The sequence below is a fragment of the Gorilla gorilla genome, chromosome 17 (genome assembly GCF_029281585.2).
Source record: "Gorilla gorilla gorilla isolate KB3781 chromosome 17, NHGRI_mGorGor1-v2.1_pri, whole genome shotgun sequence".
NCBI classification, from domain to species: domain Eukaryota; kingdom Metazoa; phylum Chordata; class Mammalia; order Primates; family Hominidae; genus Gorilla; species Gorilla gorilla.
Window position 1 is genome coordinate 105,116,257 of NC_073241.2, and position 72,089 is coordinate 105,188,345.

The following is a 72,089-nucleotide window of genomic DNA, read 5'->3' on the forward strand; positions in this document are numbered from 1 at the left end:
ATGTATGGGTTTTTGTGTGAACATAAGTTTTTATTTTTCTGTAAGAAATGCAGCAAAGTGCAATTTCTGAGTTGTGTGTTAATGTCCTGTTTTATGAGAAACTGCTGAACTATTTTTTACAGTGACTGTATCACTTTACATACCCACCCGCTATGCCGTTTTTCTGCATCCTTGCCAACATTTGTTAATGTCACTGTTATTTTATCCATTTTGATAGGTGTGCAGTGATATCCACTGTAATTTTAATTTGCATTTCTATAATGGCTAATGATAAACGTCTTTTTATGTGCTTATTTGCCATCTGTGTACCCTCTTCAATAAATGTCTCTTCACATGTTTTGCCCATTTTCTGACTAGATTATTTGTGGGGTTTTTGGACTGTTGAGTTTTGAGACTTCTTTATAGATTCTACATACAGATCCTTTGAGGGATATATTGTTTTCTACCAATCTGTAGTTTGTAGTTTCATTCTCTTAAAGACTTCTATTTGATTTGGAAGAAGGAGGATCCTCTCTGAGTGGCCTTCTATTGCTAAGCTGAGGTTGGGAAATACTGGGCTTGGGTCGCTTCTTCTGTTGGATGGGAAGGTTCTAAGACGCCCTGATCCTACATTGCTCCTCCAGTCCCTGCGTCCCTAACCAAACCGCCTGTTGCATTTCACCTTTAAGTGTTCTCCTTTGGTTGTCTCTTGCATTGTTTCCAGAGTATATATGATTTTTAGCTCAGACATATAGAAAGGGACAAGTCTATGCCATTTTTTTCTGGAGCAAAGTAGATAATTCACATTTAACATGATTGATGAGAGTAAAAGCTAACACCCTCTTGCCAGTTGCTTTCTAATTGTTTGATCATTCTTTGTTTCCTTATTTTTAATTTGTGTTCATTCTTTGGGTTAAACAGTTTTTAGGATTTTTTTCTATCTTCTATCTTGACTTATTTTCATTTAGGAGATATACCTAATGTAAATGACGAGTTAATGGGTGCAGCACACCAACATGGCACATGTATACATATGTAACAAACCTGCACGTTGTGCACATGTACCCTAGAACTTAAAGTATAATTTTTAAAAAGTAGGCAATAATTAATTAGAGTCCACTTTCAAGTAATATTAAACCACTTTCCAACTTTACAGCAGTATATTTCCCGTGCTTTCCCACCATATTTGTGCTGTTACTGTCACATTTTACCCTTACGTTAGCTGTAAACATACTGTATTACAGGTGGAGTATTCTTACTTTGAAACACATGTGGCCATAATAATTTTGGATTTGGGATTTTTTCAAATTTTGGAATATTTTCATTATGTTTACCAGGTTAGCATCCCTCATCTGAATATCTGAAATCGAAAATACTCCAATGAGCACTTTATTTGAGAGTCATGTTGGTACTCAAAAAGCTTCACATTTTGGAGCATTTGGCTTTTAAGTTTTCTAATTAGGGATGCTCAACCTGTACTATGATTTTTGCTTTACATAGGAATCATCTTGTATAGTAATTAATGATAAGTAAAAAGAAATTTGTGTGCACCCTTTTTTTACTCCATTCCCAGTACTGTTCTTTTTTTTTTTTTTTTTTGCCCTAATTTTTAGTCTGAAATCATAGTTCCTCGACTTTAAAAACTTTCTTTGATGTCTTTTGTTGAGATTGTCTGCTAGCAGTGAATTTCTTGAATTTTACTTTTTTGGGAGAATTATTTATTTTTGAAAGATAATTTCACTGGAAATAGGATTTTTATTTTATTTTTATTTTGTCTCCTTTCTGCACTCTAAAAGTGTCCACTCATTGTCTTCTATCTAGCACAGTTCCTGATGAGGAGTGAGCTGGTTTTAGCTTTGCTTCTCAGTGTGTGATGTTTCCTTATACTCTGGTTGCTTTCAAGATTTCCTTGTTTGATTTTACTTTAAACAATTTGAGTATAATATACTTAGATAATATTCGTCTGTGTGTATGTGCGTGTGCATGCCAGGGGACATATGTGTTTCGTTTTGTTTTGCTGTGACCTCTTGGGGGAATTTATTCTGCTCGGTGTTATCTAAACTTCTGGATCTATGGTTCAGTGTCTGTGTTAATTCTAGAAAATTCTTGGCCATTTTTTCTTCAAATATTTATCTTACCCTGTTCTCTCTCTTTTTCTTCTGGGATGCCAATTACCAATATTTCAGATTATTTGCTGTTGTCCCCTGGATATTTTGTATTGACCTAACTTAAAATTCACTGAATTTTACCTTGGCAGTGTCGATTTATTTATTTCTGTTCTTATCTTTATTTCCCTACGAAAGGATTAATTTGCTCTTTTTTGACTTTTTTAATGTGGAAACTTAGATAATTGACTTGAGATGTTACTTCTTTTAAAATGTAAGCACTGAATACCACAGATTTTCCTCAGAGCACCATTCTCACTGCATCCACATATTTGGAACACTGACTTTTATTCAATTTATTTAAAGTATTTGATAGTTTACTTTATGGTTTCTTCTTTGGACCATAATGTATCCTGACATGTATTATTTAATTTGCAAACACTTAGGGATTTTTTCACATATCTTTTTGTTATTGATTTCTGGTTCAACTCAATTGTGATCAGAAAATATGCTTTGCATAATTTCAATCATACAAAACTTACTTAGTCTCGTTTTTATTTCCAATATTAGTCATTTGTAATTGTGGAGAATTCAATCTTGCCTATAGTTCCCAGTGTTCTTGAAAAAGTGCTAGCCCCCTGACACTCTTTACATCTCACGAAAACCTAATCTGAAGTCATTTTCTAGTTAATTGCTCTGATTCAAAAAGGTAATCAGACTTCTCTAGTGTCTTCAAGTGGCCAACACTGCCTGAAGGTCACCAGAGATAAATAAAGTGTAGGACACTGGAGACATCTCTGGATCATACAACCCGAGACACACATGTCTGCTGCTTCGTGGGGAGATTTTTTTTTTTACACACCGAAGCACAGCAGTGAACAGGAGACCTCTCAGAAAGGATGGGCCAGTTACTTCCTTTCCTCTCACAAGCAGAAATACTCCTGTATTCTTGTTCTTCACTGTACTAGGTTACTAGGGCTATCGTAACCAATTACCACAAAGTTGGTGGCTGAAAATAGCAGAAGTCTATTCTCTCATCGTTCTGCAGAGAAGAGGTCTGAAATCAAGGTGTTGGCAGGGTTGTGGTCCATTCGCATTGTGGCTTCTGTATTGCTGGAAATCCCTGGTTACAGGCACATCAATCCTGTCTCTGCCTTCGTTACTCCTGTCTCTGCCTCTGTCACTCTGTCTCTGCCTCTATCACTCCCATCTCTGCCTCCGTCACTCCCATCTCTGCCTCTGTCACTCTGTCTCTGCCTCCATCATTACGTGGCACTCCCCTTTCTCCCTCTGCTTGTGCGTCTTCACCTCTACTTATAAGTGCACCACTCATACAGGATTAAAGCCCATCCTAATAACCTCATCTCAACTTGCTTATTTCTGCAAGGTCAAATTTCCAAATAAGGTCTCATTATCAGGTATGAGACACTAGGACTTTGACATATCTTTTGGGATACAAAATTTTATCCATAAGAGAGATGTCCCATAATATTTAAATTTAACCTGTCCAAATTAAAATTCTGATCTTCCCAACTGGAAATATCCTCTGGTGATATTCTTCTCATCTGATGTCAAAGTTGCCCATCACAAGTCTTGGAGTCGGCCAGGTGTGGTGGCTCATGCCTGTAATCCCAGTACTTTGGGAAACTGAGGTGGGTGGATCACTTGAGGTCACGAGTTTGAGATCAGCCTGGCCAACATGGTGAAACCCCATCTCTACCAAAAACACAAAAACTAGCCAGGTCTGGTGGCATGTGCCTGTAATCCCAGCTACTTGGGAGACTGAAGCAGGAGGATCCCTTGAACCCAGGAGGCAGAGGTTGCGCCACTGCACCACAGCCTGGGCAACAGAGTAAAAATTCATCTAAAAAAAATAAAACAAACAAACCACCACCACAACAAAACAAAACAAAACAAAACAAACAACAAAAAAAAACTTGGAGTCCTTTGTCATTTCTGACAATTTTTCTTACATCTAATCTCTAAAGAAATCTTGCTTTTATGTACATATATATAAGCACTTATTCACCTCTTATCACCACTTCCATTGTTCCTCCCTTGGTTTCAAGCATCATAATTGTTTTCTAATATTCCATTGTGCCCCTCTACTATAACTTATAGAACTAGTATTCTAATGGATAATTTTACTCCCACTTTTTTGCTATTAAAAACAGCACTGCAATCACCATTCCTATGTAAACATGTTTCTAGACTTAAGCAATTATTGCTTCCAAGTAAAGTCCTAGAAGTTGCAGAATCAAAGGTAAGCACATTTTACATTTTGTTACATCTCACTCTATTGCCTTTTGAAAGGTGGTATAAACTGGTCCCCTTTAAATAATCAGTAGCTAACAGCAAAGATAAACTTTTCTGCTTTCTGATATGAATCTTGACTTTTGAGAAAAATTAAGCCATTTTCTTCTTAGATTTACTTACTAATATTTTTTGTGTGCCCACAAGGCACTGTTTAGACACAAGTACTTCTCTCATGGAGCTAAAATTTCAGTTGAGAAGACAGACAGACAGACAGACTACAAATTATGACCATAGTAAACAAATAGGCTTATATAGTGTATTAATTAGAAGGTGACGTTCACGTGGAAATGAGCAGCAGGTCAGGGAGCCAGAAGTGTAGTGAGGCACGAGTTTCCCTTCTGGATGAGAAGATAAAGGACTCGCTGCGAAGTTGATGACAGAGCAGAGGCTGGAGGAGGAGGGCTTGACTCTGCAGCCCTCTGTGAAGGGGGCATTCCAGGTGGAGCAAACACCAGGGCAAGCCTCAAGGAAGAAGCATCCTTGGTGTCACATGATCCTTAGGGTGTCGCCTTCCCAGCCGGAAGTGCCTGTGGCTAGTGGTGCCTTTGTGCAAGTTTGGCTTGGGCTGCAGAGCTCGTTCCGCCCACTCGGCCTAGCAGGCTGTGCTTGGCTCTTGCTACCAGTCTGGGTCCCATGCCTGCCAAGGGTGAGCCAGGTGTGGAGCAGCAAGGGGTGCATGAATGAGCAAGTGCAGGGTCTGGCTACTGTGCACAGCCAGGCACTCCAGCTGCTGCGGAGCAGGCAGCTCCAGGTGCCAGCACAGGTGCTGGCTCCCCGCAAGGCTGTGGCCAGACCAGGCATACTGCAAGTGGTTTCCACTCTGGGGACTGGGAAAGGAAACACAATGGAGCCTGGAAGCTTGGAGATGCCAGGAACCACAGAGCCCCAAGGAAGGTGTCACAGCCCTGGCTCAGGGAGCTCCTAGATCAGGGTTCCCTGAAGGGCCAAAACTCTTCTCTCCTTCTCTCTTCTCTCCTTCTCGTTGCCCATAACATGGTGAGTGGGGGGCATGTTTCAGCCCTGTTTGTGTAACAGCTCTTTCAGTCCCACCATTTGGTGGGTCCCAAGTTCTTGTCCCATGTCCAGGAAGAATGAGGTACACAGACAACTGAAGTGTGAGCAAGGCAAAGAGGTGCTTTATTGAGTGATAGCACAGCTCTCAGGAGACCTAAAGTGGGTAGCTCCTTTCTGCAGGCAGGTCATCCTGACAAGTGTGCAGCCCTCAGCAGAGAGGAGACCTGGAGTGGATAGCTCCTATCTGCAGGCAGGTTGACGTGTTCTCTCTGTGGGTCTGACTGAGTCAGGGGTTTTTATAGGCTTCAGAAGGGAGGGAGTGCATGCTAACTGATCAATGGGCAGCCATGGGTGAGCCCGGGAAAAGCACTGTAAGTTCTCACTCTGGGTTGCAGATTCCACCTAGAACTGACAGCCTGGCCCTCAGGCTTCAGGCCATCCTTGGCTTGAAGGTGGGCCTTCACGAGGGACCTATCCCTTGCCGCCATCTATATGTCATCCATGGCTCCCAGGTTGTTTGTGCTGAGGGGCACCTGCAGGCCCGTGCTGAGTTACCCTCAGCCACTACTTGGCCTCCCTCCTGTGCTGGTGGGCACCCAAGGTCTGGAGGGGGCCAAGGCAGCAGGGGACTGGTGTGTCAGTGCCACTGGGAAGGCAGGCATACCTGGCAGAGTGGCAACAGCACCCAGGCTCAGCCACAACTTTGCTCCAAAATCAGAGCAGGTGCCGGGAGTGGGGAGAGGCCAGGCAGAGGGAGCAGACACTTCTGAGCCTGTGAGGGGAAGGGAGCTTCCCAGGCCCACAAGAGCACAGGGATGCCTAGGTCTGCAGCTATGGCTGGGTGACTGCAGCTGCACCCAGGAGGGCAAGCAGGAGCCCCACCAACTTGGATGGGGCAGGGGCTTTCACCTGTTCCCGGCTCCCATCGACTGGTGGAGTGTGCAGCCCCAGCTGTGTCTCCCCTGCTGCAGCTGGCGTCATGGTAGCAGCCACTCCAGATGGGCCACTGCTGCCATCACTAGCATGATCAACAAAGAGCCAGGGACCGGTGAGGCTGGAGCTGAGGGGTGAGAGAGGAGCAGAAGGAAGTGAAGGAAGAAAGGTTGCTGCCTTCTGTGGTCAGTTCTTGGAGGCTTGGCAAGCGGTAAGGGAACTTGGCTTTTCCTCTTAGTGACACAGGGGCCACTGGAGGGTGAGGAGCAGAGGAGTCATAGAGGAGTCATGTGACCTGGTCCACCTTCAGAACTGTGCACGGAACAGGATGCAGGAAGCAAAGGTGGGGGCAGTTTCCAATTATATGGCCCTCGTTTCTTCCGAAGTCCTCACCAGAAGTGCTTCTAACAGCAAATTTCTACCAACTGCCTTTTCAAGGCAATCTGGACTTTTGCTTTATGCTCCTCAAAAAATTTCTTCCAACTTCTACCCATTGTCCAACTCCATGGCCATTTCAGTATTGCTATGTGTTTGTGACAGCACCACTCCACTGTCAGTACCAAAATGTGCATTTGTTAGAGCTCTACTAGAGAAATAGAACAAGTGTGTTTGTGTGTGTATGTACAGAAAAGTGCAAGCAAACCACAATCCTAAATTCCCTGTATGAGTTTTACAATTTGTTAAGTAAAATTATTTTCAAAATCATGAATTATATCTTCTACTGTTTATAAAATAATGCATTAATAGAAAGAGAGATTGCAAGAAATCGGCTTAAGCAATTTTGGGTACTGGCTCAGCACATCTGGAGACCAGCAGGCTGGAAACTCTCAAGCAGAGCTGATGCTAAGTCCACAGGCAGAATTTCTTCTTCCTTAGGGAAGCCTCAGTTTTGCCCCTAAGACCTTTCAACTGATCAGATGGGGCTCACCCAGATTATAGAAGATGATCTTCTTCACCTAAAGTCAACTGTTTGTAGATATTTTCACATCTACAAAATACCCTCCCAGCAACACCTATATTAGTGTTTAATTGAACAACATTATAGCCTGACCACGTCAACATGTAAAACTGAGTGTCATACTCAACTGTGGGTGTCCGGTCATTTGTGGAGGAAGAATTCCATGTCATATCTCTTCAGAGGTAAATGCTAGAGGCAAAAAGAGGGATGGATACACTTATTATTTACTGTGAGGCATTTAATCAGAAATCTGTCTCTGATCCAGAATTCCTCACGTGTGAATTCAGCACAAAATTAATAAAGATGAACATTAAAAACCGGTGGTCATCAAACAATGAAAAAATCAATTTTAAGGAAAATGTTTACTGGTTTAATTAAATGTTACAGTTTTTGAGAACATCTTCCAAAACATGCACCAAAAATTTATTGCTATAACTCAGCTGAAAGTCTCAACATCTGTTGAGTGTGGATAAAATGTGTCTGTACTCAGTGGACTGTTAATATAAAATTATACTGTATCCTGTTTACTATTCGGTGAGGAAAACAGTTAAAATTGACCTTAGTGTATATACGTTGGCTCCTTCCTCCATGTCTTTCCTTTTATCGACTTATTTTTGGGTTCTTTTTTATTGAGTTCATATTTTTATTAAATTCTTTAGCACATAAAGGTATTTGTTGATGTTTCTTAAAAAGGTTCTCCACCCCCCACAACTGTGTTCTTCTGGTTTTACATGATGTTTTTAAAAAATTCAACAACTAATTAATTTTTGCCATTAATATATGATTTATTGTATTTTATTTTGGTCTTGGGAATATAATGGTGCAGATGTCAGACAGAATCCTGGCACCTGTGGAACATAAGCCCTATACCTAGAGGCAGAAAAAGTCAACTCAACAATGAATCCCATGTAATAGCTTGTAAAGAAGCCTCTCTCGCCCAACCTGGAGCATCTTCCCAGCCCCGAGAAGTGAACTTCAAGCCCCTTGCCTTGGAAGATGGGCAGTTGTTACTGCCTTCTTGGTTGTGCCCACAGTTGCAGGTCCAGACTTTTCTCTTGTGGGGGTGTTCTCTTTCTCTTTTTATCCAGAGACACCTTCTCCAAACTATGATACTGTGAGAATTCTAGGGATTTTCTCTATTCATATTCTAAGCACAGCTTTTAGGATCCAGGGGTAGAACTGAAATGTTCACACTGATGGTTCAGAATGTTTAATTTCTTATCCACCACAATCCCATCTACTTGAATGGTGGTTGCTGGCACATTTTAGCTAGTTTTAGGTTGTATGTACCAATTTGCATCCTCATATTTAACTCGTACATCTGAACTTTGCTCCTTTGCCATCATTACCCTTAGATGTTGCCTAGGTAACATTCTGTGGCCAGGCCCCATTCTGTCCTCTTCACCTAAAAATCAGGTACTTAATACAGCTACCTTAATATATCCTGGAACAAAATTCTTGGTATTATTTAACAAGTGATCTTTTCTGTCTTCTTATAGGGTCCATAAGCATTCAAATAGATGATCCTATCTGTCAGCTTCACACAACCATATCTGTAGGCTCTAGATGGGTATCTGAAATCAATAGGAATGGAATCATGGTAATTAAATTATAGCACTTACATATAATTACACTTATGTAAAAAATGCCCACCCCTACTCAGAGCTACTCCTGAATATGATAGATATAAATCTTCATAAATGATCAGTTCTCCTTGGGGGTGGGGAGGGGAAAGAGCGTTAATCTTTAAAATTATGCCGGGAAAAATTAGGATACTGGAACGATTTCACTTCAGAGAAATCATTTGATTCAAACTCCAACTTTAAACAGGCACTTTTCAATAATTTTTATCTTTGAAACTTAATTTTAATGAAAAACTCTCTGTAAATCTTTACCCTGAAGGAAGCTAATCTCTGAGGGAGCATTTCTTGAGAGTGGAGTTAAGCAGGCCTTGAAGTCAGGGCTCTTTGACTCACACCTTCATGTTATCAGGAACATACGTGAGGCTTGGCATCTAGTGAGTGTTTAATCAATGAACTGATGCCTGCTTGAATAAGTTGATTGATTCATTAAGATGACATCACAAAAGAGGTCTCCTCTCCCAAGCATTCAGTAACACAACCTAACGACTACTTTGTGTTAGATAAGATTGATTTGCAGATTGAGCATGTACTACCTAAGGTCATCAGAAGAAACAGGCTTGTGAGAGTTTGCAAGAAGGCTGGCCTCAGGGTCTGCTTGGAGAGTTGGGTGACAGGGAGTCGTAGATGGCATAGCTGGACCTCAGGATAGGTGAGCTTCTCAGGACAGAGAGGAACTCAGGGCATCATGTGGTGAGAAGTAGACTGAGTATAAAATGTTCCATAACTTCACAGAGGTTTAACCTGTTTTTTGATGATTATTAAGCAGTAATGATATCAGGGGGATTCCTTGAAGAGATAGGAGGAAGTTTTCAAGGTGTAGGGGGCTTTGAGGGGGAAGGAGGATGGAACTGGATTTCCAAAGTCACGAGGTGGGAAGTGCTTATTATTTGCTCTCTCTGAAGAGGCGGGAATGAGCTTCACCATTATGTCCTTGAGCTATAAAGGAAAACCCTCCAAAAATGTGCCCTAATTTAGTGGCAATTCACTTGTCTTAGTTCATAATATATTCACTCAAGTGAGTGCAGATTGAAGCCACATTAACAGAATTATAGTGAAGACTGCAAGCACAGCCACTGTTTGTCCAGTGCACTCATGCAATGCAGCCCACGTCTGGAGGGTGCAGCCTAGCCTGGGTCCCTGTGGAAGGCGTCCTTGTCTGCATGATGAGTCACTACTTCTGCGAGGGTGAGGAGAAGGAAACCACTTCTTAGGGGACTGATGGAAGGAACCGATGGGAAAATTTGCTTAGCGCCCTCTGCTCAGTGGTGGCGCATGACACATCTTTCCAAATAGTTGGCGTCCTGTTCATAGGAAAAGTTAAGATATTTAATTTGTGTTGCTTCAAACTGATGAGCCGAGAGCAAGTTTTGGTGCGGCAGCTTTCTGCTCATTATAAGGGTGTTCTTGAGGTGAGTTAGAGCTGTCTCATGGAGAGGCTACCTTGACAGCTACAAGCTGCCTGTTACTGCAAGTGTGCAGAGGGAAGAATGGGGACTATTTCCACAGAAACTGTGGAGATCTCCGCATTGGGTGCAGCTTGGTCTAAATGAGAGTAGTATATCTCTAACTCCGACTCTCGATGATTTTGCATACTTCCTCCTTACTTTTCTCTTTCCATGCAGGTTTTTAAAAATTTAACTCATTTCCTTTTATGCTTGAGTTTACTCCTCTTGCTCTTCCTGTTCTTTGACTTGCTGCTCAAAACTAATGACCTCTTTTTCTTTTCAGTTGTTCACATGCAAACCATATTCCACTTCAATGAGCTTCAGCGAATTTGTTCAATCAAATATTGGTGCAAATATTTGATCATTGGCCATTTCCTAGGGGAAAAAAATTGCTTTGCAGGTTACAGCTTTCAGCAAGATACTGAGTGTTGTATTAGGAATGAACTATTTTGCTGAATATGGTGGATATAGAGTTTTTGGGTTTTGTGGTTCCTCTTGTAACTTCTTCAAGCTGCTCCAGTCAGTAAGGAAATAAGCACAAGCTTGACAGGGCAGCCTGGACCACACTGATGAGAAGTACTAGTATTTGTCTTCCAAGCACAATACAAACCAGTTTTGATGATCCAGGCCAATTTCTGCAGAGCACTTCCAGCTGATACTTCTCCCACTCCATTCATTTGGTTGTGCTATGACTTTGATCACTTCTCTTTGCAAATCACTACCCTCAAATTAGTAGCCATAGACATTTCATTCTGTGAAATTTTCTTCTCTTAATTCAAAATTTTTATTCAAGTATATATCCTCACCTGTTCAAGTCATTTTCATTCATTTGTTAATTCATATTATTAAAAATTTTGTTATTGAATGCAGGCTTCAGGCCAGCACATGGTGGACACCTGGCCAAAGAAGACTGGACCCTTGCATTTGCCGAGCTCCCTGGCTCATGGAAGACACAAACTAACAAAATATTTGGTCAGCAGCAAATAGACATTGGGTGTAGTGAATGAAGTGTTCACTGAATAGTATCAGCATTGATGATTTTGGTTCCATGGGGAAGGCAATTCTAATGAGCAAGCTTAATTGTCACTACACACTGTTAATTCCATGATTGAAGTAAGAATGCCATGAAGAAGGAAACCAGAAGAACGAATGCAGGTTGACTGTGGAAAAGGAGCTCTGTCTGGGACCCATGCAGCTCTGACTATGCTGCTTGGCAGGGTTTGAGCTCGGCTCACAGTCCCAAGAGATATTATCATGGAGTGGCTATTAAGTTATAGCACAGATTCTTACCATCACTTAAACAATTCTGTTACTGTAACTGACTTTATTAAACCCAGGTTAATTCAGGGGGCTGGTGGGCAGGTGTGTATTTTCCTGTTTGTATCACCTGAGCTCATTCTTCTATGCAACTTTGTTCATATGTCACAGAGGACACAGGTGCATCTATTTATTTACTTATATTTTTCTAAAACAAATTTTATCGTGTACAGTAGATGTAAGGTAATAAAACATGATGTTAGCTGGGTGCAGCAGCTCACACCTCCCATATCCCAGCAATTTGGGAGGCTGAGGTGGAGAATGGCTTGAGCCCAGGAGTCTGAATTTCAGACTAGCCTGGGAAACTTGGCAAAACCCTGTCTACCAAAATAAGAAAAAAGAAAAAAAATTAGTCGGGAGTGGTGGTGCACACCTGTAGTCTCAGCTACTTGGAAGGCTGAGGTAGGAGGATCACTTGAGTCCAGGAGGTTGAGGCTGCAGTGAGCCAAGATCCTGCCACTGCACTCCAGCCTGGGTGGCAGAGGGAGAACCTGTCTCAAAACAAATAAATAAGTAATAAATAAACAAATAAATAAAACATGACGATATGGAATACATATAAATAGTAAAAGGGTTACTGTAGCGAAACAAAGGAACATATTCATTATTTCACAACTACTCATTGTTTCAGTGTTTTTGTAGTGAGGGCAGCTACCACCTACTGATTTAGCATAAAGCCTATACACAGCACCACTGCTTTATCTGCAGTCCTCCTGCTGTACATTAGATCTCTAGACTTGCTCATCCTACACATCTGCTATTTTGCAACCTCTGACCTACATCTCCCCATTCCATCTCCCCATCCCACTGCCACGTCTGGTAACCACTCTTTTGTTCTCTGTCTCTGTATGTTTGAATGTTTTAGATTCCATATGTAAGTGGAGATCTTACAACATTTTTCTTTCTGTGTTTGACTCATTTCATTTAGCATAATGTCCTCCAGGCTTATTGTGGCAAATGGCAAGAACTCGTTCCTTTTTTAGGGCTGAATATTATTCCACTGTATCACAGTTTGTTTAACCATTCATCCATCATTGGACAGTTTGGTCATTTCTATATCTCGGCTACTGTGAATAATGCTGTCATAAATATGGGAACTATCTTTAAAATAGACATATTTAAAAGTGGTGATTTCATTTTTTGGGGGGCATATACCCAGAAGAAGGATTGCTGGGTCATATGGCAATTCTCTTTTTAATTTATTTAGGAACTTTTACACTGTTTTCGACAATGGCTGTACCAATCTACATTCCCAAGAAAAGGATACAAGAGTTTCCTTTTCTCCACACCCCTGCCAACATGTGTTATCTTTTGACTTTTTGAGAATAGCCATCCTGATGGGTATGAGGTGGTATCTCACAGTGTTTAGATTTGCATTTCCCTGATAATGAATGATGTTGAGCACCTTTTCATATACTTATTGGCCATTTTTGTATCTTCTTTGGAGACATGTCTATTCGGGTCTTTTTCATCTTTGTTTACATCATCTCACAGAAGACATACAGGCAATTTCTTCGTTAAGAAAGTAATATAGGGCACATTTTATTGTGTATCTACTTTTTCAGAAGGGATATAGACTGATAAATAAGTTGATTCTAGATTTCAATAGGTTTTTATTCTTCCTTTTCAATGTGGCATTTAAAGTTTGTATTTTCACTTATTTTCTTTTTTTTTTTTTTTTTTTTTTTTTTTTCTGAGACGGAGTCTTGCTCTGTCGCCCAGGCTGGAGTGCAGTGGTGCAATCTCGGCTCACTGCAAGCTCCGCCCCCCAGGTTCATGCCATTCTCCTGCCTCTGCCTCCCAAGTAGCTGGGACTACAGGTGCCCGCCACCACGCCCAGCTAATTTTTTGTATTTTTAGTAGAGATGGGGATTCAGTGTGTTAGCCAAGATGGTCTCGATCTCCTGACCTCTTGATCCGCCCACCTCGGCCTCCCAAAGTGCAGGGATTACAGGCATGAGCCACCACACCTGGCCTATTTTCACTCATTTTCATGAAAATTCACTCATTGGCTTAGCAAATACTTGCTTATTACATTGCAATTTATCTTTCTTGCTTCTCATACTAGTCACTAATCAAAAGTCTATTTACGTGGGCTCCAAATAATGAATGATATGCATTGCCTAAAATAAAAATGTTTCTTCCACTTTTGGCCACATAGAATATGAAATGTCTGGGAGGCAAAAGGGGGCTAGCTAGCAACCTGAAATGACAAACTGTGCCTGGTGATAGGCCACCTGCCTCTATCAACTAGACCAGTGCAAAATGGAAGATGTATATCTACTAACCCCTTTAAAATGCCATCATCCAAGTATCCTAGGTTATGATTTTCCTCCAGATATATACAGAACTATTCTCCATTTCCTTCCAGGAGTTACAAAAACATGTATTTCTCTTGAAATTGGAGAATCTGTGCTTAAATACGAGTTCTCTCAAATACTCGATTTGAGGTCTTAAGTTCACTAGCTGTAATATAGAAATAATTCTTGTCCTATCTACAGTGTGTCAATTACAAGAAAAAAATAAGTACAAAAATGCTTTAAAATTATAAACTTTTAAATTAGTAAATTAGTAAAATATATACATAAAGTGTTATACAAATACAAAGTATTATCACTGAAGTTATCATCATAATTAACAACATAATCAAAAATTTTTTTGGTCAATATTTCTTTAACATGGAAAATTCAGCTGATTATAAATTACTAATTTATATGTGACACATCCTAGAAAAGAGTGTACCTATTTAAAAATCTTAATAATAAATAATCATGAAGATACTGTGCTTAGTATAGCAATTTTCTTTTCACAGTTAGAAATGTGATCCAGATAATGTCTATGTCTATATGATGCCAGAAACTTTGCAACTTTCTGTTATTTAAATATTTGCCATTATGTAAATAAAACATAACATTTTCACTTTCCATCTATGAAGATGCATTTTACTGTACATTTTAGCTATTTAAAGAAATACAATGTATCATTCGTTGCTTTGTAATCATTCTTGATGTTTTGGCGAAAAGATGTATAAAACAACAGAATCACTACTTCGTTGGAATTTCACATTTTGAGAAGCTATTGGTGTAGTAAAAGAAAGGAAGATTATGAGTGGTGGGGCTGATAATAAATATTAAACTTTCCACATTGGCAGATCTGTATCATGTGTGTCCATCTGAAACCTCTATCTCTAGATCCAGGAAACATGTCATGATCTGGTACCACTCTTCCCAAGAACAAAGGACAAGAAATATCACGTGATTAATTGCAACATAAGCTGGTCCATCACCTTCTAATATGGGTTGAAAGACCTTGAACTAGTCCTGTGAAAAGCCGTATTCACCTACTGATTATTCCTAACTCTAAAGAGTCCTGCTATCACATGTTGATAATTTTACCATGAGGGTATCTGGAGACCAACCACAAGGCAAACAAACCCTTTGTAACTTCTTTATACTATAGAAATCCTGGCTTATTCTGTAGGTTGGGTTGTTATTAATCATACTCATTTTAAAGATAATTTAGTTTTAATACATTGTCATTGCAATTCTCTGGGGTACATAAAAAGTAATCTATCTTGCGTACATCTGCTTAGTCCCATTTCCTTAGCCTGTAGCAGCTATCTAATATTTCAGCTTTCAGCTAAGGGAAGTGACCTAAAGTAAAGATGAGTAAAGTACATCCTGATGCATGTTGTAACTTCCAAAAGTCTTTGGGGTCACTGCTTAAAAATGGTACCAGAGAGTCATGGCTGCACAGCAGAAGCATTAGAATCTTCCATTTCTGTTTTATTCAGCTCTTACCTGGCTCATGCTGCTGGAGACTTCGCTCCCTTCCTCTGGGGGAACGGGTGGGAGGATCAGTATTTCAGAGAACCAAATTGCCTCTTCCAGAGAATCATAAAGCTACAGTTGCAAAAAAGGGTCTGCTATTTAAGGTACTTAACTGGCTGCCTACCACCTTGCTATCTGCTTAGGTGTGTGGGACAAATTTTATTGCATCTAGAAAGCACCATTAATGCTCTGATATTAGACTAAGCCATATGAAGTTGCTTTGTGTATGTAAAAGTATCATCCAATATTAGCAGTTTTGTGCAGTTCAACTTAATACTTGGGAATCTTTTTATTCCTCTTCCCTAAGCAACTTTTCCATAGAAATGAAGAATAATGCTCGCTAATACAAAGGATATTAGTATTCTGATTTGCCCAGCTAGTTGTAGAATGGCACGTTGCCTTTAATAAGTCCTAGCCAGAAGGTGCCTTTTAAAAGATCTGTTCAGAATTGCTACACTAGTTCATGAATAATCTTTAGTAAAGTAATTAAAGCAACATACCTCTTTCTGCCCCTCACAGATTAGGAGCTTGGGTGAAGTGTGGTAGGTAAATTATCCAGTTTGCTCCATTTTAAGATTTGTCTGTTAAATATAAGTTTATCTGTGGGTATAAGAAAGGAATAAATGTGAAGAAGAAAGTTAAACATCAAATATATGTACTGATTGCAATAAGTATCCCCAAAACTGTATTGGGGAGGGGGTTGGGTGACAGCATTTGTATCAAGGGAGTCCCATTTAGCCTGTTTGGATTGGAAAATATTAGGGATTTGGGGACAGAATTCAAGCTAGTGTAATGAGTATATCTAGGAAGGGTTCAAATAGTATTTGGAATAAAATTTAATAGCTAAGACAGCAGCCTTCAGTGGTGTTTAGCTACTTAGGAATATTTCACACTCTTCCACCTAACAAATTTTTTTCTGGAATTGAAACACAAGCCTTGTTAACAAAAACAAGTAAAATCAAACTTTAAAAATGTTGCTATCATCCAGGCCCTAAAGGAGTAAGAGTGAAGAGATATGTGCAGAACGCACGTGTGCTTTGAGAAAAGATGCAGTAAAAAAAAACAAAAAAGAAGCACCCTGACAAGGAGGCTAATTGAGACTCATGAAGACACGTTAAACACTTCTAATATGTGCACACGGTTAGTTAAAGGCTGGAGTGAAGCTCCACTGGAAATAACTGAACGAAGCAATTGAAGTGAGGATAGATGCTGTGGGCTGGCTTCTCAATGCTCAGATACCATGAGTGGGAGAAAGTAAGGGATTACCTTTAAGTAAGTTCCAACTAGATGAAGAAGTGATTGATTTGAACATTAGACATGGTTCTAGATAACAAATATTGAACATAAAATAATTTTATTTATATTAAAATGATTCAATTAGCACTTAGAAATAAATTTTATTGGGTTCATTTAAAATCTGTCCCCAGATTAAAAAAATGTATACAATAACACATTATTGACATGAGCTACAGATATATTTCAAATTGCAATGAGCCTCCATGAAGAAGAAATTCAGGAAATTATTATCCACTATTGCCAAGTCCTCTGGCATCACAAAATACCAGGCGACTGCTATTCAGGAGTAAAGAGATGGGTCGAAGCTTATTTTCTCCAATATTTTTTGGCTCCTTTGGATACAATGACCTGAAATATGACCTGTTTGGTTATATCTATTTTCTGATCTGTATTCACCCCACACTTACTATATCTCTGGATCCAAGAAGAGTGTTCTCATGACTTAGCACCTTCTTCACAGAGACCCAGGACAAGAAGGGCCCTCCCCGCACTCGCTACGCCTTGGCCAGTTCTATCTTTTGGCCATAATGTTATCCTGGGATCCTCACAGTTCTTAAATTGACACTCTGCGCCGTAAATCTTACCATGATGTTATTTATAGGAGGATCTTTGTGAAGTTTCAAGGATGTGGATGCACAGCATTCCCATAAAATGATTATTTGGATTTATTTTGGAGAAACTATCACTCGAGTTAGCCACAATCCTTTTCTAATTTGTTAAAATATTTATTTTAAAGGCTTTCTGTGAGCAGATAGCTCTCTCCCATAGAATAGTCAGTGATGACGAGAAATATCTGCAGCTGTTCCAGGTACTGTCACTAGTGGTTGATTATGTATATCACCATAAACTGTGTTTATAAATTATGTTTATTGTGTTATAATTAGTAGCGCTAACAGTGCATAATATCAATAAGGTCATTAAATATGTAAATAATAAATAATAGCAATATTAATGCCACCAAGCAGCCATGCTTGATTGCAGCATGTACATCCATTCAGCCTGGAATCACATTTCTCATCATCAGGGAGACATGGAACAGAGCCAGTCATTGGTTTAACGAACACAAAGCCAGGTGCAGAAGTTGTACGTAGACTTACTCGATCCATGGAAAAATAAAACTTGCAGGTTGTTTTCTTAAGAAATGGAGAAATAATGCACAGTATGGCCTGTTTCACAAAGCAGTGGATTTTTGGAAATTTGAAAAGTGGATTTGCATGGAGGTAGGGAAAGACCTGTTTACCTTTTCATTTAAAATGGCGTCTGTTAAAATTTGCTGACATAGCTGCCCCTTTATATTCCCACTAAATGCCTATGGAGAAATAAATAACATTTACAGACCCTCAAAATGACCACAAGAACAAGGACTGCCAGACAATTTATAGACAGAATCTTGGGAAATTTTCTGCTGGATCCCTGCCTATGAAACTGGGTTAAAGAACACGGTGGATAGGCAGACACAGTTCACAGGAATCTCAGGTGGACTCATCAGCCGGCTGACTGGGCTAAGAGCAGGCATCCACCCTCACATGGTCAAGTGTGGGCCCCACGTCTGTATAAGGCATTCCCAGGTCTTATGATAAATTAAGAATGTATCTGCAGGAGAAGAGGAAAGGAATACCTAAAGTACAGGTATTAAAATACATTTCTATTAGGACAAAGAATTATTTAGAAAACTCTTCAGCATCTGTTCAGTTCAAAAGCGTGATGATAGATGAAATTTATACAGTGGGTGGTATATGTCAGAATTAACCCTAGCCAGAAAATTATTTGTATGAAGAATTTATTATTATTTTATTATATATTATATTGTTATATTGTATATTACTAGTAGTATGAAGAATAAATTTGTATATTATTAGTAGTATGAAGAATAAATTTGAGAATATATTCAGGAGGGGAAAACAACTGAAAAGAAAAAAGAAGAGACTGGGCGCAGTGGCTCGTGCCTGTAATCCCAGCACATTGGAAGACTGAGGCAGGTGAATCACCCGAGCTCAGGAGTTTGGGGAGACCAGACTGGGCAACACGGTGAAACCCTGTCTCTACTAAAAACCCAAAAAATTAGTTGGGTGTGGTGGCGGGCGCCTGTAATCCCAGCTACTCGGGAGGCTGAGGCAGGAGAATCACTTGAACCCCGGAGGTGGATGTTGCAGGGAGCCGAGATCATGCCACTGCAGTCCAGCCTGGGTGACACAGTAAGACTCTGTCTCGAAAATGAATAAATAAATAAGTAAATAAATAAAAGATGGAAAGTTTCAAATGCAACAGCATAGCCTAAAAAAAAATAGTTAAAAAAAAAGAAATAGAAGAGGAAGTCTGTCAGAGATACAGCTGAGAAAACATTCCTGGACTGAAGTAAGGCAGGTCCTGTAGGTCCGAGAGGCTCCACGTGTGTCCTGGTCTCGTCCAGGGACGTGGCCTCTAGTCCCTTTTGCAAGGCTCATAAGGTTCTTCTCTTAAATGTCAGCCGAGGATTAAAAGAATTTTTTTTTAAGTTCCAAATGAAAGACAAAGAGCAAAAATAAGCAAAAGATTAAAAGAATCTTGGAGGACAAATAAATTGAGATTGGATAAATTTTTTAAAAAATTACTGATATTATCAGAGAGAGAAAAGTCGCTATTCTATTCACGAAACAAGAGCAGAGTCCAAAAAACAGGACAGCGTTTTGAAGTCAGGAAAGTGCAAACTTTAAAAGACGGAAGACGCCGTTAAAACATTAGTGAGTGAACTGAAATACAACATCTATGAGATCCCCAAAGAGCAGAGCCAAAGCACACACAGATACCCCAACACGTGGAAAACGGAGAGAAGATAGGATGGTTGGAGGACAATTCCAGGAGCCCCAACATCCTCAAGAATCTTCTGCACTTTTAGAATGAGCTGCCACGGAAGTAATTGAAAGACTTGAGAGAAAATAAACCAATAAATAATTCAAGAAACACTCTCTGAATTAAAGGCCATGAGCTTCCGGAGTGAGCAGGCCCACGAAGTGGCTAGCACAATGGATAAAAATTGCCATACGGCAAGACAAGGTTATCGTAAAATTTAGAAAAGCGGGGACAAAGACAACATTTACAACTGCAAAAGGGAAAAAAGTGTGATTCATAGAGAGAGCCAAGAATGAGAAGAGCACAAGAAATTTCAATAGCAACGAGGGCTGCTAAAAATAATGGGCAAATATCTTCTAATTTTCTGGGAAAATTACTTTCAACCCTGGATTCTATACTAATTAAACTACTAAGCAAGGGAGAAATAAGAATAAAGACATTTTAAACCATACAATATCTGAAAAAGTAACACAATTGACTCAAAAAAGTTAGAATATCTCAATAAAGTAAGAACGTTAAAAATGCAAATGTTAATTTTCTACAACGTGAACTAAAAACCTAAAGTGAAATGATACTGTAAGCCAAAAGGTTTTTTTTAATCAATGAGGACGTTTAAGCCATCCATCGATAAATAACTTTATGTGTACATATTTTTATAGCTTAGATAAGTAAATAGAACAGGTACTCAATTTCTTTTGTAAATCTGGCATATAATTTATATCTAAATTCACTGAAAAATGCAAAAATTAAGGAGACATCATCTCACCTATAAATATAGACTCATAAATTCTATATTAAGCTTTTTAAAATAAAATGCAGCAATATATTTTAATATCAATCATTCTTAACCAAGTAAGGTTTATTTAAAGAATATAAGAAACTTTATCGGCCGGGCGCAGTAGCTCACGCCTGTAATCCCAGCACTTTGGGAGGCCGAGGCGGGCGGATCACGAGGTCAGGAGATGGAGACCATCCTGGCTAACACGGTGAAACCCCGACTCTACTAACTATACAAAAAATTAGCCGGGCGTGGCGGCGGGGGCCTGTAGTGCCAGCTACTCGGGAGGCTGAGGCAGGAGAATGGCGTGAACCCGGGAGGCGGAGCTTGCAGTGAGCAGAGATCGCACCACTGCACTCCAGCCTGGGAGACAGAGAGAGACTCCGTCCCCCTCAAAAAATAAATAAATAAATAAATAAATAAAATACAATAAAATAAATTAAAAAACAGAAACTTTATCAGCAATTAGGCCAATTAAAAATTCCATAGACTCATACTAATATTGTTATTAGCTCTCTTACCATATGCCAGTAACTGTGGTAGTTAGTTTGCAAATCCCTGGCACTACGTGGAAAAGTTAAAACAAAGTCTCCTCCCGTGCTGGTTGTGCAGGAAGCACACGGACATAGGAGTAACGGCAGCTGTGGTGGCCTCTGGCCCTAGACATTCAGAGATTGCATAGGATGTGAAGCCGGTTGCCCAGGGAACTAAACACCCCTCTATTTTAAGCATAGCATTTATACTTCCCCAAATCGAACATTTTAATTGGGCAAATTTTCGCCACTTTCTATAGAATACTACAATCGGGAGGAGTTTATGGCAAACATCTTTCAGGTGTCTGGGGGCCCTTGTACCCCACCTTTGTCTGTGTGCTCCGGCTTAGGCATCGGCATAAACTCGGCCTGCGTGGCTCAGAGGGCAGGTAACAAACTATGCAAGCAATCTTGCGTGCAGCAATGGCTGGAAACATTCTGTTAGTGATAGAAATGGCCTCTCAAATTAGTGAGAAGGGAAGAGTTACTCAGTACCCATCTGTGTGAGTGCATGTGCACGTGTGTACTTAGAATCATGGGCTCTGATCCATTTTATTATTTTACCCAGGGGGAAATGTGCAGATTCTTGGTTAAACTGAATTACAATTTCCTTCTTATTCTACTTTGGACATAAAGGACTGATATCCACTGAATCTGTCTACTAAGGTATGTCTGAAAGTATAAGCAGACAGGGTTCCTAACCAAAGAGGCTCCAGGAGGGTGTATGACAAGGATATTCATTGTAGCTCAGAAAAGCTACAGTCTAACTTTGGCAAAAGAAAACAGAAACAGTGATGTTTCTTGCTTCATACTACAAATCATCAGTCTCACCTGTTCTGGGGAGAAAGCAAAAATTCTCCTACGGTAGGATTGAACCTCTGTCCACTTAGGAATTATTGTAAGAATCTTCCTTAACAAGACTGCAGGTTCAACTGTAAGGGGCTAAACATGTGATGAGATATGCTAATATTGCAACTACTGAAAATTTGATTTTTTTAAAAAATATGATTTCTGTAGTGTTTATTTCCTTAATTTCCAATCATGGTAGTGTAGCTCTCTTTAGGATACATATTAACATAGGGTGGGTGGGGGGTACACATGTGAAATTTGAAAACAACTTTTCAATATGTTTGTGAATGAAACCAAACACCTCTTGTTTTTCTCATATAAAATGAAAATGGTAAAGCTGACAGAGCTACATAGACAACAGAGTCTATCTTCTGTCTTCTCAACTGGGAAGGATATTCTCGGGGAGTGTATAATTTTCATGCTTTTCAAAAAGGGGAAAGAATTTGAAAAGGTTTAATGACTCTGGTTTAATGAAATGCAAAATGCTTCTGTCTATAAGGTCATAGAAAATAAAGGCCCAGATAATATTATTCAAATATAAAGTTGTATATAAACATGAAATATAAGTTAATATATGTCTATATGCACATGCTACTAGAAAAAGACAAAAAGGGAAAATCCCAAAATAGTGAAAATATTTCTCTCATGTTAGTGGATCTAGGAGTTATTTTTAAAAAATATGTGTTTGCTTAATTTTCTAAAGTAACATTCTGTAGTTTAAATTAAAATGTTAATTTAAAAGAAAAAAATAAAATCTTAATAAGCTAATTTACTGATGAGGGCCAATCTCTATCCTCACAGGTAGGAAGAAGGGCTGAAGTCAGGCAGAGGTCTTAGCTCCAACCATCCATCCGCAACCGTGAGACTGGTGACTCCCCAGGATGGTCCCGGCTTCCTCCCGTGTCCCACATGGACCTCGTCCTCATCCATCCCATCCTGAATCTCTAACCACTCTTGGTTCACCAGAGTAGTGAACCGACATCTACTCACCCAAACCATCCACATCTTGGGTCATTTTTTAAATTAGGGTTTTTTCTTTGTATTTGTTCTCCACATGTGCTTCAAATCTATTCTACTTTCATTAAAAAGAAAAGAAAAACAGATCTATAAATATGTGGTTGCTTATAGATATATGAAGTGTGGTTTCCTTAAAGATCTATAAAAGTGTGGTTACTCAGGTATCCCTTCTCTCTCTGTCTTTTTCTTGTTATTTTATTCTCTTTCTAGGAAATTGCTGCCTCAGTGCTTCTCAAGTATTTCACAGGAGTCGGAATTGATCTATTTCCCAGTGCCAGGCCTCAGGGCCACACACAGTAGGCACTCAGCCCATGTTTCCAGATGAGGTTGTTCAGAGAAAAAGTTTATCTTTTCCTGGTAACTACAGAGTCTGGTGGACTTTCAACTCCCTATAGAACTACCTGCATTACCCCTCTACCTTTGGTCCAGGTTACATTATCGAGTGGCACCCACGTATAAAATGAAGAAATGGAAAGTTCATTTACCTAATGTATTTTTCTAGATGGGTTTGGGATGCCAAATGCCTAGACACAGCGGGGTTAACGCACGGCTTTCAGTTTTCACTTGGGGTATACATTGGAACCTAGAAGCTCGTAAAAGTGCTTCTGGGTGAACAGCTCCAAATGTCCTGGAGAACCCAGACTTTTGGGGTCAACGTGAGAAGGAGAAACACAGCTTCCTTATGTAACTGTTGACTCATAGCTTGGTGACATTTTATCATTAACTTTTTTTTTTTTTTTTTTGAGGTAGGTCTTGCTCTGTCACCCAGGATGGAGTGCAGTCAGTGTGCACGATCACCACTCACAGCAGCCTCGACCTCCTGGGGCCAAGCGATCCTCCCACCTCAGCCTCCTGAGTAGCTGGGACTACAGGCACACACCACCATGCCCGGCTAATTTTTGTATTTTTTTGTAGAGATGGGTTTTCACTATGTTGCCCAAGCTGGTTTCGAACTCCTCAGCTCCAGCAATCTGCCCACCTCAGCCTCCCAGAGTACTGGGATTGTAGGCATGAGCCACCATGCCCTGCCTGTCATTAACCATTTTTATTCCTACCTTTTCCTAACCTTTAAAGCCAGGGATATTTATAGTCAAAAGTATTTTTAAGAGGAAAAGATGTTTGAGAAGTATCCCCAGCCATTTCCTCAGATAATCTCCCTACCCCAGTGAATCACTTTTAAATCCAAAGAGAAAATAAAAAACTTAGTTGGCATCTCAGGTAACCGACTGCAAAAGTCCTGAGAAATAATCATTTAGGAAAGTAACACCCTCTACTATTAAGTGTTGCAGAGATTTGCAAAATAAAAATGAGACTCAGAAAACGAGTCAACATGTTTCCCTTGCCGGCTCCATTGCTGGATTTTTCTCATTTTCCACCCTCTTGCTTTTATTTTTTTTTATTTTTATTTTTATTTTTATTTATTTATTTATTTATTTATTTATTTATTTATTTATTTATTTTGAGGTGGAGTCTCGCTCTGTCGCCCAGGCTGGTGTGCAGTGCTGTGATCTCGGCTCACTGCAGCCTCCACCTCCTGGGTTCAAGCAATTCTTCCTGCCTCAGCCTCCCAAGTAGCCGGGACTATAGGCGCCCACCACCATACTCGGCTATTTTTTTTTTTTTTGTATTTTTAGTAGAGACCTGGCTTCACCATGTTGGCCAGGATGATCTTGATCTCCTGACCTCACGATCTGCCTACCTTGGCCTCCCAAAGTGCTGGGATTACAGGCGTGAGCCACTGCGCCCGGCCCACTCTTTTGCTTTGAAGTCTCCAAGGCTCAGTCCTCAGTCTCCTATCCAGACTCACACCTTTGGTGATCACAGTCATTTTCTGGCGTTGAACACGATCTTTTCACCTACATTTCTAAATTTATGTCTCCTGCCTGGACCTCTCTCCTGAACTTCAGACCTCCATTGAACAACTCAAATCTCCACTTGCCAGTCTAAAAGATGTCTCAAATGTGACATGTCCAAATCTCCACTGAAAACACTCAACTCCACCCCCTCTCCCTACACCCTGGGGCTGCTCTTGACTCTACTTCCCTCACACTCCACAGCCAGCACATTAGCAAAGCTCGCTCTCTGTTTAACACACGACCAGTAGCTAACAGCTTCTCACCTTCACCACGTAGCTCATCTCTCTTCCCCTTCAATCTGTTAATACTCTACACGGAAGCCAGGTCTTCTTAAAAAGCATGAGCCAAATCCATATGAAGGCCCTACAGCCCTGCACAGTCAGTCCTCATCCCTTTCCTTTCTGGCCTCTCTCCCTCTGCATTCATCTACCTCTGGCTTCCTTGCTATTTCTGGAATTTGTCTGCCAAGTTCTTCAGGGTCTTTGCATTTGATGACGTTTGCTGTGATTGGAACCCCCTTCCCCAGAAATCCGAGTGTCTGGAGTCCAGCCTCTTTCAAGTCCTGTCAGCCTGTTTATACCTATAACTTGCTCTTTCCTCCCTAGAATCATGATCCTCCCCTTAAACTGCTCTTTTCCAAAGCACAGACACACCTTGTAATACATAATATCATGTTTATTTTTACTTTATTTATTATTTAGTGTATTATTTACAGTCTCTACCACCCCACAGAATGTAAGCTTCAGGAAGAGAGCAAATTTTAGGTTTTTTTCCCCTAGTAAACCCCAAAGCACTTAGAAAAAACAGTGCCTGGGTTACAGTAGATGATTAACATCTGCTTAATGAATGGATGAATTTTCCATAGCTAAGATCTCTATTTTAAGTGACTATATTTTAATCACTTTAACTACAAAACTTCCAGAAAGGCAGGATGTTAACACTAGAAAACAACCCTCCTAGTGTGCATGAACTTGGGACTTAAATTATTTCTGGTGGGGAAATGGATGTTACAGGACCAAGATGGAAGAGTTACCCAGCAGGGCCCTCATGTGGGCTTGGCCAGCATGCTTCTGAGAGTAGCACAGCGAATACAAACATACCGTCCAATAACAGGCTCTCAAACTGCTCTGTGTTGTAGAGTGTGGCATGGTGTTGCTCTGCATTGGATCATCTGTTGTATGTTTTTAAGCTCTTGTAAAACTAGATATAGCTCCTTCCTGCTTACACCTTTCATTGTCACATGGATGTTCTGTTATTTTTGAGATCGTTATATTCAAGTTTCGTTTTTACTTGTGTGTTTGCTTCTTCAGCCTTTTAAAATGTTAGGGCAGAATGGACCAGGTGTGCTCAGCCAGGTTTAGAGGTACCCTAGCACCCTGATGGAACAGGCCAGGTATGCTCACTCAGTGTGGGGGTCATTAGACGAGTGTCCTGGGAGAATGGACCAGGTTACACAGCCAACGCCAGGTTTATTTTAGGAACATCTGATCAGATGAGGTGATGTGAATCTTAAGTTCCAATTAAACTTCCTAATTTTCAGTTATCAGTTAGGGAAAAGTTTGGTTTTCATGTATAGCCCAGACACTAGGCTTATTGCCAGGGACACAAAGAGGAATAAATTACGGAGTCTGCTTTCCAAAGTGTTGATTATCTTGTTTCCAGACCACAACATATTTGGAAAAGAAAATGCTAAGGACAGAGAGAATGTGGGCAAGTACCTTGACCTTACGAAGAAGTCATAGAGAAAATCTCTTACAAACCAAATCCAATCAATAAGAATTGTTCACTGCCTGGTGTCATTTAGTGCTGGGGCAAATAGCTACATGCGCTTCCACAGCCTCTGGGTCCTCCCTGTGTTTTGTGCACAACCATACCACTGGACGATGTTCACAACCATACCACTGGACGATGTTCTGCACTCTTTCTAAGAAGACAGGCATGCTTAGGCTATATTTTAAAAGTAATTCCACTTAAAACTATTTGTAATAGTTTATGGAAATTTCACAATGCCATTGTGTTAGAAAAGAGCACATCGAATGTTCCAACTCCTTTTTTTCTTTTCAGATGTTTAATCCTAAAGTTTCTGAATTAATGTTGTCTTGAAAATCAACCCTGAGAAGTTTCAAATTTTTCTACTTTTGTTAAAACTTTTGAGAAGGCAGTTTAAGGAGACATTATAGTTAGATCTTTTTCATTTCCCAGAAATGCATTCCTAATTCACAATCACTGACAATGTAAATTCACCAGAAAGCTAACACTTTCATGTGTTGAAAATGTGTAGTATTGTCAGCAGAACAGAGAGGTTGCCCCTCTGTATTGGACAACTTATGGCATGATCCATTCCGTATATTTTGGTTATTTGTTTCTGATACTCTACTAGACATTTTTCAATTGGAAATAAGCTGCCCATAAATAGGCATGATAGCTAGCTGTGTCCATGGGGGAAGCATGTGCTTGAAGCTTTGAGTCAGGATCTCAGCTAGCTTCCTTGGAATTGGGAACAGGCATCTCCTTCCTCCACAGGAACACAAACATTCACAGCACTGAAGTTGTTTGAACTGGTCAAGAAGGTCAAGTTGGGATAATTACAGTTATTGGAGTGATGTTCAGAGACTCACATTCCATGATGAATCCATAACAAATGCTATGTGATGGAAATATCTCACATTGTTTTTGTATCTGCCAGCTTGCAGTGTCATTCCAGATGGCAAATACAAAAATAGCATAAAAAATTTCCTCCTGAAATTCAGTCTTTGAAAGTATTCTGTTAGCCTAATAACAGATACTCCAAGATGTTCCAACATTCCCATTCTAATGGACATAACTGATGCCCCCTCCTCTCCCGGAAAAAGTCCAGATATTAAAATGTTTCATTACAGCAAATTGCTTGTTGTTATTAATGTCATTATTGGTTGCTTCCAAAAGTACTCTCTCCCACTCCTTAGGAAATACCCGGGTGCTTTATTCTTAGAATCTGCATTCATAATAGTAGGCGGATCTCTAGAACAATAGAAACAGGAAGGTCTCAGTTATTAACACAAAAGTGAACTGCTTAAATTTCATTACCTTGTTTAATGAAGTGTCGCATTTATTTACAAGATGACATGATGCACCACATTACGGTGACCATAAATCAGCTTATAAAAGTGGACAAATGGGTCAATAAAGTGATGCATGTACAGACTTAAGATGAAGATATTTGCACTCATTCTAATACTTCCCACTTTTTAAAACATGCTATTCTGAGACCAGCTGAAGAATTAAACTCGATGATTTGCTTCTTCAAATTTTTCATGCTCTTCTATCACTGTGGCCCTGAATTCTATCGTGGCCTCAATTTGCATCTTACAGTGCCTGGAAATCTCCTTCCCTTCAACCTTCTCAGCATCTGCATCTGCAAACACAGCTCCATCGTTATACATGCAAACCCACTCCCCAGGCTGCAGGCTTCCACCGAGAACGCACAAAATCACTGTGATGTCTGACAACAGGACAGAATTGCCGAGGGCACTGGCTACTCCTGTCTCAGTGTTTTTTTTCAATCTGCCTGGTGGAAAACTATGAGTAACCCCTTAGATCACAGGGTGAATGCCTACACCTACCTGGAGTGAATTCAAATCTACATTCACCACAGGTTCACAGGGGAAAAGCCCAGTGTCTGATGTGTAGAAAGAACAAACATGAAGTTACACTACAGGACTGAATCTGGGTAACCCTGCCTCTTGCAGGTGTGACAACTTACCTTCTCAGTTTCCTCCTCATCCCCCACATGTGGCCATAGCAATGGTGCAAAAGCGAGAAAGCACAGGGGGAGACATAGGCTTAGACCTGGGTCTGCACTTCTCTGCTGTGCAACGTTCACTAAGTAGGGAAGGAAGGGCTAATAATATCTGCCCAACCTAATCAGCCTGAAAGAACAAAATGTTACAATAAAGATAGCAGTCCAGAGTTGATAGTTTGGGATTCACACATTTGCAAAACAGGCCGTCTTCACTGGGGTTCATGAAAGACACTTTGCACAGAGACGATGGAAAAAAAATGTGAACATGTATTTGTTAGTTATCAAAATTTCCCAAGACCAACAACAAACAGCAAATATTTGATGCTTTCAAAGCTTATTTTCCCCTAATAGGCAAGACCTGTATTAATGGGCTACAGTGAAAATGGGTTTCAGGTTTGGGTTAGAAGACTTGGTTTTACAATCCAGCTCTATGACTTACTAGTTGAGTGGCCTGGACAAATGGCTAGTTTCCTCATCTGCAAATTGGGGATACTGACATCTGACTTTCTAGGATCTTTGGGAAGAAAAAAGGCAGGGAACTGATCCTGCCAGCCACTTAGCAAAGGGTGATTTCTCTCCTCCCTCATTCTCTGCCTCCCTTTTCCCTCTCTCCTCTCTTCTTTTTCATCTGTTTAAATCTGCACAGGCTCTCTTTTTGCCAACACATCAGTTGAACACACACACTCATCCCCTGCACCCCACCCCCCAGATTTTCATGTTTACTGTATCCTGAAAATTATTCTTTGTTAATCTTAAATGACTATATGTTAAAAGTATATTTTGAGTTTGGCTCATGACAAAAAAATATAAAAAATGACGCTTAAATTTAAGTCTCCAGGAAGATAGATCACAGAGCTCTTGATTTTAGTCACGAAACGTAAATAGAAGCATTTTATTTCCATCCTTCTGGGTTTTTTCACCAGGCAAACAGATAACCTTAACCTTAGATCCCTGGGGCCTATGGAGGGAAAAAAGGAATGGGAGAAGGAAGAAATGCAAAGTGATTTTGGCCTTTTAAATAGGACCCAAACCTACATTTTAAATAGCAGGTTGGTTATGAATTTGGTGAAATTAATCAATGTGGACTGATTTTCTTAAGGTTGAAAAATTCGAATATTGTGCATATCTTAACAAAAATACTAAGAGAAGAACGACTGTAATCTCAGACACTGGAGTCTCTAGAGCATAGAAGGCTGCAGGGAGTCAGAGCCACCAGGGCAGTGTCTCCTGGGGAGCAGCCCTGCCTGCCCACTTCAGCCACCTCCTACTTCCTGGACAGCCCTGCCTGCCCACTCCAGTCACCTCCTACTTCGGGGACAGTCCTGCCTGCCCACTCCAGCCACCTCCTACTTCGGGGACAGTCCTGCCTGCCCACTCCAGCCACCTCCTACTTCGGGGACAGTCCTGCCTGCCCACTCCAGTCGCCTCCCACCTCGGGACAGTCCTGCCTGCCCACTCCAGTCGCCTCCCACCTCGGGACAGTCCTGCCTGCCCGCTCCATCCGCTCCCACCTCGAGACAGTCCTGCCTGCCTGGTCCAGCCACCTCCCACCTCGGGGAGACAGATGTGGAAAAGGACTAAACACCCAGCCCTGTTTGCTGCTTTTGTATCCACCACCTAACTTCTTTCCCTACTGACAAGAAGGCTTTCAGGTTTTCCTTGATCTCTTTGATAACTTTGATGATATTACATGCTGAGGTCTAGGGACGTGTTCCCCAAACTTAGAAATCCACCACTCAATCCTGTGCCTGGTGGAATAGCGTTTGCTCTGGCACTCATCTCCCTTGGAAAGCCAGCACAGCAGCTCTGTCTCTCCACAGCCCACAGCTTCTGTTTGGTGCTCTGTGGGTCTGCTGGTCCTGGGTCCCAGTACTGATACCCAAGGTCTCCCATGCTGTGGCCTCCGGAGCCCTCCCTGTGCCAGGGGAGGGGCGGCCAGGACGCATCACTGGGTGTCCAGTGCCAGGTGGGGGCGGAGGCAGGAGGGACCCCCAGTCTGCCACCACATCTGCAGGTAGTGCCGCTTGAGTGACAGGTGTAGTGGATGCCACACCGGCTGCCAATATGTTATGAGACCATGGTAACAATCGCTCATCTCCAGGGAGTGCGCCGCTTCCTTCTTCACTATCAGACATGAAAGAAACAATTTCAGGTGCCAGAAAAGGATCTCTGATAAAAGAAAACATTTCAGCTTTCATGGCGCTGGAGTTTGCCCTGAAGCAGTAGCTTTGATATATATTTTTAAGTCTCTTTCTTTATGTTTACAATTAATCCATGATTATCTACAATCTTTTGACCTATTGGGTGCTAGAAGATGGGTATTGGTTTCTTTCTTTCAAAACCATCCTTGTTTTTAGAAATTTACTTGAGTATCACGTGCAGTGCCATTTGCATAGTGTTTTACCATTTCCAAAGAATTTTCCGACAGGTAACCTAATTTTGGTTCACTTAATCCTCACTGCAAACATGAATGTGTAAGAATTACAAGATGATCTCTCTTCTGTAATGAACGATATTAAGTTTTATTCAAAGGGAACACTGAACACAAAATATTCCTTGAAAACTTCTTGACATCCTTTTGGTAAAATTTTTATGCTACCCAAACCGTCAGTGGAAACTCTTGAAGAAACGGTGGGGTAGTTAGAATGACAGAGATATCTGAGGCTGTTTACTAATTTTTGTTGGAGTAATGTCCACAATAACACATAAGGAAGATGTTAGCAGAATTCAAAACAGCCCTGCCCCTTTTACCTTCTCAAATCCTTTTTGCTGTTGGAATCTGCTTTGCATAGAAGAATTCACAACAAATAGAATGCACACTTAGGAAAAGCACCAGCTTTGTTTCAATTTTCTATTTCTTGGGGGTTTGAGATGTAACGCAACACACAGGGGGGAGTTTATACGTATGCCTATGTGCGTATCCATATATTCTATATTATACCTTCATTATATCATGCCTTTGTTCTTAATTTATTAAAATCAAAAGCCTCAAACTGTAGCAGCAAGGAAAGAACCCAGGAGTACTCACTAACGAGCAGGTGGATTTGGAAGACTGTGGTGTTGATCACAGCTCACACAGGGTGCAGGATTAGACTGCAGGGAGCACCAAGCTCTCCCATTCCTGGGATGAGGGGAAGGTGGCCACACTTCCCAGGAGTGTGGCCGTAGGTAGCTCACATCCCATCAGTTTCAGGACCTAACACGCCTCAGGCACGCTGCACCCAAGGTGATCACAGGAGCTAAGGGCAGGAGCAGGTGGGACACCATCCTACTGCATACACTGTGGAAGACTGTGTAAGGGAAGGTGTCCCCTCCACACAGAGGTTGACTGACTGCAAGGCCCCCTGGAAAAGGCAACCGAAGGAAGTGAAGTGGATGCAAGTTATCTCAGGCCCCTGGGAAAAGTGCCATACTCCATTTGAGCCATGGTTAGGAGAGAAGCAAAGTGCTTATATCTAGGGGGAAAAAGTCCCCAGTTAGCTGAACACTAATCTCTTAATCTCTGAACTTCATTATTTTCAGCTCCAAAACTGGCATGTAACCAGTTTAAATGTCTGTGACTCTTTACTTTGACTATTACTGGATCAAAACTGAATTGGGAGAAAAGTTTGATAAAGATGGACACAAGCCACCTTGCTTCCCTCCCTCTCTCCCCTCCCTGCAGGTGGAGCTTTGCTCTCCCCAGGTATCAAGAGCCAGGTACACAGACACAATAAGGCCTCTGGGTGCTCCTTGCAAGGCATATAATGATTCATTTAATTAAGTGTCCCCAGAGAAAATAATTCTCCTCCTAGGCTTAGTTGGCTCCTGGGAGGATATTTTCCTCATTCTCACTCCTGGTAGAACTGGTCCAGCCCATTCACTGTTAGATTTTTAAAAACAAAAGCAGTTGAGTATAGAAAGGTGGGAGGGACGGCGCATTGGGAGGAGTGAGGACTAGGGCTCCTGCCTTTTCTTCCCCAGGACCACACCCTGCACTGGCCAGGCCTGTGTCCCTGTTCCCAAAGAAGGGCTCATAAACAATCAGGCCAGAGACACTGCTGTACCAGGGTCTGGGCTACAAGTTTACTCTGCTTATCCCAAGATCGATTCCAGCTAAACCTGGCTCTCTAGCTCTTCCCACACCCACAGGTTTCTCTTTCTCTCTCTCTCTCTCTCTCTCTGTTTCTTTCTCTCTCTTCTTTTTAGAAAAGCTCTCACTCCATCCCCCAGTCTCTGGAGTGCAGTGGCATGATCATGGCTCACTGCAGCCTTGAACCCCTGGGCTCAAGTAATCCTCCTGCCTCAACCTCTCAAGTAGCTGGAACTACAGGAAAGTGCCACCATCCCGGCTAGTTTTTAAATTTTTTTTGTAGAGGCGGGGCCTCGCTATGTTGCCCAGACTGGTCTCAAACTCCTGGGCTCAAGGGATCCTCCTGCCTCAGCTTCCCAATGTGCCGGGATTACAGGCGTGAGCCGCTACGCCCAGCCCCAGTGAGCAGGTAGAGCCCAGGACATTGGGCTCCCTAGAAGACGAAACGGGGGCATTGTGGGATAAGGTTGGGCTTCCCTCAGATGCCCCGTCATCTCCCACAGAAACGGCCTTGATTCGTGCTCCAGCTGGAGTCCAGTGAGGGGGCTCATGTTTTCTGTTCCAGCTTCATCCTGCCCCTTTGCTTCTTGGCCCTTTCTCCAGTTGGGGGCGAGAATACGTGGATTCCGTGTGTTGGCCTCTGTCCCCTCTGCCTGCCTGGCAGCCCCAGCTCCTGCTCCTTCACTCTTGCCTCCTTGTCTTTTTGTGAGGCTCTCACTGGGATCTAGCCCTTCGGCAGACTTTCATTTAGCCTTACGCTTATTGGAGTTAGAAAGGACTTAGAAAATTAGGAATAAAACTAACGTGTTTACAAATCGGTTTTGTGACAAGGTGCGATGGCCGATGCCTGTAATCCCAGTGCTTTGGGAGGCCGAGGCAGGAGAATTGCTTGAGGCCAGGAATTGGAGATCATCCTGGGCAATATGGTGAGACTCCATCTCTACAAAAAAAAATACAAAAACTAGCCAGGTGTGGTGGCTCATGCCTGTAGTTCCAGCCACTAGGGAGGCTGAGGTAGGAGGATCATTCGAGCCCAGGAGTTTAAGACTGCAGTGAGCTGTGATCAAACCACTGCACTCCAGCCTGGGCAACAGAGTGAGACCCTGTCTCTTAAAAAATAAAATTAAGTAAAAATTTAAAAAATAAATAAATAACAATAAAAATCAATTTTGCTTCAAGAACATTGCCTAATGGCAGCAGTCCGGGATAGTGAGGAAGAGCAGGCTGTTTAGGAACACATTTGACTCCAAAAGCTCCTGTGTACCCCTGGGCAAGCGACTTCTCTGTGCCTCAGCTTCCCCATGTGCAAACTGGGGCTGGCAGTAGCGACCACCTCAGAGGGCTGACGGCAGCTCAAATCCCGGAGCAGCCCCGGGCCCTGACGAAGGGAGGCTCTGCAGGCACTGAGTCTCTTCTTTTGGATGTTGGCTCTTCTGCTGGCATTGTGCTTAGAAAAGCACGGACAAGCACTGACACTGGCTGGGCAGACGGTGCTGGCAGAGTGCACCCGGCTCAGGCACGCTCAGATGGGGCTCACCCCATCATCCAGGCAAGCCTCCACATCCTACATGTTGAGTAGGTTCCATGTATTGATTCAAAAAGTTATTACATACAGGAAATATATATAGGGGAAACTGTCCTAATTTCTAAATGATACACCCTTCATATTTTTAGATTTTTGTGACTTTACATCATTCTCTCCTCAGCTTGATTAATATGGCAAAAATCTAGTTTTGCACACCCTGTTGCTTTTATTTAATTAAAAGGGGGAGAAATCATAAAGTGCGAGTGATCTTTCATTTTTTTTCTTTTTCTTTCTTTTTTTTTTTCTTTTTCTTTTTCTTTTACTTGCTTACTCCTGCTGGAAACTTCCTCTTGCCAAGATCCACTTGGGAAATTTCCATTCCAGGAATTTTTTATGAAGTTGCAAGAGACAAATTAGGTGATTTGAATAAGTTAACGTCATATTTGCTGCTTTGTAGATCACAATACAGAGCATAAGTAATAAATGCTATTCGACTTGTGGTTGATGCAATACTTCATTAGCTGAGATTTTGTAAAACGTTTACAGATCCTTAATCAAGAGGCCATACTGGAAGAACTTAGCTGATAATAGGCATAGATATTTAAGTTGTACGCTAAGTCAGTTTGTGGAATGACACCAGACCCCATAATGGAAAAAGGAAACCAGAGCATGGCATTATAAAAATATGCAGCATTACTCCTGCACAGTTTGCAAAATCGGACTTATTACTCCAGAGTATTTCGGTTAGACCCAAATAGAACATATTGAACCGATTTTCAAGGTTGAAAATACTGTACATTCATTCATCTTTGCAAATTTGACCACCCTGACTGCTGCTGACGGCCAATGGGCTTTCCTTTTCCTAGGAACAGGAAGGCATTCATTAAGCTTCTCGGTTGGTATCATTTTCCTCTCTTTGTGCCACTCCTCCTGCAAGGCAGCTTCTACACACCTACTCTTTCAGGGGGGCTGGGGCCCCATCTTGTTTAGAGGGAGATTATCTCAGGAGAGGACCTTTTCATCGGGGCTCTGTTGGAGGAGCAGCGTCATCTTCCCCTGCATGGGGATTGCTTAAGCTCCCTGGCCTGGGAAGCCGCTGCCATCTGCTCAGTGCACCCACTGCAAGTGGATGGTCCAGGCGTGGACTGCCGGGCATGGGCCCACGGGCACCTGGTGTTAGCCCCTCTTCCCTCCTATCCAGCAAGGGCACAGAAGTGAATCTACGTGCAGATGTAAGTGCCGCGTCCTCTGTTCCCAGGATGAGATAGAGAGTCTAGAGAGCCGGTAGAAGCCTAACCTGAGGTTTCCGTGACAACTATGGAAGCCTCCTGAAACTTCAGCACCCCTACCAACTCCCTCTCAGAACCTCCAGGTTGCCAAAAAATATGCAGTACTGAAACGGCAGCTGAAGGAAAGGCAGGAACCATGTGCTCTAAGACAGGGACCCTTGAGCTTCTCCCCCAGGTGAGACGGGATTCTGGGAAGCTGATAGTGTTTCGACCTCGCGAGGCGTCATGGGTTATTGATAACGCTGCTGAACATAGGGCCGAATGGCTAGAATGCCCTGAGATGCTGCAATTTAACTCACCCAAGGATCTAAATGCAAATCAGCCCTATTCACCAGCACATGCCAAGAGCGCATCTATGGTTATAAATGCTTCGGCTCTCCCTTTTTCTTATCTCGGGGATGTCAGTTTTCAGGTTCAGCCCTCGTGGAGAATGCATCTTCTATTCCCACTCTGTTCAGGCGGTCGGAAGGGACTGCTTTCTCCCAGGGGAAAATGGCTCCTGCAGCACAGCCAGACTCCTGGGGTGCATGGAATGGAGCAGTTTAAGCAATGAAAGAACCATAGCAAAAGCTGGAGGGATCACCCACTTCAAAACTGTGGAACAAAAGCAGGGGGGTTCCCCCCGACTCCTGCAGCTCCAGATGAGACCTTAGCTTTTCTGGCTCCTCCTTTCTTCCCTCCCGTCTTCACCATCTATCCTTAGGGATGGAGCTTCTTTTTGTTGATCATCCCCTTTTCCTCTCATTCGCTCCACCTCCCTCCAGTCCGCATCAACACGCCTCCTTGTCCAGTTTTATGTTACTGTCTTCCAACTAACCAGGCAGCCATGCCTCTAAAGATGGGCAGATTTATAGAAAGAAATAAAAGCAATCCAAAGGATAATAACAAACAGATTGGGGAGCCGAGGGAGTTATTAGGAAGCAAACCCGAGCAGGGCTGTGTGCAGGTCCCTGCACTTCGCTCCCGCTCTCCTCTCCATGCGAATGCTGGGAGTTCCTGTTCTTCCTCTTTCCCCCTCTCTTCTTTTATTTTGATTTTTTTTCTTTTCAAAACACAAATAGAAAGAAAATAACCCACAAAACAGAGCTTCAGTGTATATGTTTGTTCATGTTTTAGAGGAGAAAAGAAAAAAAAAAAAACCCGGGGCATTGTGTGAGAGAAAACTGCTCTGCCGCGAATCGGCAAGGGTTTATTATTCTGAGCAGCACTCAATCAACTGTGGCCCCATGAACAGAGAGTAATGCTGGCGAAGCGTCCTGGGGGCTTTTTTTCTGTGTGTGAGTGGTATCCATCTGTCAGCTGTCAATGCCAGTGAGAGATATACAGGGCTGTCACTTCTCGTCAACCAGCATTTGTGAAGCCTTTTGCAGCTGCTCCGCAACCACATCCTGTCCTTATTGAAGGCCAGGAGGAGCCTCGGAGATGATTGTGCTGGCCAGGGTGGAAGGCAGAAAAGAGATGTCAGAGTTGCTCCGGGATAACAGTGTCGCCCCGTCAAAGACAGAAGCACAAGCTACATTTGTTTCCAAAAAAAAAAAAAAGCACTAAAAAAATAAAAACTCTTAGAAGGTAATGTTACTATACTTTGTCTCCAGAAAATCCGATGTGGATTCTAGGGCCTGTGAAACCCATAACAGCAAAGAAAATTTATATCTCAGTAAATGAATACATTCAAGGCAGAGATTGCAACACATATTTTTTAAATCAGCAGAATGTAAAGAGGGCATAGGTTTTATGTTCTCCCCTATATAAATTATGTTACTATGAAGATCATGCATATGCAAAAGTTTGTATAATGGAATATGTATTTAATATGTGTTTGTAGCACAGAGATGAACATGAACCACGGACATGTCTGTACTGCAATAATGCAGATGTTTAAAAACTGGGTTAATTTTGATATGGAAACACTCTATTAATCATTACTCCAGAGTTCCACTGGACTTTTCAATATGCTTATTTATAGGGTGACTCCCACTTAATTGAATTATTTTAAACTAACCATGGTTCTGGTTTTGTGTTCCTTCTGCAGAACCCTCTTTGTACAACACCTGCCTCAGGAAAATGGCCCCTACTCACCCTCAGTGCACTCACCGGCCACAGAGAAAAATGCAAAACAGGATGTAAATATGCTTTCTCTGTAATGTGCTTTCTGTCCTAAGGTATTGTGAAATTTGGTTATGTTTTCCGTTTTCTGAAATTGTGGGTTTGACACAGCTCTAGTTTAAAAAGAAGTCAGATATTTTTAGCTTACATATGTCATAGATTCTTATTTTAAAAATAAGAAGCCAAGAAATTTCTTGGAAAAAGAAATTAATTGATATCAGAGTCACTGAAAGAGAGAAAATAAATGCAGATGGAGTGAGTGCTCGGAGTACAGTAGCCCTTCTTCAGATCCCGAGGATAATGATTACCCAGAGCACACAGAGAAGTTAAGGCTATTGCAAAAAAAAAAAATAAGTATCATTGAGCACGTTGGCTAAGATATCTTGGGGAGAAAATCTCAGCTGTAAAGTTATTGCTCCTGTCATATAAAAGCACACTCTTCATGTAATGATGGAGAATTCAACTGGGGAGAAAGAAGAGGAATTGATAAACCATCCATACTCATATTCAGTGCCAGGGGAACCTGCAAGATAAACACTCATTCAGTTTCTTCACTCAAAGAGGCTACAGTGAGGTAGTAAAGACTATGTAAATGTATGAAAAAGTTAAATAATCCAGGTACTTACAGAAGTATTCAAGTACAGCTGAAGATAAGGGGCAATAGAGTGCAAGTTATGTTTTAACTAAACGGATCAGAGATAACACTTGCTCCTTATGTTTAAGAGGAGAGCAGTCAGTTCAGACCAACGTCACAAATAAAACCAGGTCTGGAAGTGTTGTAGGGTCCCACTAGGCTCAATGAAGGGAAGAAAGCCTCTTAGGCATGATTTGTTTTTTCCTGTTGTTGCTGTAACAAATTACCACACACTTACGGCTTTTAAAAACACAAATGCATTATCTGATGGTTCTGGAGGTGAGAAGCCCTACTCCAGCCGTCGGCAGGGCTGTGTTCCTCCTGCAGGCTCTGTGGGGAACCCCCTTCCTTTGCCTTTTTGAGCTTCTAGGGCTGCCTGCTCTCCTTGGCTTGTGGCTCCTGCATCTGCTAGACCTCAGCTTGGCATCTTCCAATGCCTCTTTCCTGCTGTCTGTCTTCATATCCCCTTCTCCTTCCTCCATGGTCACATCCCCTCAGTTCATTATCTGACTTTTACCATCCTGCCTTCCTCTTATAAGGACCCTTATGATTACGATTCAGGGCATCATCAGTGGGACTCATAAAGGGCATCATGAAGTGGAGCTTAGCCCCTGGCGGTTCTTGGCTTCACCCAGGAAAGAACTGAAGGGTGAGCTGGTGGTAGAAGAAAACAGGTGTCTTGAAGCCGCAGTGTGACATCTCCATGACTGCTCCCGCAGAGCAGGGTTGAACCAGAGGCGGAGAGTAGCAGCTCAGGGCAGTTCTGCAGGCACATTTATACTTATTTTTAATTGCATACAGATTTAGAGGTGGTTTATGCAGAAATTTTGAGGGAAAACATAGTAACTTCTGGGCCATTGAGTCATTGCCATGGAAAGGGGCAGTAACGCCTCGGTGTTGCCATGGCGATGGTAAACTGCCATGGCACACTGGTGGGCGTGTCTTCTGGAAAGCTGCTTCTGCCTCCTCCCTGTTTTAGCTAGTCCTCAATTTGGTCCCCTCGCCAAGCCTCACCTCTGGAGTTCAGTCCTGCCTTCTACTTACGTCATCAATTACATTATCAATCAGATGATGTCAACTTGGATAGTCCAGAATAATCTTCCCCATCTCCAGGTCCTTAACTTCCTGGTATCCTCAAAGTCCTTTTCACCAGATGTAATAACATATCCAGTCTTTGGGGGAGCAATGGACATTATCCAGGCAGCCATATGCAGTAGAGACTTTGGAGCCAAAGCCAAGGTGAAGAATCCCAGGGCACAGCTGGAGGAAGCCTGACTGGAGGAGGGAAAGAAAGTAGATTTAGACAAGGACTGGAAACATGCTTGGACAACATTACAGGCATTGTTGAAATCCAGGCATAGGATATGAAGAATATAAAATGGTATACATCAGTTCAGTGTGGGGAAAACTTTCTAATAAAGAAATAAATACAGAGATAGAATAGGGAAATAATGAGTTATCTGACAGCAGAGATGTTCAGGCAAATACGGGTAATACGTTTAGACAGAACTGTAAAGATCCTTCCAATTCTGAGATTCTAAATTATTTTTATTATCACAAAATTGTCACTGAGGAGATCAGGTTTAAAGTTCAGGAGCATGGGTTTTACAGGGCTAAAAGTAGTCTACTGGTCTGTCTTTAGGTTAGCTTTATGAGAATGATAAAATTATAGTATAAACAGTAAGATTATATGGTGTTCATATGATTCCCAAGAATGAGAAGCAAGATTTTTTTTAATATTTAGAAGTATCCGAGCAAACTTTGAAACACTTTGAGAGTTGTTTCTACTCACTTTGAGTATCAACCAATACGTGGTACAGTTGAAATGAACCACGATCCCATCAATCATTTTGACCTTTTGATATTTTGATTGTTAATTCAGTAAATTTTTTCAAACCCAAATGAGTCAATAAAGAAGATGCATAGAGATGAAGAAGGAAAATAGAATGATTACATGTGTACTACATAGTTTATTAGTAATGACTTCTGAACAGAGCTGTAAACACAGGCAGCTGTGGGTTCTGCACTCCAAGTAACAGGTGTACATGAAACCTGTGTTCCACAGGAGTAAATCCTTCAGAGGTACCCTCCAGAGGCTGTACTGAGCTGTGGCCTCAGTTTACTGAAGGAAAATTGACTGGATTACAACAGATTGCCTTGTAAAAATTATTCTTTCCTTGGGGGCATAAGAGAAATGGGCTTTTGCGGAGGTCAGGAAAAGTAGGGAGGGGTGATGATACGAGTTATCACGATTAAGAAGCCCAGGAGGCGAGGGGATCTTTATAAACTTAGTTATTCTCAAGGATAGAAGGCGATAAGGCCCAAGTAAATTGGATCTGGAGAAAGCTGTTTTCCACTAGGTGCTGAAGAGGGCATTCTGGGGACCAGAGCAACAAAGAATTATGGCTTCTCTCTTATTATTTGGAAGTCACTAGATTACATAGTGTTTAAATGACTTATCGCTGTTAATCTTACTTTTTCCTTTCCTTCCTCCCTTCTTCCCTTCCTTCCACCTACCGTGTATATTGCTGCTTCATGGAGACACGCATGCCCCTTAAATCACACGTCTTTTTGTGTCTTTTGTGGGACTGTGGGTTGTATATCCAACCTGCTAAGAGGCAGGATGGATGCAATTTATGGTAAGAGGTAGGCCTAGAAATGGAAGATCATTATCAGAAAGCTTCCACTAGTAGGAGACAGTATTTTAGAATGTTTGAGTGTTTGTTGCATATACGTGTACCGTGATATCTAAGTTGATGGGCAACGGGACACTGGTAAAATGCATTGTGTGGAAAATGCAGTCTTCACTGTCTTTCATTTACAATAAACCCACAAATTTATTAATTAGCAAAACCCTCATTATTACGTATCCTTCAAATCTTAAGACTCTAAGCACGAGGGGACAGTCAGCAAGTTGCAAATCTTTGGCAGAAACAGTCATAAACTATAATGAGATGCAAGCTTGGGGTGAAAAAAGGCAACAAAATGTGTTTTGTGTATTGCCATTTTTATTAGTAAAATATAACCAAAGGAACAAAATTGACAGGGATAAAATTTTCCAACCAGCAGTGGTACAATTACAGCTTGGAGATTTTGTCAAACATCAGGAGACCATTAAGAAGTAGTCCTAGTCATTGCACACCAAAGAAAACAAATTCACAAAAAATACCTTGTCAGGGTAAATTCCTTTCTGCTCCAGATACTAAGCATCTAACAATTTTCTCCCTAGGAGAGGTAACAAAGAGAATGTGTTAGAGCAACAATAATAATAATTCCTATAGTTGTAAGTTATTTTAGTTCTATCCACATTTCCCAATGTTCCAGTTAGTCTAGTGGAGCTACAAGAAATCCTATGAGAGGGTGCAGAAAGTTCCAGTTTGGGACCACTGGGTATGGTAGTCTTTTACACTTCTCTTCTCCATGGAAATGCTTCTTTGGAGACGGATAGTGGAAAAAGGGATTTCCTCAATTATCTTTGTCCTCATTCTGTTGTTTTTCTAAATACACACTCTCACCATCATGGTGCATGTATACTTGTGTGTACCTCGAGGGTAAGAACAGGAAGTGTTTTGATTGTGACCTGACCTTTTTAGTGTTCTCTAAGAAGGACAGAGGTGAGAGATTGCCTTTTATTATCAAGGCCATAGGGAGGATATGCCAAGGGAAGGTGAAGAAAGATGAACATCATGAAAGAAGGCCAAAGTCAAAGGGCCAAGAGGGAGCCCAGAGGTCCACTGAAACCAAAGGGGTGGGGAGGGTCAAGGATCACGTCTAGGTAGGGGGCCAGATTCCAATGGCATCCCATTGCACTCCACTTAGGATCCAAGTGCCTTGCTTCAGTTATAAACCTCTACGTGACCTTACTCCACTCACTTTTCCTATCTCATCTTCTCCCCAACACTGAGATTCAGCCGCTCTAGCCTTTTGGTCTGTTTCTAAAGCATATCAAACTTGTTCCCACCAAGGATCTTTCTTCTGACAAGTTAAAACTTCCTAAGCTAGGAATAGGGCCTTCTTGCCTTTCAGAGCCTAGAGTTCACTTTAGCTTCCTGTAGCTCTTACACCTTCTGACATTGAGGTCTCAGCCTAAGTGTCATCTCTGTGATATAACTTCCACTGTTGTTCAAGATAGAGTTGCAGGAACGGGATGTATTCTCTCACCGGAAACAATGAAAAAGTAAGTTAAAGTACAGAAAAATATATTTAAAACAGTTTTTTAAAAAACTAGACATCAGGCAACAAAGGAAGAGTTTCTTGAGAGACCAGGAATGAATGAATTGGGCTCTCTGACAGATCCAGCTGACTGCCAAAAGAGAGTTTCCAGGCCATAGTGTAGAGAGCAGGAACCCAGAAGGAGCCCAGATGATACCCTGAGTTGGGAGACAAAGTGAAATTCAGGAGAGAATATAGCAGCCAGACTCATAGGATAAATTTCTAGGGAAGAGAGCTGTTCAGAGAAAGAACCCAAGAGATCTGTGTAGGGTCTCCCTTGGGTGTTTGTTAAAGTATATTTGTGTAAGGAAACTAATTGCGCTCGAGAGAGAAACCATCAAAGTGTATTTGTATAAGCAGAATGGATAAATTAGATCTCATTGAAAATTCAAAATTTTTGGTCTTCAAATAACACTTAAGAAAATAGAAAAACAAGGACCAGACTACAAAAGAATATTTGCAAAACACCTATCTTGCAAGATACTTGTATCCAGACTATACAAATAAAACCTCTTACGTCTCAATAATATGAAGAAAAATACTCCAATAAAAAATAGGCAAAAGATTTCTGTAGACATTTCACCAAAGAAAAAATCTGAATAATTAATAAATACATGAAAAGATGATCAACATTGCATTAGGGAAACACAAATTGAAACCACGAGACGAGACCATTTCACACCCACAAGAATGGCTACAATTTTTCTTAAAGACTTATAATTTCTTAAACATGTTGGCAAGGATGTGAAGAAATACTCCGCACACATATTGTTAGTGGGAATTGCAGCCACAATGGGAAACTGTTTGGCAGTTTCTTCAAAAGTTAAATACAAATTTGTAATATTACTCATCAATTCCACTCTTAGTTATTTACCCCAGAGACATGAAAACACACATTCACACAAACTCACACATGAATGTTCTTTGCAGTAATCTATAGTAAAGTAGATTAGTATTTGCCTAGGGCAAGAAACAAGGATTAACAGTGAATGGGCATAAACAATCCTATTAGAGTGGTGGAAATGATCTGAAACTAATTTATCAGCCGGGCGTGATTTATCCCAGCACTTTGGGAGGTTGAGGCATGTGGATGACTTGAGGCCAGGAGTTCAAGACCAGCCTGGACAAAATGGCGAAATCCCCGTCTCTACTAAAAATACAAAAATTAGAAGGGAGTGGTGATGCATGCCTGTAATTCCTGCTACTCGGGAGGCTGAGGCAGGAGAATCACTTGAGCCTGGGAGCTGGAGTTTGCAGTGAGCCGAGATCGCGCCACTGTGCTCCAGCCTGGGCCACAGAGTGAGACCCCGTTTCAAAGAACAAACAAACAAGTAAAAAAACTTATGATGATGGTTTCAAAACTTGTTAAATTTACTACAAATCATTACATTCTATTCTGAAAGTTAGTGAACAATACAATGATATATTAGGTTGGTGCAAAAGTAATTGTGGTTACTAATACATAGAGCAGGAACTGTACAACCATTAACACATGGATAAGTATAGTGCCTCTTCCCTAAAGTCAGACTGGAAAATGTCATAAATTATGAGGCTACTCACAATAGTCTTGCCACGGGAATTGGAAATAATTAGTCTTATTATAAACACTGCTCTGGCCCATCTAACAAATATTAAAACGAAGACCTGAAAGAAAGAAATCATTTTCATGTACTTACCTGAACTCTAGAACAAAAACTTAAAAATATTTTTTGGAATAGAAATATAGTACAAAAGAGAATAAAATTCCCAATGTCTGACTGGCATGCAATCAAAGATGAACAGAAATAGAAAGAAACAAGCAGAAAAATACAAATTGTAATAAGAATTTAAGAATCGATTAATTGAAATTTATCCAGAACTATAAGAACCAGATATGTTTTAATTAACATCAAGGACAGTGTTATAACTATATTCTGTATGTATAAAAAGTTAAATGGAGACATAAATGATATAAAAAGACATGTAATTTTGAGAGATTAAAAACTCTAATGGCTAAGACAGAAATACACTAAGTGAGATTAATGGCAGCTTAGGTATTTTGAGAAAAAAAGCATAAATAAATTTGCAGCTATAGTAATAAAAAACTACTAATAAAACACATAAGGAAAAACAATTTTTTAAAAAGTGGAACTGTGAACTGTGGAACAACCGAAATGATTGAAAATGTTCCAATTTTAATAATAACTATAAATTCACAGGTACAAGAAGCTCAAAGAACTCAGGCACAAGAAACATGAAGAAAACTACATCAAGTTGCAGCATAACAAAATTACTCAAAACCAGTTCTAAACAGACACTTTTATAAGCAGCCAGAGGGAAAGGACAGGCTAATTACAGAGGAACAAACTTAAGGAGCACAGCAAAATTCTTGTCGGAAATGAGGTAAGTGAGAAGACAGTGATGTAGCATCTTAAAGTGTTGAAAAACTAACAAGCAAAACAAAACCGTCAACCCAGATTTCTATAACCAGGGGTGAAAATATCTTTTGAAAAAGCAGGTGAAATAAAGACCTCTTCAGACTTGCAAAAGCTGTCTAGAGCAGTAGAATGTCAGTCCAACAGTTGATCTTCACCATGGGATCCACAGTACAAGAAATGTGAATGGAAGAAGGAAGATGTTTAGGCAGAGAGAAAATGATACCAGATGGAAATATAGTTCTATACAAAGGAATGAAGAGCACTTGTAATGGTAAAGAAATCTTCTTTTGTGTAATATAGATGAAATTGTGCATCACTTGAAGGTAAATGGTAATAAAGGAGGATAAACAAAGGAAAACAGAGAAGAGAAAATAGAATAATGAAATATACTCAAACTAAAAGATGGCAGAAAAAATAATAAAAGGGAAACAAAGAACAGATGGAACAAATTTAAAAATATTCGAAGATGATAGATTGATATCTAATTATTTTAATAATGAAACTAAATGTAATTGGCCAAAATATTCAATTTAAAAGGCAGAGATTGTCAGATTGGATAAAAGAGCAAGTTCCAACTACATGCCGCTTACAAGAAAATTACTTAATATATAAAGGAGCAAATATGTTAAAAGTAAAAGGGCTGGAAAAAATATAGCATGCTAACAAAAATAAAAATTAAATGAAGAGACATTATTATCAGAAAAAAAGGTATCAGAGCAAAGAATTTTAACCAGTAAAGGAAAGCTATTTTGTAATAATAAAAAACTCAATTTATTCAGAGCACAAAACTTTTCCAAATATTGGTGTATTTAATAGCAAAGTTTCAAAATACATGAATTAAAAGAACCAAAACACAAACTAAATGCACAATCCACAATCATACCCATTGATTTCACTATCCCTCTCTCAATAATTAATAGAACAAAGAGAGTGAAAATCAGTAGATATAAAAAACTTGAACAACACTATCAACCAACTTGTCCCAATCAATATTTATAGTGCAGTCCACCCCAAATGAACAGAATACACATTTTTTAGTTGTACACAGAATATTTATCAAAACAGAAGATATTCTGTGCCATGAAACCATTTAAAAAGTCTAAATAAATCTGTAAGAATTAAAGTCATACAAAGTATGTTCCTGACCAAATGGAATTAAATTAAAAATCAATAACTGACATATTTCTGGAAAGTCCCAAATTACGTGTAAACTAGATAACATTTATAAATAATGCATGGTTCAAAGCAGAAATAAAAATGGAAACTAGGAAGAAATTTGAATTCAATAAAAATAAAATTGCAACATAAAAGAAAATGCTATCTCCTCCGATGTCTGTCCTGATCACCCTATCTAAAGTACTAATAGCTTCTCAGCCATTCTCCATCACAACACCTAACTTTATTTATTTATTTACTTAATTTTAATTTGTATTTTTGTTTTACATTCCAGGGTATATGTACAGGATGTGCAGGTTTGTTATGTAGCTAAACATGTGCCATGGTGGTTTGCTGCACCTATCAACCCATCGCCTAGGTACTAAGCACCAGCATCCATTAACTATTTTTCCTAATGCTCTCCCTCTCCCTACCCTACTCCCTGACAGGCCCCAGTGTGTGTTGTTCCCCTCCCTGTGTCCATGTGTTCTCACTGTTAAGCTCCCACTTATAAGTGAGAACATGCAGTGCTTGGTTTTCTGTTCCTGCATTAGTTTGCTAGGGATAATGGTGTCTAGCTCCATTCATGTCCCTGTAAAGGATGTGATCTCTTTCCTTTTTATGGCTACATAGTATTTCATGGTGTATATGTACCACATTTTCTCTATCCAGTCTATCATAGATAAGCATTTGGGCTGATTTCATATCTTTGCTATTGCACAACACCTAACTTTAATTCTCTCTATTAAACATGTTTATATTTGATATTTTAGTAGTTATTTAGTCATTTTACTTGTTTATTATATGTCTTCTCCCTTTAGAATGGAGACTCCATGTGCATAGAACACTTTCTGTCTTGTTCATTACTGTGTCCTCAGGACAGTGCCTCACACCTAGTAGTGTTCAGTAAATGTTTACTAAATGAGTGAATGAATACAAAAAAAGGTATCAGGAAGGATAAAAATAAGGGCTGGGAGGGGAGAGTAGATAAAAAGAGGAAATCCGTTCTTTATTCGAACCAAGCTAAGGATAGGGTGGGAATTGGCACAACTAGAAGAAAGGGGCTGGAGAGAGACCTCCAGAAATTTTACCTGGCAAACAGAGATCCTCTGAGCTGTCTGATCATTTTCACAGCTGCTTTTGGATGCTTTGGCAAAGATAGCATGAGTATTGTTTTCCTAAAGCAATACTCACTTTGACAACAATTGGTATTGAGAGCCACAAAACACAGATTATCCATGAAACTGCTCCTTCATTGCAAGAAGGTCTTCTTGTCTTCTCATTTGCATCTGGCACCTACCTTTTTCTTTACTTCTATGGAGCAATGACTTCATTGCATTACAGTGTTAACCACTAGTATTTTGGAAATTCTTATCTGCCTGGCATGCAGGTACTGTGGTAATAAACATAACATGAATAAAATTAACATATTGCAAACTAAATTAAGTAATGAGTAAATCTCTCAAGGGTTTATACAAATCTCATAAACAAGCAGTAGTTGAACAGAGGGCTGGGATTAATATATTTAAATTAACCTCAAACAAACCTCAGTTGAAACTGTAGGTATGATAGTCCAGAAAGACCTACTGTCAGCTCAAAATGCCCTTGGTAACCTTCTGAAAGAACTACTGAGACTCTCTTCTTAAACAAGGCCTACTATCGTGTTTGTGGTAGTGATTTGTAGGAAAACAGGAGCAAAGATACTTGTATAGACACGTATCCACATGCATAGGTATACACACACAGTGCGTTCTCATCGTTTGCAGCAGTTATGTTCTGTCAAATCACCACGAACACTGAATTAGTGAATTCTAAACCCATAACTCTTAGGGGGAGTTATATATAATGTTTATTTCTAAGGATTTTTTTTCTAACATTTTTGGTTTCCCCTTATGTCTAGTACCTCTGCCCATAAGCTCTTTCATTTCTTCTTTCTAGTCTTCATTTCTAGAGACAATTACAGTTTTAAGTCTCTCAAAGCATTGACAAATATTTCTACATAATTTTCAACTTTTTTGGAACATCGTCATTTTCTGATTAGACACACTTATTTTTTGGTTAGTGACATTTATCTAATTTTAAATTTCATTATATTTTCCCACATTATTTTTTCTTATAACAGTTTTGCATCAGTGCTATGAAAACTTTCATTATTCATCATCAAAAAAATCAGGTTTTTTACGCAGCTATTTGTGGGAGATTCTTATGTGTGGAAAGTAGGAGGGAAGGGCCAGAATGACTCCCTATAAGGTTGCCTCTAGGATTCATTGCCTGCAGCTTCTCTCTGTTTATGCTGCCGCAGATCCACACTTCCCACAAATATGGCTCCTCTCTTGCTTCTTAGTGTAACCCATTTTTTCTACTTCTCTGTGTCCAATAGGGGACTCTGCTATTGGCCTTGCTCACCGAGTCTGACACTCTTTGTTACAGAGAAGACATATAGATTTTTTTTTAACTTCAAGTTCTTCTCCTTCAAGAAATATTCTTTTGCTGATATTTTCTGAGACCTGTCTCCTCTGGTCTGCTATTTTTTTGCAGACATCCCTTGTCTTCTTCCTCATCTTCTGCCCAATATCAGATGCCTTTGAAAGGCTCTTCACATATACTGGAAATTACAAATCATAGTTTTTTTTATTTCACTGAAAATGAAGTTTGTGAGGTTTTTGTCTTCTTCATTGGTTTGATCTGTAGGAAAATGCAGCCATAATCGTCACTTACTGCTTTTAAGAATTATATATGTTTAAAATTACGTGTCCAGAATCTACCCCAGGCCTCAGACACTCCAACACTGACATTTTAGCAGCTGCCTTCCATTTTCCCGAGGACACTGTGGGCAATTCCTGGAATCCTTCTTCTTACCATGCATCTATTTCTAGGGGGCATCTTGGGGTTGTTTGCAGCATATGCAGTAGCCTTGCCAGGAAAGCTGATTCTACTCGGAGAGAAGAATTTCTCTTCTTCCTTTCTTTTTAGCCACCTTTTCCTCTTCTCCTTCTTTCCTTTTCCTTTGGTTCCTGGCTGCCCTGTGGGCTTGATCCTCTAATGACCCATGGACTTGAATTAGAACATCATCCTGGATGCTACTCAACATCATGTTGGCTCTGCTGTGAGGATAAGAAGAGTCTTCTCTTCCAATTTCCAGCACACCCCCCATACAAGAGAGACGGGAACATCAGAGTCAGAAAGAGAGATTTGAAGATGCTGGTCTGTTGGCTTTGAAGATAGAAGATGGGTCATGAGCCAAGAATATACATGGCTTCTAGAAGCCAGAAAATACAGGAACATAGATTCTGCCATAGAGAATCCAGAAGAACAAAGCCCTGTTGGCACCTTGATTTTAGTCCAGTCAGACTTCTGACCTATGGAACTGCAAGTTAATAGATGTATATTGTGCAAACCAGTAAGTGTGTGGTTTGTCACAGCTGCAATTGGAAACCCACAAAAGCCTTCTCTTGTCATTGTGGAATGTGGTGTAAGGATGATGGACACTGAGTCAACCATCTCATTCAGGCTCTAACGTCATTTTGCTTTCCAAATTCTTCTCTCTCCTGATATTATTTCACTTGGCCCTTTTTGTTTCCAGCATAACTAGGAGTGCCGTCTTATATATTTTAATAAAACTATCAAAGTTTATAACCAGACAAGAGAGGAGTTATGTGGGAAAATATATATTTATTATCCAAAAATTAATATCATATTTCCTTGTCAATCCATTTTTCCTTCTTCAGGCTAAACATTCACGGTTCTCTTCTCCATTCTTCATACAACAGTTTCTGGCCATCACTCTCTTGAAATTTCTTGGCCTAACAATACCCCCACTTAGTGCATGGTTATCAGGACTAGACACCCAAACATAACTTAATAGATAATAATAACAATATTAGCTAAGATTTCATGAGTGTTTTCTATGTGTGAGAAATTGTTCTAAGCATTAGATAGAGTCAATGATTTAAATTTCACAACAATCCTATAAGCACTACCATTAGCCTTGCTCTAAAGACCAGGAAACGGAGACATAGAGAGGTTGAGGGACATGCTTATGATTGTATGGCTGGTAAGTGGAATTTAAATTGAGACAGTCTTGCCCTAGGAGCTGTGCTCTTAACCATCCTGCTAGGACTGTTTACTGCCCTACTTTCGTTTTATTTAAACTAATGTTAATACAATATTTTACAGTGTTAAGGAACGAACTGCACATTTGAAGACAGCCTCTATCCTAAAGAAGACAGAATAAAAGATGTAAAAGTCAAAATGGAACCAAATGGAAATAGTGGCAAGTCAGTGTAAGAAGAAAATTATAAAGAAAATTTAATTAGTAGTCTCAGAGAGAAAAGGAAAAATATTGCTTTGATGAAAATGTAGACATGATACATTAAAAAGGGAATAATCAGTGAATATAAGCTCTTATAAATAAAAAAATTTAGTAACTGAAATAAAAATTAGATGGAAAGGTTGTAAGATAAATCAAGGTAATCTCTTTAGAAGTAGGAAAAAAGCTCAAGAAAATGGACAATCTGAGAGGATAAGAAAAATCGAAAATTAATGCACAAGGACTTATATCCAACTAATGTGTAAAAATCCTTTTAGGTCAATGAGAAGTAGAGGAAGACTTTTTTTAAAGTACATAGAATTTTTTTTAAATCTCAGACTGAAGTATACGACAATCAAGATGAGAAAGGCCCTTTGTGTACTAAGCACAATGTTGGAATAAAGAACAGACACTAAACATAAAGAAACATTCCTAAAGGCGTTGAGAAGGGGAGACAGACTGAGCCAAATCGGTAACATGACAAATAATAAGAATCAAAAAGTGGCATCACGCTTCTTGACTTGGATTTCTACACCCAGTGAAATTACCTTTTAATAAAAGAGGAAATGAAAACACTTCCAGACTTGTATAATCTCATAACATTTACTTTCTGTACTATGGAAAAAAGTTCTGTGCTCAAACAATAAAATAAACCCAGAAAGAAAATAACATGGGAACAAACTCAGAAGAGGAATTACTGGATGACTACAAAAGCAAGTCCCAGGGAAACTGCTGTGCCAGCCAGACCAGAAGACAAGAATCCCAGAATGGAGTGGGAGGTAGATGGCTCAAGGTTTGGGGCCAAAGATAGATCAAGAGGGTTATCTTCTGGAAGAAACAAAGCTGACAGGTTATGTGGCAAATCGTAGAGGGAATACTTAGCCAGAGAGTCACAAAAAAACTAACCAAATGTGAAAAAGAAGGAATTAGTAACTCCAAGGAAACACTCAAATTTTCAGGAGATAGAAAGCACAAATACAGTACTGTATTTGGCTCAGCACTAAACAGTATATTCATGGTCATGATAATGAAAAAACTGACAATAAATTTAACCATATAATGATGATAAAACTATATTTTGGAGTATGGAGGAAGAAGAAGAAAGTTTTTTTTAAATTAAAACCTTCACCTATCATAAATAAAAAGTCAATAAAATCTGTAGATGGTGCATCTGCTAACAGTATATACATATTATTTAGAAATATGAAGATAAACTAAAAAAAAAAAACAGCTGAAGGAGCTGCAAATAGATACCATTGAAAAGTAAAAGAAATGGAGTGGAGGCTTCACCAGGGGAGACATTAGACTATTTTTTAATTTGTATGCAACTTTAAAAATTCATTAATTAAAACATGAAACAAATTACACCAAAAAATAAACGAATAAAGCAAAAATCTCCAAGCATATGAACATTCTTTGCTGTATATTTGACTCTTCTATGGATTGTTGACATTTGATGCGTGTGCATCACGAGCATTGCCATGTTTTCAACATTTAATAGACGAAAAGGCGTAACTTTCCAAGTTCGCATTGCTGTGGTGCTAGTAGAGATGAGTAAGTTTATAGACTCATTGGCCCATTGATATCCTTTTCTGTGACCTGTTTTCCACTCTTTTGCCTATTTTAACTTCTCATTGATCTAAAAGGTTCTTTCACATCGAGATGATTGACTTGTTGGCTATTACTTTCAGCAGTTAATTTTTTTAACTTTATATTTTCACGTTTTAAAATATTTTTATGTGGTCAAAACATCTGTTTTTGGAATTTCTCCTCCTGTGTGGTTCACTGTTTTCAAAGAGTCAGTAAAATGCACTTAAAAACAAAAGCAAACAGTAACAACGAAATACCAAGGTCCTGACAGTGTCAACACAGTATTTCAAAAATGCCCACTCCCTGCAGGCCTCTGGCTTCCATCAAAGTGTGCTCCAACAGAAGCAGGCAGAACAGAGAGTCACTGGGCCCACTGACTGGAGTGAATCTCCACAGCCAAATCACTAGAGTTCAGGAACCAGAATAGCGGTGATAATTCACTAATGCTGATTGAACACTCATTAACAGGCAGGCACTAATCCAAGCAACTTACATGCTTGCCTCATCAGTCCAGGAGACACTGGAACTGGGACTTCCAGGTCTGGGAGCCTTGCTACACAACTTGTGTGCTGGGAGGGGTCAGGACAGCGGGGGTCAGGTCACGGTGTGTGAGTCTGAAATAAAAACATAGATCATTGATCATTCTCACTGTAAATTGGGGATCATGTCTGAGGCTTAAATAATAACCTTTCAAACCATAAAACCAAAACAAAGCATTATTTGTGTTTCTCCACGGCATTCCTTTGCAATGCAACAATCGACTTGTTTAAAGACGTTGCCACTGAGTGGATGGGGAGTTATAATTCTCAGTTCTGCTGCAGCTTCTATCACTCACCTTTTTTTTCATATTCGGAACTTGTTTTCCCACCCACAAATTATAAATATCACATGTCCCCTCTATTTGGAATGCGCTGGCATTGCTATCAGAATTCTCTTCCCTGTGTGTGAGATACCTTGCACCTCGGCTTTTCTGTGGATAAGTCACACATTTTGAGTCTCACTTAGTGCAGTCATGGCCAGATGAGAAGCGAGAGAGGATACTAGCTAAACGTACAGGCGGGCAGTCCCGCCAGCTCTTTCGCAGAAGGAGGTCGCGGAGGACGCCTAGAGAGAGCCCCACACTGGCTCCCATCCAGCCACGCTGCAGGGCAGCAGGCACGCTTCCCACTCGGCTTCTCCGGCATCGCCCCCTTTTTCATTCTTCTCCTTTTCTGCAGTTTCTGCCCCTTGGCCTCCCACATCTGACCAGTACACCTCAGCTCCATCCGTCCACAAAGGGCCTTCCAGTTCTATTTTCCCTGACCCTTTCTCCCCACACCCTGGCCTTTGCAGTCTTCTCTAGGACTTTGCTCTGTGATTTCACAGACTAGTAGCTGATAAATTGTTAACTAGTGATCATGATTCAGTTCGTGACTCTCATACCACACACTTGCCTTTCAGCAGATCTGTTCGAAATTCGCCTCAGTGGTGGCCTTTTCGAGGAAGGGCTCTGCAAGCAGGCCTGATGTCCTCACCCTGTAGACGAGGGAAGCAGGTTGCAGCCTCTCCAAGGGTGCTGGCGAATCTGACATCCATAGCCAGTGTAGGATCAATGGGGTCTCCTATTGATGGGCATTTCACTGTTCCTGAAGTAGCACGATTTTCAATAGGTGCTGCTGCCAGGGATAGCTGGTTCCCAGGGTCACGAGCAACATGGCTGTATGGGAAAAGCACGTGTCCTTGAAAAGGTAAAGCGACTGGAGGGGATGGAACCTCCGGTCACGCTCATGACAAGCTCCCTCCTCATCACATGGCCCTCCAGGGTCCTGCAGATCCCAGTTCATGTTAATTTCTGGATTTTCCTGAACTGCTTCATAGTTGATGTGGCTGTCACTCCGGTTTATAAACTTAAAAAGCAATATACAAATTTAAATTTTTAAAAAAGAATTGCTATTATATAATATATAAATAGAATAGGTTAACTAAATATAATAATGATATTAATCATATAATTTTATAATTACCTCAATTAATTATATAATAATTACAGTATATTAATTAGTATAATAATACAATTATATGGTCATTAAATAATTTTAATACTGACATATATAATTTAAATAGTTTAATAAAATCCATTATATAATAAATAAATTTAAATAGTAATTTAATACAATAAGTTATAAATACATATAATAAACAAATTCTACTGTACAAATATCCCACTCCTACAAGCACAAGACAGCTTTCATATAGATCAACTCCCCAGAATGATGCTCAGCTCATTTAACATTTAAATTAAGCACATGGTGTGAATCCCTTCAAAATCGTGCCTTTGCTGAAGTGGTTTACCCACATCCATGGCGAGGTTCCTCTGCCTGTCTCCGCTGATCATATTAGTGAAATGTCAGATGAGTTGTTTGACTGACTTGACTTTTAAAAGTCTAATTGGGCAGTCGCATTGTTTAGAGTCAAACCCGTTTTTAAATACAACGGAATTCCAAAGTTCAGAAGCAGCCACCTTCCCACTGGCTTTGGGTCTGAGCTGCCTGTGACCTGTGTGTGATGCTGCCCATGACAGGCCCTGCCATCCTGCCCTGGCCCATGGCTGGCCCGCTCCCCTCGGCCAGCTGACCCAGCTCCACCACAGACACACGGCACACATCATACCAAGAGGCTGTAAAGCTTAGTTAATATTTAAAACATTTTGATGCTCAGATAAAAGGGGATTCAAGTTGTCACCAATTAGTAGGAAAAGACTAATTATTATACAGACCTATGATCCTTTATAAGTAGAAACATTAGAGGAATCTAAAAGCTATCACTTTTTATGAGAGAGCAGATGGCCTGAATTAGACCCCTAAAAGATAATGAATGTGTGTGCGTGTGCCTGTCCACGAACGCGCCTGTATGTGTATCACTAAACAGGAATCTTTTCATAAGGGCTGTTGAAGGAAAAAAGAGAGAATAGAACAGAAAACACAATGTCAATGTTGCTGTCGTCATTCTAGCCAGTATTGTCCATGGGAATTTATCCAGAAAAACATTGTCTTCTTTTCCACACCTTTAACTGCTTGGAAATATGCTTACATTTCAATTTTTCTATTTCAACAAAATTCAATCGTTTAGAAAATAAATATTTATTGAGTTCCTACTATGGTTTGAGCACTCAGATAGCGTGATAAACAAACTACCCTAACTGGTTCTTCAGGAGCTTACAGTTCAGCAGCAGAAGAGAGTTGAGCACATGACATGTGGTAAGGGCTGTTATCCTATAGCCCAGTTTGGCCTCATCACCCCGATCACCACCAAAATGCCTTCTGGTGCACACGGGAAGAAGCAGCTTGTTTCACGTCAGCCCTTGAGTGTTCTCCCTACTGGGTGTTTTTTTAGGATTTTGTTGTTGTTGTTCTGTGTTCCTTCCTGAGCCTCATAGAGGGCTTAGGATCACTGTTGCCCCTGCTGCTGGTCATTTCTGAAACCCCTCAGTGGACAGTCGTGTGCCATGATAGAGGTGTTGTAGGACACACTGAGGGGACATCTTTCAAGAGTAGCAGTCCAACGCTGTCTTCGCCTACCACACGGGGAAACCTTTTGCTTTGTCTGCCCAGACTTCACTTTCGTACGTCATGGTGTTTCATAGCCTCTACTACAGGCTTGGGAGGTAGCTGAGGGAACTTAATGTACGGAAAAGCATACCAGAATAAGCGTGGTCCCTCTCAAAGGCCAAATGAAACTTTTGCAAAGAAGTTCAAATCTCTGCAACCCTCCAAACCGTTTTTCCCCAAGAAGGAAAGTCGCAGGACTCCTATACCTTTTATGCAAACACAGTATCTTCCAGTGGTGGCTGAGAGATGCTGAGTGCAGGAGGTGTCTGCACTTGGGTGATCTGGACTGTACTTTGTCATTTATAGTTGATCTCCTCTGAGGTCTCCATGCCAGTGTAAAGGGAGAATATTTGCTAATAATTTGTCTACATCTTCTGAAGAAACCCATTGGTTCTAACATGCATACACAAGCATACAAACACACATGCATGTGCATACACACATGTACAACATGCATGAGCATGCAGAAACACACATGCATATGTACACACACACCACATGCACCAATGATTTTCTGAGATTCTTTAGCATATATCCATTAAGTAAGGGAAATATTTTCCTAATTGCAACATGATCTATCTGTTCAGTTTTCTGTCCCACAAAGGAGATGGCATTCCACATTATTACTCTGGGTAGTTTCAGACTCTGTTTGTCTTCCTGCTTTAAGAATCTGTACCCTGAGCCTGCTGGTGAAAAATAGGAAACCAATGCGTGAGCTTCACCTCTTATTTTCTTTACATTTGGACACATCAGAATTATAGCTAGGGTATCATCAATATCTGTTTTTAAGAGTAAACTCCCAGGGACTGGATGAGAGCAATGAGTGAAGGGGGATAGTTAAGTATTCCAGAAAAAGCAGGAATAAATAATAATAACCACAAGACTGTGACCTTTGGAAAGGACTGAATTAAACTGCCTGCTTTCAATATAACTTGTTTCAATTCAATGGGTTTTTTTTCTAACTTGGTTTACAAATATAATGTTAGAAATACTATAAGTTTACTGCACAACACAAATAGACGTAGATCATTTATAAACAGGTGCAGAAATTTGAGGAATAAGGATTTAGGGTAATAAAGATTCTTTGCATTGAGTTTATACTAGTAACTGTGGACTATAAAAATAAAGTATGGTAAAATGGTAGAGTGATTAAATTTGGCAAGAAAGAATGAATCTTTTACAAACTGAGGGTCTTTTCTCAACTCAGCAGTAAGAGCTGGTATATTAACACTTTTATACAATTGCTAATGAGTTATTCTAAAATAGTGACTGAGCTTGGATTATCTGACCACAAATGAATTTCTATGCACACGCAGCTGCATTTCAGTAATGGGGGCTGCATCACTCGTAACACCGTGCAAAGACAGTTTGCCCCAGGGAGAGGAGGGACCTGCTTGAGGAAATTGGACAGGACCTCTCCTTGGGCCATCATGTTCATTCATCCAGTTTTTATTTGGCCTTATGCTTCCATTAGTCTAAGTTTCTTCCACTGAGAACACATCCCACCTCTTCCTAATCCAATTCTTTCAACATTTCACCTGTTTGATGAGATATTGTAAATAACGAAGTGCATTAAGGAATACCCCGTCTGTGAGCACAGGTCTCTCCTAATCAGAGAAAAACATTCTCAGTTTTCTTTCATTCTCCTTTCCCCTCTTCATTGAATTTTATCCGGTTTCCTCTTCTTCCTCCTGACCTTCTGTGACAAATCCATTGATTGAGCTTCTCAGTTTTAAGACAATAAAGAAGATTTGTTCCTCTAAATTCTTGGTGAAAACAGAAGAAATAAAGAACATTTTTTAAAAGTTACATGAGAGATGGAATTGTATGTAGGTCCAGTTCCAAGCTCCTAACCCCTGGTAATGCCAGAACAATGGGGGCTCTGTAAGTGACCTGAGATGAGACACTTTCAGTAGTTAAAAGTGTTTTAGGTGATTTTAAAATAGGGCCAAAGAATAAATCTAATAGAAACAAGAAAAGGAGAACTCTGATTCTGGAATGCCCTGTGGTTCTTGAAATGTGAATAAAATTACTTCCTGAAAAAGCTCAAAAATGTTGTTAATCATTCCCCTTTCAGTCACAGTGTTTAGCAGAGTCCCATGTGCCTGTCTAACAAATAGTACCATTGGCCTGAGTGACCCAAACTAAGCATAAATCCCCACACACTTCCTACATGTCAAAGTGGCCCATAAGATTTTAAAATAAACATCCTTGCTTGACAACTGCTTTGCGATTAGCTCATAGGAGCATGCCTGCTGTGTTGACTTGTTCATTCTACCGCCGTTCTTTCATGGGTCCCTTTGCTCTGCTCTCTGTTTTCAATTGTATATTTTATAGAATACTTGTAATCTTCATAACTCTAATGTTCCTGGTAGTCAGACGTTACTGAAACCAGGATATTGTGAGTAGTTAAAAGCAATTTAAGTGAGAGTCCAAGAGAGGTGTTTCAAAGAATGTGTCGAGACCAAGCAAACTTTTATCTCATCAATTTTTCTCTTCTCCTTTAAGAGAAGAAAGAGGATATCCAACTAAAAAGCATATAGACCTGCTTGCTAGAATGTGACATGCTAAAAGTTGATTTTAAAACTGAAGTAGCATGTGAATATATCCATGCATTAATTCATTTATTTAACCCTTCTATTAGCATTTGTTGTCCACCTAGTATGTAATAGGCATTGTGCTTTTATGTTTTATTACATGAGAGATATAAGCTATATACCATCACCATCTGCCTTCCAGGTACTTCAAATCTGGTAGTGGTAATAAGTTTTGTACCCAGATAACTTTATTACGAAGTAGAAGGTAATGGTACAATAAAGATATTAATAATGCTCTTGGGTGTTCTCAAAAGAAAACACTGGGATCCAACTAGAGGAATGTGAAAAAGTCTTTATGTTGGAACTGGATTTTCCACTCAAAGAACGATCTCTGAAGAAAATAAAAGCTTTAGCAGGTAGCGATTCAGTAGGAGGTCATCCGAAAGCTATGGTAATCATACTTGGAAAGTCAGTGAGGTGCTAAGCTTAGCTGTATTTGGAAAATGTTCGTGTAACCTCACTGAGATGTGCCAGGAGATATTTTATGTATACAAAGTTTTTGAAGAAGACATGAATCCTGCCTTTGGGGAGCTTCCAGTCTGGTATAGGACATGAGGAATGAGAAACTACGTTTAGGACAGTGTGAAGCACTGTATTAGAGATCTACACAGAGAGAGAGAGAGAGAGGAGAGAAGACGGGGTACAGAAAGCAACGAAGACTGGATACAGTTTTTACAGACCCAGAGGCAATAACATATACAAAGATACAGAGATAGGTTTCAGTGGCCAGATCATAGAAGACAGACAGAGCCAGGAGGGGCAGCAAAGAGAGAGGTTGGATAATTAGGTTGAGGTTAGACTGGGAAGAGATTCAAAAGCCAAGAAAAAGCATTTGGTTTCTTTACCAGGGAACAAAGGCTTCTGACCAAGGAAACAAAATAATCATAGAAAATTTATATAATTTTCTTTTTTGAAAAGAAGTACAAATGCCCCTTTTTAACCAAAATAATATATAAAACCTCCTTCACTAAAGGCTGGGGGGGTAACAATACATAGATGGTAACACGTATCTAAAGGATCTGCTTATGAAGCAGTTTTAAAATGTTTGACCACAGTCAAGTACAAGGATAGCTCAGAACTCCTGAGATTTTAAGATCCACAGGGCATAAGTGTCTGTGTTTATTCATCACCAGGCCCCAGGCGTTTAATTAATATTGGTTAAAAAAGTGAAAGAAGTATCTGACAAGTGAATGAAAAATAAAAATAACCCCAAAATGACTTCGATGTTTACAAATGGCAGAACAGCAAGGAAGAGCAGTGATGTCTGGGTTTGGATAGACAGCCTCGGAGCACAGGGGAGACCAAGACTCAGTCTTCTGGGTAAGGACGAGAGAGTCAGGCCCAGACGTTGCTTTCTCCTCTGGTGATCTTCACAACCAAAGGATAATAACAAGAATATATCCTAAAGTCAGAAATAAGCAGCAGATACCACCCCCAGCAAGCAAAGCCTTTGGTATGGCTTCATGTCTTCTGAACTTTTAGCAAATCTTAAGCAAATCAACAGGTAAGAATGAAGACAAAATGGGAGCTATAATAATTGCCAAAAGTAAGAGCACAGAACGTATTAATTCTGGTTATAGGATAAGAAATGACAAAAGGAGGGGTGAAAAGTAATGCTTCACAACAGAATAAATATCGAGTGGTTAATTAATAGATTCAGCAAAAGTGGCATGTAAATACACATAATTATTAAGGAAAATAGTGTGAGAAACCCTGTTACTGGCTTAAAAATATCTGTGGCCAACCAGGTGCAGTGCCTCATGCCTATAATCCCAGCATTTTGGGAGGCTGAGGCAGATGGATCACTTGAGGTCAGAAGTTTAAGACCAGCCTGGCCAACATGGTGACACACCATCTCTACTAAAAATACAAAAATTAGATGGACATTGTGGCCTATGCCTGTAATCCCAGCTACTTGGGAGGCTGAAGCAGGAGAATCACTTGAATCTGGGAGATGGAGGTTGCAGTGAGCTGAGATCACGCCACTGCACTCCAGCCTGAGTAACAGAGCAAGACTCCATCTCAAAAAAAAAAGGAAGAGAAAAAAATCTTTGGCCTCTCTGAAGCTGGAGACCCCATATCTGTTGTCTTTGGTTCCCAGCATTCAGCATGGTCCCTTACTAGTCACTCAATAAACGAATAGCAAATGCAAATGAATTTCCTCAGATGCACCTTCTGTTCTGAATTTACTTAGAGGTAACAGGGTGAGGTGGTGGTGTGGCCACCTTGCCACCAGTCTCCCAGGGTCCAGGGCTGACCTCAGAAGATGGCCCATCCTGGGGAGCCCATCTGCCATTTCAAGATTACGGCAGTAAGCCGGAGATAGTTGTTTTGTTTTTCACTTTATGATTTAATTTTTTCTGCTTTGTGGCTTGCTAGGGTGCTCATGAAAGCAAGAGACTAACATAGCTCTCGAGAGAGTCAGAAAGAGTGAAACTGTAGGCCTTGCCCGCCTTTCCCAAATGCACTGCCGGGATTCCCAGTTGTGTGCACCAGACCTCAATTTTGACCCGAAAGGCCTTTCCAGAATGTGTCCTGCTGGCCGGGTTGACTTGCCAAATGCCACTTGGGTTTGAGAAGACTGACCAGGATGCACAGTGCATGGGATGAGGTTGCACAATCAATGTCCCTTGACACTGAGACTTCACTTGGCTCTAACTCTATGAGATAAAGTAATAGGAAAGCCTGAAACCGGAGTTCTGTCACCTGAGAACTAATAGCGGTTCTAGTGAATTCTCATCCTTGACACTAGCAGTGTGGCTCAGCTCTCCAAACCCCATCCTGCTTTCTGTCCATCCCCAGCTAGGAAAAGCAAAGCCAGCCTGGGTCACCTTGTCTGGTGCAGAATCCATCGGGCTTCACAGCCTCTGGCGTCTGCACAAGTCTCCTTTAAGCCGGAACTTGTCTGTCACTATTTCCATAGTGGAATCATTTCATCTGTAATAATTTTCCATCCAGGGCTGGAGAGGAGGCGGCTGCAGCTTTACCTGCTGTTCAAACTAGGCACGGTAGAGAGACCATTTTTCTTTGTGTTTGAAACCAATAGGAGGACGAAAAGGCCCCATAAATACAGCCAATCAGGAGTATTTTATATCTATTGCTGTGATGAGAAAGCCCACCTGTAACGAAATAGAAGAGGGATGCAAGGAAATAAGAAAAAAAAAAAAGAAGTAAAGGAAGAAAGATTTAGGGAAAAAAGAAAGCAGGGTTAATCCTTCATGTTGAAAGCTCCTGTGGTTTATAGCAAAATAGGGCTTTGGACTGTCAGGGCTATTAGTCAAGGGTTAAATGTCACTCAAATCACGCCCGTTATGAATTGGAAAGTGCGTGTGTGTGTGTGTGTGTGTTTGTGATGTGCGTGTGTGTGTGTGATGTGGCTGTGGAAAAAGGATAGAGATTCTACTTTTTTATGCATTTCAAATTGAGCCACGCTGGCCTGGAGATGACCCGCCACACGATTTTTAAATTATCTCCGTGTGCGCTCTGCTTGTTTTGGAAATGCTCTAAATAAAAATAATGGACTGTCTTTTAATAAGTCTCATTGTGAGGATTCCACATATCAAACAACGCTGTGCAGCTTGGAGGCAAACGGCGGGCGTGTGTGATCTCCTGGAAGAGAGACAAATGGCAGTGTGGGGAGCTCCATCCAGGGAACGCTGACAAGGAAATGGCATTCTGAAACTGACACATCTGTCAGGGCGGAGGATATTGGCACCTGTCATGCAATTTCAGTCATGACTTTTAATAAAGCTGCTTTCCCTTAGGTAAAATTGGAGCTTGACTGTAATATTAGCTGCAAGCACGTCTTGTGTTCCCCTTCAGAGCGCTTTTGTACGTGAGGCGGTTCCAATGAACCTGAAAGCTGAAGTAATGATGTTTACCAGCTTTCCTTGCCTCCCCAGAACTCGGGATTTGAAAAAAAAAAAAAGATGCTGCACTGAGTTTTTTTCTTCCTTTATTTTTGTTCCTCCTTGCTTCCCTCTTTCCTTCCTTCCTTTCTCTTTCTTTCTGTCTCTTTCTTTCTTTTGCAAAATGTCTCCCTTCACCAATTAAAGCTGGTTTCCGCGTTTATGTTCATATCACTTGCCCCTCTCCTCCCCCATTGCCTCCTTCCGCCTTTCCTCTGCTTTGACTGGGTTGTTGTTTGAGTAAATTTAGCCCGGAGAACTATGTATATCATAAAAACTGGGTTGGGATTTGTTGGCTGTCAGTCAATAAATCAGTCAGAGTTTAATTACCAGGCATGTGAGGGGCAGCGGTGACAGGCACCAGCTCTAGCAGAGACCAGTTCTTTTGGGACAACCACTATCAAAAAAAAAAAAAAGAGCCAAAAATGAGGTGTGTGTGTGTGTGTGTGTGTGTGTGTGTGTGTGTGTGTGTGTTAGAAGGCTAAGGGGCAAAACAGAGAGACCTAAAGTTAAGAGTGCATCAACCAAAGAGAAATGAAACATTAAGAAACCCTGCAGCTGCAATAAACCCTAAAAAGTTTTGGTTTCAAGGTGTAAAGTTTTAGGAATTATAGTAATAAAGCATTCTTTCATAAAAGGTTCTCTTTCATATTATGCTTGAAACATCACTAGTTGAGTGTAACATGAGGTTTCTACACTAACATATCATAATTTAATTATGGCTTTGTTCAACGCAAAGAAACATTTTGTTTGTAATCTATTGAATAAAACAAACCCACTAAACTGAAAACCTCACGTGTCACCTCCCCTCAAAAACATCGAAATTGTATAACGAATGACATCGTGTGTTAAATGGTGATTCACAAAGTGGACACCAAGTGATGACATCACGTGTTAAACGGTGATTCACAAAGTGGACGCCAAGTGTGTGGTGGGTGTTTCCCCTTATTCAAGATTCCCAGCACTGATGGACAACTGCTTCCGCCCTTACTCTCCCTCTCCCACCCCCAATCAGCACTTATGGTCAAGATTCCAGGTCGAATGACCCTGAAACAGAGTCCGTGTTTTCTTTTTCTTTTCCTTTTCAAAGGCATTTCACACTCATCGTGGATTTTATTTTTGACTAGTTATAAGAAATGTCATTTCTGCCTGTCCTCTGTCACGAGGCAGTATGTGGAGATACTGCAGGATATTTTGACTGAAAGGATGTTCTATTTTCTTTTCTCTGTTCTCCAGTGGTATGTCTCTGTTTGTTTATTTGAAATCCTTTGATCTTTCTAAGGAATTGTGGGAATCTTTGACTAGAAGTAATATATCTCTGACTCAGAAGGCCAACTTCTTGGCTGGGAGTAGGGAAGAAAAGGGAGAAGTCAGAAAGTCCCGATCATCCAGGATGGGAGAGAGAGTCTATTGTATGAGTCTTTTCTCAGAATTACAACTTCACAGGATTTCAGCAAGTTATCCTGGATCTTATCCTCCTTTCTGGAATTCCTTTAGGATGATAGCATTAGAAGGATGTGCTCATCAACCTAGCTCAAAAGCCTGAGAATTTTGTAATTATGTTATGCAGGTTTAAGACAAAAGACCAGGCGAGATGAGTGGTGAAGCCATGAAAAAAAAATGACACGCACAACCAAAGCAAAACCAGCAGGCTTCTGGAGTTTGCCAATTCTTCTTTGTGAAGAAAACGTCTGGCAGTTTGCCTAAAATCTTAGCCATGAACAGCTGCCACTCCAGTTTAAATTGCTGTTAAAAAACAAAACCAAAAAGCAAAACAAAACAAAACAAAAATCTATACCACCTGTCCAGAAAATTGCCTGTGCCTGGAGTCCCGCAAACTGAAAAACCGGAGCTCACACCCCTGCTTCCCTTCACTGTTAGGTCGAATCTGTCCTAAGCCTCAGTTTACCTAGCTTGCAGCCCAAATGCCAACAATCTTGGGGCCAAATAACTTTCTCTGTGGTTTCAATCTGGGTAGCAGTGACCACTTTCAATAAACTTAAGAGTGAGAGATCTTTGTTTAAACAATGAATGTTATGAATTCTTCAGTGCCGCATCACAAAGCCCAGCACCTCCGTGAAGTCCATAAATGTCTCCCCAAACTACCCCAGGACGTAGAGTTAAAGAACCCGAATCTGCCCTAGCGCACCCCTTGTTTGAATACTTCACCCCATATTAACAACCTTTATGTCCAAACTTAATGTAATATTTTAACCAGGCTTGAATTAGAAAAAGTAATAATAATGACATTGCCTTAAAGGAGAAAAGAACATGAAGATAGTAAGGTGAAAAAAAATAACTAAATACTGTTTTAAATTATCAAAAGTAGGTGCAATCTATATGGTTTGACGTTTCACAGTATCAAAAGTTTTCTGTGTTTTGGCCCCAACAGAATTCTTACCAGCCCCCAAAATTGTGTATAAAGGGAAGGCAGAGATCATCACCCAGACCCTAGTACCACAAATGTAAACATGTTCACAATAATACAAAGACAGGCTAGTCACATCACTCATTTAATCTCACTATTTCCGTTGGATACTGTTTACTTGCAGCTGCAAATAAAACAGAAAACAAACACTGAAATAATTATTAAGTCCATAGTTTTCTATGGCTTCCAAGTCATCAATACCACATAGAGAAGAAATGTCTAATGGAGATTTTCTGTGGGACACCTTTCATCATTGGGTTCCAGAGCAGAGTAAACATTAAACCACATCTTTATATTATCTGATGTTTAAGGATCTCCAGGTGGGGTTTCCACTAATGGAATAACATTCCTGCATGGCAGGTGGAAACCTTCATCCCGCACCCTAATGTGCTGGAGCAGGGGCTCATTCCCTCTTGTTCTCCTAAGGAGGAAAGATTTCACTGACACGCTGTGTCTTTAATTTTTAGAGACCAGTTCTCCGGGGCAGAATGAAGGGCCTCCACAAAGATGCCTATGGAATTGTTGTCCACGAGTCCCTGAGGTTCTGCTGCCCACCCCCCACCCCAAGCCCCCTTTGGGCCCAGCAGTCCCCCGTTGTAGTTACGGCTCACACTCGACTCATTCACTCACGTGCTGCTTCACTTGTTCAGGGAGGCAATCCACAAATTTTGACTAAAGACTTTCTTGTGCTCCAGGGAAATACAGTTGTAAACAAGAAAGGCAAAGCCCCTGTTTTGAAAGAGCTGACATTCTCATGGGGATAAACTGAAAACAAACAGCACACAAGCAAGAAAAATATCAGATGGTGACGAACGCTACGCAGAACATTCAAAGACTGTGATGTGATAGAAAGCTCCTTTGGTTTTCTGGTCAAGAAGGGTCTCTCTGAAAAGGCGACATTTAAATGAAGGAGTCAGATGAGTGAAGAACATTCCAGGTAGAGAGCACAGCTTGGAGTTTTGGGAAATGAAATGAAGGCTGGTGTGTTTAAAGTGTAATAAATAAGAGCAAAACGACATAAGATGAGTTAGGAAAGGAAGGCAGGAGGGAGACCATGCAGGGTGTCTACACCATGGGTAGTAGCTTAATTTTTCTTCTAGGTTTTGAGAAAAAGCTATTGGAAGGGTTTAGGAGACTGACATGATTTGATTTGATTTAAGTTTTAAAAGCATTACTCTAATATCTGTGGGTATAAAGTCATTAAGTGGCTCAAAGTAAAAACAGAAAGACCAATGAGGGGTCTCTTGCAATCATCCAGACAAATGATGGCTTGAGCTAGGATGATAGGAATGAAGATGGTGAGAAGTGAACAGAGTCAGGACCTGTTTTAAAGTAGAGACAAGAGGAATCCCTGGAGGACTGGATGATACTGAGGGACAGAGAAGTATATCATCCAAAGTGGGCTAAGCTATGCTGCCTAACAAATAACACCAATATCTTAATAGCTTAAAACAAAAGTTAACTTATCCTTCTTGATCCATGTTAATGGAAAAGGCAGCAGGGGACTGTGTTTCATCCTGTCCCCAGTGAAAGACCCAGGCTGATGGAGATTTCCCAATTTGAAAGGTGAGTAGTAGCTGAATAAGGGCTGAAAGAATATGAAGAATCCTGCACTAGCTCTTCGATGCTTCCATGCAGTGGTGATGCCTATCCCCTCCACTCACAGCTCATTGGCGAGAACAAGTCACTTGGTCATGTCTAATATTGAGGGTCGAACAAGTGTCATTCTCTATGGGAATAATAGAAGGAAACTACTGGTGAACATAGTTAATATCTATCACAAGAAGTGTCAAGGAAAATCCCTACATTTTTGATTCGAGCAATGACATAGATGGTGCTACCATTTACTGGGGAGGTGGAGGACATCCTCCCATAATCCCTTGCCATGACTGTAGCTGTTGGTTCAACACCCAGCTTATCAGAAAGAGTATAAACCACAAGCTCTCCAGATCACCGGTGCCCCAGACTGTCTGAACCCAGCACTGCGACTGGTGATAAGACATATTTGGTGTCTTTATGAATGAATTAATGAACCAAAGAATACAAATAAATCATTAAGCCGTTTGGTTGACGTTCCAAGGGTGACAGACAATTGCACATTCATTTTTCCTCTCTGAATCCCATGAAGAAATCCACCATGTACCATCGGCAAGGTCCCAGGGACACAGGCTGATTCATAGATGAGTTGCCAGCAGCTGTGGATTTTCCCAGGTCATCAATAGCCATCTTGAGGTCTTATGCTCTAGCTCATGATATCTGCATAATTTTTGGCAATTTATTTGAATGCTTCAGATTACCTCCCTGGATGCTGGTTTAATTCTCAATTTTAGAGTCAAATGCATTTCCAGCTTCCTCTAAGAAATACTTTGGTTACCTTGGGTCCCAAAGGGTCAACATAGGCCAGGCTGGTGCTCCCCTCATAGGACAGTGAAGGAGGTAAAAGAAGTCAAAACAGGCTGCTGAGATTTGAGTGTTCTTCACAAGTCAAATCCTAGGCTCATCAAAAGTTTGGCCAAACATGGAAGGACACAATAAATACCACATAATTATCAATCAATTTATCAACAAATTTTGACTGGCCTATGTTGAGGCATGTTATGGGAGATAAAGGACAGATAAAACGTCATCCTTACATTAAAAGATATGGCCTTATTTTACAACCCAGTTAAAAAGAAAATTCTAAGAATTCTTACAGAATTTCAAGTGGAGAGAGAGTCCTGTGGCTGGAACACTGAAGATGTGAGCTTTGGCTGGGACGTGATTTGAAAAGATGAATGCCATTGAGAAAGGTATTAAAGGTGGGGAAACATAAGTACAATCGCAGAATCAGGAAAATCGTGGTAAATTTTGGTCAGAGTCAAGTAGTCTCAGTAGTTTCTCTAAAGAATAGAATAAAAATCAATCCAGCTAGTATAAAATGTTCTAACAAATCAAAGGAGTGCCTCGAATGCCAGACTGGGGCATTTCGACTTGGTCTTGCCAGCCTTGGACCCCTGACTGATTTAGAGTGAAGGGTTCACTTGAACTACATCCAGACTGAAAGCTCCTGAGGGCAGGGGCTGTGTTCCTTGAACCTAAGCACTCACAGCATCTCTCAGAGAAAGAGGCACACAGAGGCATACGAAATCGTGATTCATGAATAACAGCAAATGAATGAACACATGGATGATTGAATGGGGTTTACGAAGATTAATGGTGTGGCAGTAGACATTCTAATTGGGGGAGGCACAAACTCATGGCAAGAAAAACCAGACACTGTTGGAAGAGTCTAGAGGTGAATTTATAAGTCCCTCCCAGGAATTGACAAATGCTCAGATACTGTCTGTCTCAGTTCAGTGAGCTCCTGGCTAAAGATGAGCGATATTTAAAATTGCAACTCAATATTCCTTCTAGTTCAATGTCAGTGCAACTTGTTATAAAGACACAGAACAGGATTTGAAGAAATAACTTGTAAAAATAAAATTATATCATCAGAATTACTAATACCTTGACTACCTGCACAATAGTAACCTTGAATCCCAACACTGTATTCAGTCTAATAAAAACATTTATTGAGTAATGTTAAATTCACAGGCCTTATAGTCGAACTCTTTTTAAATCTGTGATATCAATGTAGGTACTTGCTCAAGAAACCCAAAATACATTTTAGTTATTCAGGAATACTAAAATCAAATTAATGTTTGAGTGGTATGTTAATGTGTAGTTGCTTACTTGCAAGAACAAAAATACAACTGAAACTAGCCTAGGAAAGGTATGTGCTCATGTCAACAAGCTGAAGTCAGGGCAGGGGTGCAGTTAAATAAAGTTGCATGCAGAGGTTTGAGGATGTGAGACCTAGAACTCAAACGCCACCAGCTCCTCTTGTTCTCTTCCACCAAACCTCCTTGTTCTGTATGTTAACTCCATTCCTTCATGCTACAGACCAGCTTCTTGCACTCTAAGGAAAACCTGGCAGCCAAAAATCCTAGGCTTTTACATCTCCAGCCCTGGGAGAAACGCCATCACTTCTCCATGCTCTAATTGGCTAACAGGCCAACATTTCAACTCCTGTGGCCAATCGTCTGTTACCTGGAGATGTAAAGGAGTATGATTGGCAGTGGTCATTGAAGCCACAGGGTTGAGGCTTTTGGGTGATGAGCAGAAACCTTTCTCAGGAGAAGAGCCATGGCTGTCTTCTGCCATCTCACTGTGCTGTAGACCAACAGGAGGCTGCTGCTGTCCTTATTTGCTCTGCAGAGATTTCCGTTTTTAACCCCATGTCTTGATAAGAGAATGCAGGTGCATTACTTTCCTAGGCCGCCATAACTGACTACCACTGGGGGACTTAAACAAGTGAAATTTATGCCTCTTGGTTCTAGAAGTTGGAAGTCTGAGATCAAGGCAGGATTAGTTCCTTCCCAGGGATATGAGAGAGAAGCTGTTCCAGGCCTTTCTCTGAGTTTCTGGTGAGCTCCCGGCAATCTTTGGTGCCCTCTGGCTTGTAGATGCATCCCCCATCTCTGCCTTCAAGTTCATATGGCATTCTCCGTGTATGCACATCCATCTCTGGGTTCAAAGTTCCCCTCTCTACTAGCTCACAGTCATATTAGATTAGGGCCCCCTGATGACCTTTAAACTTGATTATCTCTGTAAATAAGGTCACACCCTGAAGGACTGGGGATTCAACATACCTTTTTTGGGGAGGACACAGTTCAGTTCATAAAAGAGGGTGAAAGACATTTCTGCTAAATAAAATAGACTTGTTGAGAATTAATTCTAACCAAGCCACTTGGCCTCTAAATGTATTCTTCTCAATCCTCTTTCATTTGTTAATGTCATGTGGTCTTTAGTATTGCTATCTGTGTTTTAGGATTTTTTTTTAAACAGATGTTACAATTTTCAATTTACATTCAACTCTGGCAAGTATAAATTATCTTTTAGTTTTTGACTGTTACCAAATACAAAGTAAGTATACATTTTTACAAATCTATGTACAGTCAACATAAAACATATTATTTATAATTTTTTCAACAAAACTAGTTTTTCTTGGGAAAATTTCTCAAATGAACTATTGGATATTTCCCCATCTACTCTCTAAATTCTCAGTACCTGCAATCACTGTAGTATACAAGGTTAAAATGGAGTTACAACTTATTGTAATCAAATATTGAATCTCTTTTTAACATTGTTATGTTATATCAAAGTAGGTATTAAAGAATGAAATTAAGAGATAAATTACCAATCAAAGGTATTATTCATTCTTATAATTTGTGAAGAGAAGAAAATTTGGTCTTCCTAAGAAAAGGTGTCATCCTCAGGGATTGGTCTGAAGTTTTTTTTTTAAATAATGTCATGGTTTGATGCATCTGTAAAAACCATCTGTGCTTCTCCTGTGAGCCACTGGGAAGACTTAGTGGCATCATCTGAAGGAATTCCTGGAGACCAGGCTCACCTGTTTTGCACTCAGAAAATTTCAGTATTAATCAGTAATTATTTGGGAAAGGCTGTGATGGCCCACCGTGGTGTATGCTGCCTGTATACATACAAACACTGATGTGTCTTTCCTTTATTCTCTAAGTGACAGTGGAAGAAAGTGTGTTGGAGATGTACTGACATCAGTATATTGTTACAATATGAGTAACAAGACAGCCCCCTGACAGGTGGGGCTGTTCCATTTATAACAATCACACTCCCCTTTCTTCCACACTCAAAGGACGAGGGTGCACACCGGGCACTGGGAGCAAATGTGGAAACTGAAATTTGGCAACGACACATCATGTTCTGGGGGTCCCCTGTAAATGTGCACTCGTGTTCTGGTGGCAACCTCAGGGACTGACAACCTCCACCATTCCGTCACCTCCACTGCAGTAGAGGAGGGCAGACCCACCCCCTGTGCACAGGTGACTGCACACAGACTCTCGTGAAGAAATGAATTGACCCAGCAGGATATCATTAGGTGCCAGAGACTCCAGCACCAAAGACGTGAAACCCAAGCTTTTTAAGAGAATATTGCACCTCCAGCTTTTACTGTGTGTTTTCTTCCATTACATTTCAGTATCAAGCAAAACAATGCTTCTTGTTAATTGTCTGTGCTATTATTTCATCAGAAGCAGAGCCAGATATGGGAAATGCATTCTGCTCCTCCATTTCACCACAGAGGAGGGGCTGCCCTGAAAGGTGAAAGAGAAGCTACCAGGGTCTATGGGACTTGCAGGACACGAGAATCTGCAGGACACTGCTCCCAGGAGACCTGGGAGGGCACAAAGGAAGATGTTCTCTCAACAGTTTTCCAAGCAACGATACAGAGATAAAAAGGTCAGCGTCTGGCAGCCCCCTCTAGCATATGCACGTCTATTTATGAAGACACTTAGCCTGGATTTAGTAAGTTCACTGCAAAGCTCCAGGGGCGCCTGTCTCTTTAAATCCGTCTCCTCCCAAGTGAAATTTGTGGCCCTGATGAATGGCAGAGCAGAGTCATCCATAAAAGGGCAGAGGAAAATCACATTCATTTGCATACAGTAATTATTCTGTGAATCAGGCCACCTTTATTGCTGGCAGAAAATCTACTGTCAGCATCACTCTATAGATCACATTTGAAAATCTAACAGCTGAGGAAAGTAATTGTTTGGAATCCATGTGGTCCGGCACTCCTGTGGCCGCAGGTCAGCAATCATGTTTCTGGGTGGACAGCAAAGTTTCTAGGTGCCTGTCAAGCCCTCCCTGCAGTGCCTGTATCTGCTCAGAGGAGTTTCCCTGGAGACTGGTCATGGCTCTGTTTTCAAAGAATGAGTGTGAGCGCAGGAGTGAGCTGGAACCCAAGGACCTTAGAACCACCCCTCCACTTGTTAGAGTTGGCACCCACTGTAAGTCAGGCCAGGGCACTGACCTCCCTTCCCTAGGACTCGCCACCCTGCCCACGTCACCCCATAGTGCACACAACCACCAACACCACCACACCTCTAACTCCAGCTGGCTCGGCCTCGCCAAGTGTGCAGTAAACAAAGACGTGGCCAGTGCACCTCTCTCCCTGATGTGATGGAGAGGAAGAATGAACATGGTAACTCTTCATGGCCCTTGAATTTTTGGAAAGTAGGGGGAATTGAGGTGGAATAGATGAAAAGCAGAACCAGCAGCCCTGGGGAAGAATAAATGCATTACTTAAGGGGTGGTGGAAGGACACGCAGCATGTATTTTAATCTCTAGAGGAAACCTGTGAAGAAATCTTTCCATTCAGAAAGAAGGGTTTGCAGCAGGCAAGGTTGAAAGAGTTAACAAGAATGGCCTAGAGCAGGAGGGCTCAGAAGGCTGAAGTCAGAAGCAGGGAGACATATAGGTCTTGGGACTGAAACAGGTGCTTTAGATTCTGGCCATTTCCATTTTTGCCTGTAATGTAAGGTTTCCTTCTAGGTGGTTCAAGTTTCAAGATGCACCAACGTAGCTGGGGCAAAGACTCACAGAGCCTGAGGAGCAGCCTCATGAACCAAGGATTTCCCTTGACGCTTTGTTTTATCTTTCCTACACCTAGGTCCAAAGGCCTGCTGTAAAACCAGAGGAAGATAAATGCATATCAAAAATTTGACTAAGACACTTGATGTAGAAAAGAAAACATTTGAAATACTGTTAGCTGAAGGGCAGTGTGAAGCCACTTTACCGCCACCAGGAATTCACTTGGAAAGTTAACAGGGGGAGAAAAGCAGTTAGCATGGTGCTGCTGTGCTCATTTTACTGGAAGAAGGGCTGTAACTAGAAGTCTTAAACAAGTGTCATTCCAGCCTGAGTGCTTAGGTTGAGGTTTGGGTTGG

At 40.8% G+C, this 72,089-nt stretch overlaps 1 long non-coding RNA gene across 1 annotated transcript; it reads left to right on the forward strand.

Annotated features, from left to right (window-relative positions):
• Nucleotides 1-35,419: 35,419 nt before the first annotated feature.
• On the forward strand, nucleotides 35,420-45,151 carry LOC129528304 (uncharacterized). The gene is made up of 3 exons (XR_008673539.2): nucleotides 35,420-35,540; nucleotides 37,398-37,527; nucleotides 44,516-45,151. It is a non-coding gene; the product is annotated as an uncharacterized lncRNA (long non-coding RNA).
• Nucleotides 45,152-72,089: the final 26,938 nt, after the last annotated feature.